The sequence below is a fragment of the Aegilops tauschii genome, chromosome 6, assembly GCF_002575655.3.
Source record: "Aegilops tauschii subsp. strangulata cultivar AL8/78 chromosome 6, Aet v6.0, whole genome shotgun sequence".
In the NCBI taxonomy this organism is placed as follows: Eukaryota; Viridiplantae; Streptophyta; class Magnoliopsida; order Poales; family Poaceae; genus Aegilops; species Aegilops tauschii.
Genome location: NC_053040.3, coordinates 27121245 through 27193333, shown reverse-complemented (window position 1 = coordinate 27193333; position 72089 = coordinate 27121245). Strand labels below are relative to the sequence as shown.

The 72089-nt window shown below is 45.1% G+C and overlaps 3 protein-coding genes across 3 annotated transcripts; all 3 read left to right on the top strand.

Annotated features, from left to right (window-relative positions):
• Positions 1-8998: 8998 nt before the first annotated feature.
• LOC109767357 (peroxidase 70) lies at positions 8999-10493 on the top strand. Its single transcript, XM_020326119.2, has 3 exons — positions 8999-9306; positions 9404-9595; positions 9689-10493. Exons 1-3 carry the CDS (start codon positions 9091-9093, stop codon positions 10247-10249), a joined length of 969 nt encoding a protein of 322 aa, XP_020181708.1. The 5' UTR covers positions 8999-9090; the 3' UTR covers positions 10250-10493.
• A 39678-nt stretch (positions 10494-50171) lies between these two features.
• LOC109767356 (peroxidase 70) lies at positions 50172-51833 on the top strand. The gene is made up of 3 exons (XM_020326117.4): positions 50172-50472; positions 50593-50784; positions 50870-51833. The coding sequence occupies exons 1-3, from the start codon at positions 50257-50259 to the stop codon at positions 51428-51430; spliced, it is 969 nt and encodes a 322-aa protein (XP_020181706.1). The 5' UTR covers positions 50172-50256; the 3' UTR covers positions 51431-51833.
• Positions 51834-69434: 17601 nt separating this feature from the next.
• LOC109767355 (peroxidase 70) lies at positions 69435-70919 on the top strand. Its single transcript, XM_020326116.4, has 3 exons — positions 69435-69722; positions 69830-70021; positions 70120-70919. Exons 1-3 carry the CDS (start codon positions 69507-69509, stop codon positions 70678-70680), a joined length of 969 nt encoding a protein of 322 aa, XP_020181705.1. The 5' UTR covers positions 69435-69506; the 3' UTR covers positions 70681-70919.
• Positions 70920-72089: the final 1170 nt, after the last annotated feature.

The window sequence follows — 72089 nt, the reverse complement described above, 5'->3', positions numbered from 1 at the left end:
CTTTCGTGATGTCACCTGCATGCACTACTGTTACATACTTATTGTGTTTTTGTACGTTCTTGTAGTCTGATGGATTGCACAACTTCATATATGTGATTTGTCATATACTCCCTCTATCCCAAAATAAGTGTCTCAACCTTAGTACTGTTTTGCACTAAAGTTAGTACAAAGTTGAGACACTTATTTTGGGACGGAGGGAGTATGATGCATGAGTGAGCGAGATTCACTTTTAACTATCTGTACTGGAGAGCTTTTAGTAGCTATTATATACTCCTTATGTGGATATTGATAAACTTCATCTTGAGAACATGGACACTCCAAACTGCAACTTGGAGGAAAACGTCAAGGCGTGGTGGCTAAGAGGACCGGCGCGAGCTCTCCCTATAGGAAGGCAATGGCATCCTTCACCATATTGTCACTTGGACCGTGTGGAACGAGAGAAACGCAAGAGTTATCTGCAACAAAAGCACCCACCCACTGATCTTGCTTAATAATATCATGTCCGACGCAAATTTGTGGATCACCGCAGGAGCCAAGCAACTAGGGACAAAAATTTTGTGAGAGTAATCATTCATGGCATGTAATAAGGGGCACATGTAAAACACTATTCTATCCTTAATTAATCGATGAGGCAAATCTTTCGCCTCCATTTTGAAAAAAATACTCATTATGTACATGGCTACTTTTTTGTGCATCCTATGTATATAACAAGAGGATGCATGGCTTGTCATGTTATTATATACCCAAGGCTATCAGTTAAAGGTTGCTTATTTGATTAAGTGTTTTTTCAATTGTCTTTGTTTTGTCCAGTGTTGTGTGAATGCCAATGCATATGGCCTTTTATTGGGCATTTCTTGACCGGTTTCTTATTTTATTTCACTTTTTCCTTTATGTTTTGTTCTCTTTTTCTTTTTCATTTTTCATTTCCTTTTATTTTTGTCGTTTTATCAATTCCAGAACATTTTACAGTTTTCACAAACATTTTCGAATTTGATTTTTTTGTGAATATGTTTTCCAAATTCGTGTCCATTTTCTCAAATCCATGATCTCTTTCAAATTTCATGAACTTTTTCAAATTACAAAAAATTTCAATTCTTTTTTGTTTTTCTAAATTCATGTAAAAAATCATTTTGTGAACTTTTTCCAAATTATGAACTTTCCATGTCTTGAACTTTGTTCATATCCATGATTTTTCCCCTAAAATTTATGATTTTGTTTTTCAATTTTCACGAATTTTTTTTCTGAAATTTGATGCAGTTTTTTCAAATGTTTTGAACCTTTTCCATTTTTTATTTTTTTTACTTTTTGAATTTGTGTCATTTTTTCGAATTCCCATACTTTTTTTGAACCATGAATTTTTTCAAATTCATGAACAGTTTTTTTTTAATCTTGTTTTTTCTTTAAGAATTTCCATTTTTCTTGAAAATTCAGTGGTTAAAGCTGGACTAATCAACCGCAACTGGTAAACCTTGACTTCTTAACTGTGAACCGAGCGGCCAGAGAACCGAAAGACCCTGCGCATCACGAGCGAGTGCTCGTGTGCTGGTTGGGCCAGCCCATGAGCGGAGGCATGTGACCGCTGCGCTTGCTAACCGGCGCATAAGCCGCCAAAGAGGAGGACTCTTTAGTAGTTGATGTCAACAAACACACGGTCCGTTTGGTGCCTTCAACATCACATCACTTTTATATTTAGATGGGGCCAAAATAGAAGCGAAGAAGAAAAATAAAACTGGAGCTCGTGTCTTGATTCGGGATCACATCACGCACATATGGGACAACAGAGATGAAGAAGCGAAATGAAACCAGCGATCTCCCAGATCGATCACACCATTCGTAAGCATCACAGAGTATGCAGTTAGTGAACAAAAATGTGTTTTAGTGCTTGAGCTCCATGGGGCTCGTTATAAAAAAATCAAAACAAATGTTTCAATGTTCAATTTAAAAAAAATAAACATTGTCATAAGGATGTATATTGCACGTGTGAAAATTTTCATGAGAAAATAAATTGACGCGTGAGCTACAGTAACATGTCAGGTCGGTGATTTTGTAAACAATGAACAGTATGTGCACTGTTTGCTATATAAAATCTACACTTTTGACTTTTTTCTATAGCTCGTGAATCAATTTATTTTCTCTTTAAAACTTGCACACTTGTGATACACATCCATATAACAATGTGGATTATTTTTCTGAATTTTTTGAAGTTTGAAATGCAAAATTTAAATGTTTCAAATAAAGGGCTCCATGGAGCCCAAGCACTAAAACACCGCACTTGTTACTTCTCTCTGTTGCAATATTCAACAAGGGCATGTGATACAAAATTAGCTACGTGTGTGACCTTCAAAATCTGAACCTCATGTATGCGCTCCATCAACCCAAATGCCTCCTTTTTCAAATCAATAAACGTAGGTCTATCAAGGAACTTTCAAATCTTGGATATTGTTTGTTATTTGATGTGTACATATGAACATATGTAACAAACTAATGGTTGTATACGGTTGTCTTCCGTACGTGTTGTGGCCTGCATGCACTACTGTCACATACGTATTCTGGTTTTGTATGTTCTTTGTGGTTGGATGGATTGCGGAACTTCTTGTCCGTGATTTTCATACTTGATGCATCCATAGGATTTAGGTTGGACTATTTTTACTTGAGAGCTTCTAGCAGTTCGTGTACTGTACTCTTTATGTGCATCAGTACTTATCTTCTGCATCTAACATATACTAGGGGAGGATGCACACCTTCATCACGTTATTGTATCCTCGAGGCTATCCGTAAAGTCTTTTTCAATTGTCCTTGGTTTGTCCAATGTTGTGTAAATGACAATGCATATGGGCTTTTAATGGGGATTTATTTTATTTGAGTGGGCTTGAGGTGTTTAGTGGTTCATTTCAACCAACACAGGGTGTGTTTAGTGGTTGGTTGATGTCAACCAACACATGGCCCGTTTGGTGCCTCAACATCACATCACTTTGACGGATGGGGCCGAAATGGAGCCGAAGAAGCAACATGAAACTGGAGCTCGTTATTCGTCTGGATCACATGGCTTTCAAAATTGTTAGAATCGTGATTTTGTTATACGATTCTACAAATTAATGATCCAAACTAACCCCTTTGATTATATAATTTTGGTTAGCAAAATCTACATTTTTATGATTCTCATAGTTAAGATTCTACGATTTGCAGTCATTTCCGATGCGATTCAAAATCACGATTCTAACTACCTTGCATGGCCCTGACATATGGGACAAAAACAGAGGCGAAGAAGCAAAATGAATACGGTTTTTGGTGAGTAGAAGCGGTTTTGACCACTTGACTACCGAATTAGCTAACACGTCACCAGTATTTTGTTGAATTTGTATTCTACTTGTAGTTTTTAACCTCTTTAGCAAAAATGTTTGAAACTTTTGCAAATTGCTCACCTTGGTACTATTGATTTTATAGAATGTATCAAGAACATCTGAACACTTCCATTTTTGGTGAAATTTTGACCAAACAAGGACTGAATATGTATTCTTGTTTGTGTTTTTAAATTTGTTTGACTAAAAGGATTAAAACTTCTCAGAACCATCTGCATGGAGTGTTCATTTTACGGAAAAATTTCAAAATATATGGAAAATCAACACTACATTGTAATTAATCTGGGAAATTTTCAAACCTCTTTTCCACACATATAAAAATATACAAGACAAATACACATTGATCCCCTCTTCTGGAAAATTTGACAAAAAAGGGCGTGAATATGTACTTTTCTTGTATTTATCAATCTGTTTTGCAAGAAAAGTTTTCAACCAAAATGATCAGTATGCAACGCTTTTTAAAGAGATGTGTTAATTTTTTCTGGGCACATTGATTTTTCGGCCAAATTTTGCCAAAATAGGGCTAAACATGTATTTGCTTTTATTTTTAATTTGTTTGGTAAAAGAGGTTGAAATTAAATAGAGTGATCACATGGTAGTGTTGATTTTACATAATGTTTTGAATATTTTCTAGACACTTCCCTTTTTTAATTTGTTCAAAATTTTGACCAGAAAACAGTTGAATATGTATTTTGCTTGTATTTTTAATCTGTTTGGCAAAGAAGTTTGAAACTTCCATAGAGTAATCACCATGGCAGTTGATTATACAAAAGTTTGAAATTTTCTGGACACATTTTTTTGTGATGTGGCAGCTGATTAGGCAGCTGATTGTGTGGTCAGCTAGTCAAAATCATTTCAACTCACAAAAACATGTTTCAGGCGAGGGCAGGGTTGAAACTTGAATAGTTCTGACAATTCAAGGTTGTGAAGTAGATAGTTTCAAAGTTTATGTGTATCCTTAGATAATTTGTGTAGACTTTAGGTTTTACATCTAAAATACAAAGTCCAAATTTTTCACAAGCAAATATCACATTATAAAGTGCCATGTCCTCAATGTCGAAATTCTTTTGAACCTCATTAAGGGTACAACTATCATAATGAATAACATTAAGTTGATTGCACTTGTGTTGTGCTAGGATAGAATTTATGGCATTATCATCGGTTTCACAAATGATCTAGAATGGTCGATTCCACTTTCGTGGCTTGAAGATAGGTGCTGAAATTAATGCCTACTTGTGTTGCTCATAAGCTGCTATGCAGACCTCATCAAAATGAAAAGGTACATTTTTTACAAAGCACTAGTCAGTGGTTTTGAAACACTAGAGAAGTTTTGAATGAATACAAAACCTACATGGCCTAGAAAGCTACGTGTTCCTTTACATCATGGGGATATAGTATTTTTTCTATAGCTTATATTTTAGCCTTGTCAACTTCAGTTCCTCTACCGGAGATCCTATGCCTAAGAACAATACATTCCTTCACCATTAAGTGTCATTTCTCGCAGAGTAAGGACAAGGTTTCTGTCCTCACGTCCATGTAAAACTTTGTCATGATTATACAAGCAATTATTGAATGAAGCCCCATAAATTGAAAAAAGCATCCATAAATACTACCATTATTGCCCCAACAAAAGCTGCAAAGATAGCAGTCATACATCACTAAAAAGTAGTGCATTACAAAGTACAGAAGGCATCCGACGATAAGCATACATACCGAAAGGACAAGTGAATGTTGTCTTGTCTGATTGTTTGGATGGACTACTATTTTGGGAGAACGCTGAGTATCCATCAAGGTAGATAAAATGAGAATGTGTGGTTAGCATCTCAAGCCTTTGGTAAATAAATGGTAACATGTAATAATATTTACATGACTCTTTATTTAATTTCCTGTAATCAATACACATTTGATATCCAACAAAAGTTCTGGTAGGGATTAGCACATTATTTTATTCAGCACAACAGTAAATCCTCCTAAGAGGACACGGTGAAATGGGCTTAACCACTTACTTTCAATAACGAAAAAATAATACCAGCGTCAAGCAATCGGATTACCTCTTTTCTTACCACTTTTTCATCTTTGGATTTAATTTTCTTTGATAATCCCTTACTGATTCAGTCCCTTCTCCCATGATTATTCTATGAGTGCATATGGATGGACTTATTACTCTTAGGTCACCCATGGCGTATCTGAATGCTTTATGATGGCTCTTCAAGGTTTTCATGAGCCTGTCTTTCTTGCTTTCTGAAAGGTTAGTGCTTATAATAACAAGAAATCTTTTAGTTTTTTCTAAATATTCTTACCTAAGTTCTTTGGGTAATGGTGTTGTTCTAGTGGCGGAAGTTCTTCATCTACCTTTTCTCGGGTACTTTATAAATTTCACGTAAAGGAGGTTCTAACTAAGGAACTTCATCAAGATATTGGTCAAGCAATTCTTTCTTTGAGTCTTCAAGGTCATGCTCATATTCAGTAAGGCTTCTCTCTAACTTGTCTTTCAGAGTAGCAAAATAAATGGCTACAGTTTGTGCTATATTTTTCCCTTTGTATTATTTTCTTCATTATAATAAGATGATTTCTAAACTTGGAAAGATAAACTTCCCACCCCTCTTCTCCGAATCGAAGAGATGTTACTTCCTTTTTGTAGTCTATCTTTGCATTTACAGTGTACAAAAAATGTCTCCCAAGTATAATAGGACAATTAATCTTCATATATTTCAAGAACAACAAGATCAATGCGATAGATAAAATGCAAAAGTGACATGAACATCTGGAAGAACACCATGTTGTGTTCTAAATGCCACATCTACTAACTTAATAGTCATCTTAGTCGATTGGAGTTTACTAGAACAAATATCATCATGTATTCTTGCATAAAGAGTATAAGGCATGACATTAATAGAAGACAAAATATCGCATGAACCGTAATAAGATGTACTTCAAAAGGAGCACGTTAATATTGTTATACTTGTATCTTTGGCTTTTATGCTCCCTTTTATTAGAGATGTTGTCTCTTTTCCCTCTCAATTACTAAGCTCTTCGTGATTGCTTTTTTTCTTACTCAATCACCGCCTCATAAGGTAGGCAATTATCACGTCAATCAACTTGACTACGCATAAATGATATTTTTTTTCGAAAAGGCTATGACTGCAAAGCAAAACAAAAAGTAAAAGGTGCACTTTATCCCTCTTTCTTGTTAAAATGGTTAACATGCTGCTTTATCCCTCTTTCTTGTTAAAATTTGTCTAACACATCACAACAATTTCAATAATCCATCGAGGCATATATATATATATATATATATATATATATATATATATATATATATGTGTGTGTGTGTGTGTGTGTGTGTGTGTGTGTGTGTGTGTGTGTGTGTGTGTGTTCTATATTTGGTATTGAAATAAAGTGCACTACTACAAAAGGCTACAATAGTATGGTCATGCCCGGCGGGCCTAGGCCAACCTATCAGTGGTGACCATCCATAGTGACTTATACACGAGTGGTTTGATTAATAACCACTGACGGGCCGTATACAACCTCATCAACGGTGATTCCAGCCACCACCCTTGGGTGGCACACAACACATGTTGACTCTCATTCACCTCTGATGGATGGCAATGAAACATTGGCCTGTCAATAGTGGACCGCCGCCTTTTATAAGTGTGTGTGATTGTTGCTTGGCATTCCCTTTCGTAGCCCCCTCCTCCACTTGGTCACCGATGCCTGCGCCCCACCTCCTCCCCTTTCTCCTCCACAGGGGCTCCCCGCCTCCTCCCACCACCTCCGATCGGCCTACATGAGCCTGTTGTTAGCAGATCAGCACATGTTGAATGTACTACCCTTGTGGATCGTAGACACATAGTGGCTGTTTGGTTTGGACCCTCGACACTATGCCTGGAAAGGAGAGGCGCCTGGACAACCTGAGATGGTGGAAAATTTTGGCATGGCGACGCCAGCATGGTGCACTTCTATTTGGTTCCTTTCCTGGCCTGGTAGTGTCATTACTGAATTGTTTATTGTTTTAAATAGTACCCATGGTGCCAGGCTGATGTTACACCACGCCAGGCGGAAATACTATAGTACGCCTGGGCTATGTTCCCATTTCTTCTATTTTTTATTACCATGCCAGGCTAACTGCATTGCTAGGAGCGCCTGGGCCAGGCACTCTCAGGATATGAACCAAACAACTGCCAGGCATATCTCAGGAAAGGTCCAGGCCAGGCATACAATGTTGTGGACATCAACCAAACATGTTGATAGTCTAATGTAGGCATGCATAGTAGTTGGTTGGCATCGCCGGAACCCATCATTGCCGATGAAGTAGATAAAATCCCAACAATTCATTCATCTGGAGTATACCTGAGAGCATCCCCGCTCGAGGAAGGTGACTATGCCAGGCAGGTCCGTCCGCCAACGATAGGTCCACCGCTCATTCACCAGTTAGTCATGATGCACCAAAGGTTTACCAACAAGTGGTTGCTAAGATCTATTCAATTTAAGTTTGCAACAACGATTCCTCACAAAAAAATCAATGCACCAAATGTTTACCTGTGATGCAGTCAGTTTCTCAACCCAATGATTTGAATTGAGTGATGTGGGAGCTGTGACTAGCTTTGCGGGTGTCTGGTGTTTCTCTCCCTCTTTTGGAAAGCTGCTTTGATATGGAAAATGCACAGGAGCTCCTGGGTGCTCCACCCCCCTATATGAATATTAAATTCAAAATTTACCAGAATTTTAAAAAAAATTAAATCTTGGGATATCAAACATGGTTGCCCGATCTACTTTTGTGTGAAATTTCGTGAAAAATCCTAATTTTTTTTAAAAAAATTCCCCATATTTTTTTAATTTAATGTTCATACAGGGGGTGGAGCACCCAGGGCCAAAAATCCATGTCCCTTTGATATGCTCAATACTCCTGCTTGCGACCAAAGCAATCCTTATGTTTCTGAATTGAAAAGAAAATGCATGACTGTTAATATTAGGAATTGGAGCTATAGTTTTTAAAATCAACATTCTTTTCAAAAAATACCAAGGCAGGCATGGTGACAAGCTTGGTTTGCAATTTCATTTATCCAAAGGGCGGTAAGTGTTTGTCCAAAGGCCTATTACCAACACGACATAGGAAACTGGGAAAGCAGATGCCAGTTGGAGCTCGAAAATGAGACCTTAACGCCATGGCCCATGGGTTTACTCACACAACGGCTTACATCCTTCTCGGCTGCCATGTCCCATCGCCAATTCAATGTGTATTTATTTATGATCATAACACTAATCTAATCAGATTAAGATGTCATTGAAAAGAAGTTCACGAAACAACCCCACGGAGCATGGGACATGGGAAGACATAATTTCAATTAGCTGGCTGAATATGATCGTACACTAACTTCTTCATATATAATTATTTATATATACTCGAAATGCTATTTGCTAATGACATTTGAACAAAGATGGATCAGTTTCTGACACCTACCTAACGATGCGTCGCTCTTGATGCGCAAAAAAAAAAAGATGGGTCGCTCTTAGTCAACCAGAGAAAGAAACCACGTGGAGCTTGTCATACTTTTCCACAACCCTTGCGGCCTTTGGCCATTCTGCATGCATCTCATGCAATGGAAAGAACAGCAGTATTATAAATAGATGGCTCGTGCCCGCCACAGTTAAGCAAAGCCGCTGAGCTAGCAATCCTGCTTACAGTGAAAAACACACTGAGCCTACGTACGTATCCACATTGTGAGCCATGGCTTTGAGCTCCAGCTGCCGGACATGGCACTGCTTGCTTGCCCTCTTCCTCCTCTCCTCGGCGGCCTATGGGCAGCTCTCGCCGTCATTCTACGCAAAGAGCTGCCCAACGCTTGAGCTCATCGTGCGCGCCACCATGATCAAGGCCCTCCTCGCCGAGCGCCGAATGGGGGCGTCCCTCCTCAGGCTCCACTTCCATGACTGCTTTGTTCAAGTAAGTAAACTATAAACCCGTAAAGCAAACATAGTTATGTCGATTGATTTACAATCATATGGTCGGGATTAACGGTGAAACTTTGCTCTATGTATAGGGCTGCGACGGGTCCATTCTCTTGGATGACGTGGGTAGCTTCGTGGGCGAGAAGACTGCCTTTCCGAACGTGAACTCGGTGCGGGGTTACGAGGTGATCGACGAGATCAAGAGGAACGTGGAGCAGGTCTGCCCTGGCGTCGTCTCCTGCGCCGACATCACTGCCCTCGCAGCACGGGACGGCGTCTTTCTGGTGCGTACAATACAATACGATCAATGACAGTGGGTACGTAGGCTGCACGTTCGTGCTGCTGACTACGTAGACTGCACGTTCGGGTTCCTGCAGCTAGGCGGGCCAAGCTGGGCGGTGCCGCTCGGCCACCGGGACTCGACGACGGCCAGCCTGACTCAGGCGAACAGCGACCTCCCAGGGCCCAGCTTAAACCTGGACCAGCTCATCGCCGCGTTCGCAAAGAAGCAGCTGAGCCCGCGGGACCTCACGGCGCTGTCCGGCACCCACACCATCGGCTTCTCGCAGTGCCTCAACTTCCGCGACCACATCTACAATGGCACCAACATCGACCCGGCGTTCGCCGCGCTGCGCAAGGGCGCCTGCCCCGCCCTGGCCCCTAACGGCGACACCAACCTGGCGCCGTTAGACGTGCAGACGCCGCTCTTCTTCGACAACGCCTACTATCGCAACTTGGTGGCCAAGCGCGGCCTGCTCAACTCCGACCAGGTGCTCTTCAACGGCGGCTCCCAGGACGCGCTAGTGCGGCAGTATGCCGCCAACCCGGCGCTCTTCGCCTCCGACTTGGTGACGGCCATGATCAAGATGGCGAGCCTCACCCCGCCCAGCGGAACACCCACCCAGATTAGGCGTAACTGCAGGGTCGTCAACAGCTGATCCAACATCCATCTGCCCATTGTATGTACGTGTTACAGTGTTAAGTACACATGCGCAACATGTAAGTACGCATGCATGCATGGCAAAATAAAGCCGTTTGGTTCAGATAGTAATTGGGTCTGGCTAGGAATCAGTCGACTGAGACTTGTCGGCTGACGTCAGGGTACATTTTTTATGGCGCAGCACTTGTTTTCAGCCAGGTTTTGTTACTTTTTCTAGAGGAACTAAGCCAGATTTTGCTCTACGCATCGCTGCTTGTTTCTCCACTCGCGATCGTTGCATGGGCCTGCAGATCGGCCCATTTTTCTTCTTTCGCATTGCACGTCACGTGCTCGTGCTATGTTCCTTCTCTTCTTCTTTTTTAGATCAGTGTTCCTTCTCTTTTTTTTTTAAGATCTATGTTCCCTCTCTTCTCTGTGTACTTCTCGCATATTTTTTCTCATCATTTTTTAAAATGGGTTTGAGTTGTATAAAAATATATTTTATGACAAAGAAGTAAAATATCAAAAATGGAAAAAAGAACACAAAATATAATTCCTACTCTCCATATCATCTTGCTCGCTCTTTGTTTTTCGTATCATTCTTCAAAAAACAATCTGTATTGTAAAAAAGATCTTTCATGTTAAAAAAATTAAAAACAAAATTAAAAATCTCAGTTGCATGTAGGGTCTGTCTAGGTCTCCATTGACTGAGACTTCGTGAAGACTCAGTCGACTGATGACATCAGCATACGTATATGACATCAGCACAGGTACAAACCAGACCTGCTTCGTTTATGTGACTGTTTGTGTGTTTTTGCTGTTATGGGCTGGCTTTGTACTTCTACTGGGCCTTTATCTCATCCTTTTCTTTTCCCTGCGATCTGTTGCTTTTTGCCGGATTTTTTCCTCTTCTTGTACTTGGGCTATACGACTGCAAATATAATATGTGTTTTGCTATCCAGCTACAACCTCAGCGTTTCTCAAAAAAGCTACAACCTCAACGAGTGAGGTAACTTTTTTTGTTCAAATCATAGCATTTTTTTCTGGAAAAATTCTCGTATATGCAATACAGTGCATGCTTGTAGTGTTTTTTTAGATGGGCATATAACTTATTGTCATTTGTCGTTCATAAAAAAATACAAAGGATTTGAACACAAAGAAACGATATTGAAGAAACAATAATAATTTTTTGCTTCCTATTGCTTGCTGACGAGCTATGAAGTTGCTGCCCGCGGTTGTTAAAGTGAGTAAGGACAAAGGACAACACACACAGGTATATATAGTGTATACATCATTTTTGTTACATGAACAATTTCAAAAAATTACATGAACATTTTTTAAGAACCGTGAACAGTTTTAAATTTTATGGACAGTTTACAATAAATATGAATTATGTTTTCAAACACATAAATACTTTTTAAAAATACATGAACATTTACTAAGAATTGCATGAATAATTCTAGAAAATGTTTCATCGCGTAATGAAAAATTGTTCACCGCATATTGGAAAAGTGCTCAATAATTATTTTTAGAAAAAACTTGAACATGTATTTTTTAAATATTCATATACACACAAGGAAATATATTTCTACTAATGGGAAATGAAAATCATATTAAAGGGGGAAAAGAGCAAATTAACAAGATAAACAAGCGGAAAAAATTAAAAAAAAAAGAGAAAGGAAAATTAAAAATGAAAAACAAAGGATAAAAACAGAAAAAGGGGAAAAGGAAAAGGGGAATGAGAAGAAAAACTGAAGTTAAAAAATTAGGAAACAAATTCACAGTTGCAGTCTTGTTGTATCGCTCGCATTTGCGGGATGATTGTGACACATGCAGTTGAAGGTTTAGCGGTATACATGCAAGTGGCTAATATCCCTTGGCGCAAGTTGCAGTCGAGCACAACACTTGCAGTTGCGTGCCTAGTGACAGACATGCAACTGCCGCCCTACCCCCGAAAAACACCACAGAGTTGCAGTCGGGGTGATACTTGCAGTTGCATGCCTAGTGGTAGACATGCATCTGCCACCAACCATTGACAAAAATACCACAAACCGCATAGTTGTAGTCGTGTTGCACACATGCACTTGTACTCAGGGACGACACTGGCAGTTGCGTGCCAAGTGGCAGACATACAACTGTCCCTCCACACTGGCAAACACCATAGAGTTGCAGTCGTGGGCGACACTTGTAGTTGCATGTCTAATGACAGACATGCAACGGTCCCTTCCCCGACAAAACACCACAAGTTTGTAGTAGCGTCGAAGACATGCAGTAGCACTCCGGGGAAAACTTCCGATTGCGTACATTTTAAGACGACATGCAACTGCCCCCTCCCCACCAACAAACGACACAGAGTTGTAGTCGGGAGACGAACTTGCGATTGCATGCCTAGTGACAAACATGAAACTGCCCTCTTCCAGCAAAACACCACAGAGTTACAGTCGCATTGAAGACATGCAGTTGCACTCAAGAATGACACTTACAGTTGCATGCCTAGTGATAAACATGCAATGCCCCTCCCCCGACAAAACACCATAAAGTTGCAGTTGCATTGAAGACGGGCATTTGCACTTGGGGGCGACACTTGGAGTTGCGTGTCTAATAGTAGACATGCAGTTGCCCCTCCCACCGACAAACACCACAGAGTCGAGGGCGACATTTGCAGTTGCATGCCTACTGTCAGACATGCAACTACCCACCCCCCCTCCTGTCATGCTCCGACAAAAAAAGGTCAATTGCAGTTGTTTGGGTAGAGTACATGCAGTTGCATTCTGGGGCAACACTTGCAGTTGCATGCCTAGTGTCCGACATGCAACTACCTTACTGCGCCCACACACACTCTCCCGCCGCCCTCTAGCAAAACAAGGGTCGATTGCAGTTGAGGGTGACACTTGCATTTGCATGCCTAGCGTCAGACATGCAATTGCGCCCCCCCCCCCCCCCCCCCCCGCCACCTCTCCCGCCGCCCACTGACAAAACAAAGGCCAGTTGCATTTGGATGTGTCGGCATGCAGTTTCACTCGAGGGTGACACTTGCAATTGCATGCCTAGTGTCAGACGTGCAACTTCCCCCTCTCCCGCCACACTCCGACGAAACAAAGGTCTGTTGTAGTCGGATGGGTAGACATGCAATTGCAGTCGGAGGCGACACTTGCAGTTGTGTGCCTACAGTCAGACATGCAACTACGCCCCCCTCCCGATGTCCTCCGACATAACAAAAAGACTAGTTGCAATCGGGTGGGTAGGCATGCAGTTGCAGTCAAGGATGACACTTGCAGTTGCATGCCTAGTCTGCAACTACCCCCTCTCCTGCCGCCCATCGACAGAACAAAAGTCAATTGCATTCGCTTGTAGACATGCAGTTGTAGTCAAGGGCGACATTTGCAATTGCATGCCTTGTGAAAAACATGCAACTACCCCTCCCCTCTTCCACTGTTCTCCGATAGAACAAAGGTCAGTTGTAGTCGAGGGCGACACTTGCAGTTGCATGCCTAGTGTTATGTATGCAACTTTACGGTGCGCTCGTGAAAAAAAACATAGCACATAAACACAATAAAAAATTATTTTTGGGTAATACACAAAGAAACAAAGTAAAAAAATATAGACAAGATACAAATAAGCAAATAAAACAAAAGTCCATGTAGAAAAGGCAACGACAACTCAGAATAAAAAAATTAACACAACAACATGTGAGAATAAAAATTGTTCATGTGTGTCAAAATGTAGTTCTTAAAAAATTGAATGTTCCATATTTCCTAAACAAGAAAGATAATAAATAAAAAATGGAAATACAAGTAAAGAAATAAAAGGAAAATCTACTAAAAATAAATGAAAAAAGAAAGTTAAAAAGCTAGACAAGTACACGTGTATACTGTATACATACACATAGAGTCAGCTGCCCCATTAACTTTCTTTTTCTGTACATACACGGTGCACACAACCCAGCAAAAAAGAAGAAGAAAACATACAAAGATTTACATGGACGGCTATGACAATATAAAAACAGATAAGCACAAGAGAACGAGCTGCAAGCCACAATCCACAACCCACGTAGCGGAAGGCATACTATGCTACTGCCAGCCTCTCAGATAGGAAAAGCCTAGTGTGTTTTGAAAAAGAAAACACATCAGCGACTGAATACAGTTCGATGAAACTTGGCGGCTAATCTCGTCGACTGAGACTTTGTAAAGTCTCAGTCGACTGATTTTTAGCGTTCCCCTTGCATGTAAGAGATGCAACCGGCCACCGCCGAGGAGAGTTGCGTGTCAAGGTTTAACATGAAACTGAATAAAAAGGGCATACAACACCCCCACGTCATTTACCCCCCCACCCCCACACACAAAGTTGCAGTTGTGCTGAAGACATGCAGTTGGAGTTCATGTCGACATATGCAGTTGTCTGTCTAGTGGAGGACATGCAACTCTCCCCCTTCACCGACGAACCACTACTAAGGTGAAAATCGTGTTGGAAAATGTGCGGTTGTAGTCAGTAGTTGTGTGCCTAGTGGAAAATATGCAACTACCCCCTCCCTCGGACAAAAACACCACATAGTTACAGTGGGAGGCAACACTTGTAGTTGCACGCCTAGTGGCAGACATGCAACTGCCCCTCCCGACAAAATACCACACAGAGTTGCAGTCAGGTGAGGCACTTGAAGTTGCGTGCCTAGTGGCAAAAAAACTGTCCACTCACCCCGAAAAAAAACATCACATATGGTTGCAGTCGGGGCAAGACTTGCAATTGCATGCCTACTGGCAGACATGCAACTACCGCTTCCCGAAAAAACACCACAGAGTTGCAGTCACGTTGAAGACATGAAGTTACAGACGGGGGGCAATACTTGCACTTGCATGCCTAGGGATGAACATGCAACTACCACTCCTAGAAAACAACTTAGAGTTGCAGTCAGGGGCGACACTTGCAGTTGCGCGCCTAGTGGCAGACATGCAACTGCCCTCTCCCCCCAACAAATAATATCACATAGTTGCAGACGTGGGCAACACTTGTAGTTGCATGCCTAGTAACAGACATGCAACTGCCCCTTCCCAACAAAACAACATAGAGTTGCAGTCACATTAAAGACATGCAATTGCAGTCAGGAGCAATACTTGCAATTGCATGCCTAGTGATTGACATGCAACTTCGTTTCCTAGAAAATACCTCAGAGTTGCAGTCAGGGGTGACACTTGCAGTTGCGTGCCTAGTGACACATATGCGACCACCTCACTTTCTCGACAAAAACACCACAGAGTTGCAGTCGATGGCAACACTTAAAATTGCATGCCTGGTGGTAGACATGCAACAATCCCTCCCGACAAAACACCACAGAATTGTAGTTGCATTATAGAGAAGCAATTGTAGTCGGGGGTGACACTTTAGTTGCATGCGTCCCTAGTGTCAGACATGGAACTTTCCTTCCTCCACAAAAAAACACGACATATTTTCTTTTGGGGGCAACACTTGCAGTTACATGCCTAGAGGCAGACATGAAACTATTCCTCCCCCCCGATAAAAACACCATAGAGTTGCATTTGTGTTGACTACATGTAGTCGCAGTCAGGACTGACACTTGCAGTTGTGTGGCTAGTGGCGCACACATGCTACTGCCCCATCCACAGACAAAACACCACTGAGTTGCAATCGCGTTGAAGACATGTTGTTGCAACTGGAGCGACACTTGTAGTTGCATGCCTAGTGGTAGATATGCGATTGCCCCCTTCCCCGACAAACACCACTGAATTTTTGTAGCGTTGAAGACATAAAGTTGCAGCCCGAGGTGACACTTTGCAGTTGCGCAGCTAGCAGCATATATGCAACTACCCCTACCTCTAGTAAAAAAACCAGTGAGTTGTAGTCACGTTGAAGACATGTGAAGTTGCATGCTTAGCAACAAACCTGCAACTTTCGCGTCCCTCAATAAAACACCATAGACTTGTGGGCATGCTTAAGACATGCATTTGCAGTCGCAGGGGTGGAGGACACTTGCAGTTGCATATATAGAGTTAGACATGCAACTACAGAAAAGAGACATTTTCTCCTCGGGACAGAAAAAAATGCATTTATTCCCTGTGGAATGAATCATATTTGTGTGTTTTTTTCAGGCGATGGGACAATAACAAAAAAAATATGCAACCATTAGTGTTGCCAGGTTTGTGGACACGAGCTATTACACGTACATTTATCAGAGCATCCACCCCTAAAAAAACCTAGAAAAGACGATATTATCGCACACATACATCCGAAACATGTAATTTGCATAGACGTCAAAAAGCCTATGGCAAAAAAAACAAAACAAAAAAAGGAATGATTCGGAAACCCCACAGACCGACACCGCATGCACGCGAAAACGAGAACAAAGCAAACGTGCCACACGGAAAACCATAATGCCCACTGGGAGAAAGCACAAGACTTATTACATTTCATTTGACGTGTGAAGGACTTAGATACGCGTTAGACAATAGTCATCCAGAAATAGCATAATGCACGATTTTAAGCCGTGCTCCAAAAAAGTATCAATAAAATAAGAAAAATAAAAATAAACTAAAAGAAGAAAATAGAAGTGACATAAGAAAAAAAATAGAAACAAAATTTTTAAACAAAAACAGCAGAACAAAAAATCTATATAACGGTTTGCGAGTTGACAAAGATTTAGCAAAGCCAAAACAAAATGAATGGGTTGATAAATAAAATAAAAAACAAAATGACTAAATTTAAACAAAAACAAATGGAAAATAAAAAATAACTAAAGCTAATAAATACTAGGTATGTGAAGTTTATACCACTACTCAAACCTACACGTTGCAAAAGTCGTTGATAATACAAAAAAGAAGGCCAAAAGGGGTCACACGACCCTCTCGATCAAAAAGGAGAAACAGAAAAAAGCAATGGCATCACTGCTCACGGGACAAAAAATAATCACATAGAAGCCTAAGTACATGAATGAAACGACGGCCCAGGAAAAAACGAAAAGCCCAGAAGGAAAGATACGAACAAACAATCGATGGTGTAGTTAGGACCGAGATAGCGAACAAATTCCACGTAACTCAGTTGACTGAGACTTCAGTAATTCTCAGTCGACTGAGAATTAGCACAACCGATAGTAATTTGTACTCCCTCCGTAAAGAAATATAAGAGCGTTTAGATCACTACAGAGGGATATGTACCTAAGGTTGGCTCGGGTCCAGATGTGAGTAACCGGACCCTCCACCTCCAAGATTGTAAAATACCTTCTTCATCATGTAATCTCCCAAGTTGCTGATACATGCAAACAGTACTATAATTGAAACAGGGTATATGGTCTTTTATGCAAGATCTAACAGTTGTGTACGGCCTAAACTATAGACAGCATGCGGATTGCAAACGTTCTTCTTGTAGTGAACGGTTGTATGGAGCCGGTTGATGTGCGGTACACATCTAATTAAGGGGAGGTCCACGCATGTGGCTTCACCTTCATGATTGGTGTCTGTCAGCTCCCTTCAGCTCCGGAATCGCATCCGTGTGGTTCAAGCGGAGCCCTCCACGTTTTGATAGACTTTCTTTCCTTGTTCTTGCTGGCGCCGACCAGACCCTGTTCATTGCCCTCTATGGTAACAAAGGCAGCTCTGGTCGGCATTAGAAGGCTCTCCATAATGTGTGCCTGCCCGTGTAGCAAGTGGGCACGTGTATTTCTCTAGGAAGGTCAGAGTGTGTCTTGTAGCCATGACATCCTCCCACGCGGCGTCCAGTATGGCAGGGTTTGACCAGTGAACCAGGATATGCACCTTCCAACTTGTAGGTGCATGACCCCATCGACATCAACAATTTCAATAGGGAGAAGTGGGTCATCAGTAACAATGGGAAGTTCTTTCGAAATAGGAATTCCTGGGATGAAATCCTGACGAAGTTGAGAAACATGGAACATTGGGTGAACATTGGAGGTTGGAGTGAGTTCAACTTCCAGGATGGCACACGGTGGTAGCTTGATCGACGCTGAGCCGTGCAGTGGAGGCCTGGTCGACTACATGGAGCATACATCACGGACGATGTGGCTCCAACGAATCCGGATGGCGGTGCCAGACGCTCTCGAAGGGAGCGGTTGCTCTATCCCCGACGTCTCAACGATTTGTATGTGTAGACGATGCGGAGGTAAATTTCCACGATGTGGATGGATGGACGATGCAAATCGTTTTTTTTTACTGAAAAAACCTTTCTCGTTTTAAATCTTAGTCATCAATCTTTCTTGTTAACACAAAGTTAACAGATGTAAAGGCGTGACGGAAAGAGAACCAAGAAATCTTACTCCCTTTGTTATCATTAGATATAGATATAGATATAGATATAGATGTGGGTACATTTCCATCCTTTTCGTTAACTCTATTAAATCTAGCTACATGGCATGTTGTCTGCTCTCTTTTATGTGTGGGTCCCACCTTTCAATTGGGAAGAGAAAAAAACAGATAACATAGAAATCACATGCCAAGAGGATTCGAAAGCAGGACGACCTTGCTTTGCAATCCTGTAGCGCTAACCAGTGCACAACAAGCTGCTTAATTTATTAGTTGGAGATATCACATGTGGCGTATCTGTTCCCGACTAAAATCAGAAAATAGTAAAATAATTCAAAAAATTCTGTTTTTTGTGATAACCTTTGACAAATGCGTTGTATGCTTGCAAAATTTCAACACGAAATGACATTTGTGGAAGTCGTGGTAAAAAAAATTTGTTACACCAAAAATGCTAGTTTTGAATCCACAGTCATTTCGTGCAGAAATTGTGCAGGCATACAAAACATTTGTCAAAGTTTACCATAAAAATTGGGAACTTTTAAAATTCTTTTACTATTTTTTATTTATTTTACTGTTTATCGGGGTGCATTTGAACTCGGGATCAGAATAAGACTTTTGGGAGATATCCACCTTTATATATGGTTAGCAGGAAAATTGATTTGAAACAAAAATACGCACTGCACGCTAGCGAGTGACGAAAATATTGTCGTCGAGACCGTGAAGAGACTTGTCTATAATGTACCAGAGCAGAAGCTAGCTTCTGATCGTCTACATTTCTTGAATATTAAACAGAAAAATCCTAGCCCGGAAATAAACCAATAGTTTCACTCTTAAATACTGTATAAAAGAGAACACTGCAAGCCCTGAAAACTGCATGGACAGTACTAAATTAAACGTACTAACTATTGGCATCAATGAACAAATCGATGTCACGCCTGAAACTCTGATACAGAGAGTGAATCGCTGGTGCTGCTGAACAGCTTCGGCGTCATTCCTTTTGTTTAATTCTTTATTTATCGACGAACTGCGGCCTAGAGAAAGAGAAGAGTAGAGTAGACGGAGAAAGTAGTGTAATCTTATTCTTCATCTGTACATGAAAACCGTTTCTGTCTGCACAGTTTTTTTTTTTGAAATGTTCACCGGGGGGGAAAGGCTCCCTACCTGAATATATATTTCAAAACCTGCCAGGTGTTACAGAGTTAAGAGTGTTGCGAGGATAGGAACTCACGCCACAGACCGGCGTGGCCCTTTAAAGTTACAGATTTTAGTCTATGAGACCAAACAATCAAATCATCCAGGATAGCTCTCAAGGAGTTTGAGGCCACAACATCTAGTCCTTGGAAAACTTTCTTGTTGCGTGCGTCCCAGATTTTCCAAAGAATCAAAAGGAGCATGAAGGGGCGGACCGTGGTAGGCAGCGGATCCGGAAGCGTCGTGCTGAAGAGACTTGTGATAGGAGTGTAAAGAGGGCAGATGCCGGCTGCTCTCCAGATCCTGCGAGCTGCTGGACAAGTAAAAAAAAGGTGTTGTCGATCCTCAACCGAGTGAGTACATCTAGGACAAGCTGAAGAGTCCAGAATGTTCTTCTTATGCAGATTCTTCCTTGTGTTTAGGCGATCAAGGTAGAATAGCCAACCGAAGATCATAACCTTCTTGGGAACCATTGAGTCCCAAATATCATTAAGCATGGGGTCCGAGAGGTGATCCGAGAGGGCCGCATATGCGCCCTTTGTGGAAAAGGCAGCGCCGTTAAGCAGGCGACGATCGTCCGGTACCTGAGAGAGTGCACAGTCCTGCAACAAGGAATTAAGAGAAGCAAGTTCTGCAATCGCAGTAGAGGTTAGTCGATTACGAAGAGCAAGTTCGATCCCATCCTGCAAAATAGTGACTACCAGGCCATGTTGGTTTGTGTGGTGAGAAAAAAGAGCTGGGTACACTAAAGCCAGGGGTTCCGGCTTTAGCCAACGATCTAACCAAAAAAAAGTAGAGCAACCATCTCCAACAGTGCACTGGGAAATCTCTCTCAAACTCTGAAGATGCTTGAAAATGGTTTTAGCTAGGAAGGAGCTGTTTTTGCCATGTCCAATGTGAAGAGGCGAATGGTGTAAGACCCAATCCTTCCAGGGAAGGTTTGAGGAGTGTAAAAATTTATAAGCAAATTTCAGCAGTAGACAAAAGTTTTGTGCGCGAAGGTTTTTTACACCTAGACCACCAGCTTCTCTAGGGGTACAAACTTTATCCCAAGCAACCAGGCATTTTGCCCCAGAGCAAGTGTCGTCGTTAGACCAGAAAAAGGTACGTCGTCTCTTGTCGATAGCTTCAATAACCTGGACAGGAAGAGCGAAACAGAGCATAAAATAGGTAGGGAGGCTGTCAAGAACGGCGGAGAGGAGAACAAGCTTGCCACCACGAGAGAGAAGTAGCGCGCACCACCCAGCTAGGTAGATATCACACCGATCGATGACTGGTTGGAAGGCTGAGGGGGGGAGTTTGTAGGGAGAGAGAGGAAGGCCGAGATAAGTTTGCGGGAAGGAGGAGATGTTAGTGGCAAGGTCAGCTGCCATAAGAGCTGCGTCAGTGGGATCAACATTAAGAGGGATAAAGGTGGTCTTGTCAAAATTAATCTGGAGACCAGTGGCCGCAGCGAAGCTATCTAGAATACTCTTAAGGTGTTTTGCGGCCCCGGGCGTAGCTTTAACTATGATAAGCGTGTCATCGGCGTATTGAAGGACGGGACAGGGAAGGCGAGGGCTTAGGGGGTGCAACAACTTACCTTCACTGTTGGCTTTGATGATCATTTGTTGGAGGATATCGGCGACAATAATGAAAAGGTAAGGGGAGAGAGGGTCGCCCTGCCAGAGGCCATTTTTGCATTGAATCCACCTCCCCGGGATGCCATTTAGCATAACGGCAGTGGATCCAGTGTTAAGGAGAGAGTTAATCCAGTCGCACCACCGAGGGGGGAAACCTCTAACCTGAAGGGTATGGGGGAGGGTCTTCCAGCAAACAGAGTCAAAAGCTTTCCGAAAGTCTAGTTTGATTATGAGGGAGGGGGCTTTCCTTTTTGCACAACAGTGAAGGATATCTGCAGCGTAGAGGAAGTTCTCAGAGATGTTACGACCACACAGGAAACCGGTCTGGTCAGCATGCACCAAGAGGGGGATAAGGGGTTTTAGCCTGTTGGTTAGAAGTTTTGCGACTCCTTTGATAGGACAGTTTTGAAGAGAGATGGGGCGGAAGTCAGCGGGGGAGCGAGCATCGGAATGCTTTGGAAGGCGGATTATGAGGGCCCGGTTAAGGCAAGAGATATCGCTGTTTTGGGCGTGAAAGTCTGAAAGGAAATTAGTTATCTTCTCTTTGAGGATGTGCCAAAATTTGCGGTAGAACCCTGGGCCAAAGCCGTCCGGTCCAGGACTAGCATTCTTGTTCATGGAGAGGAAGGCATTGGTGATTTCGGCGTCTGTGAAGGGGGCATCCAGAGAGCAGAGTTGTGGAACGGGTTCTGGGTATAAATCCATGAGAGCGAAGGACCAGGTTGGCTGAAAGGCCGTGCCGAGAAGGGAGGCGTAGAAGTCAGAAAGAATGTTGGATTTAGCATCGTGGGAGAAGAACTCCGAGCCATTTGAGACAAGAGTATTAATTTTATTTTTCCGGAGACGGGCAGAGGCGGACGCGTGAAAGAAGCGAGAGTTTTCATCTCCTTCTAAGGTGGTGCGAATTTTTCCACGCTGGATCCAATATAGGGCTTTCTCACGAAGCGTGCGTTGGAGAACTTTAATAATGACACGACGGAGAGCCAGTTCAGGAGACGAGAGGAAACGAGATTCTTCGATGAGGTCGAGAACGGAAATGACAGTCTTGCAGTTCTTCTCCCGAGTATTTAGAGGCAGAGCGGAGCGCCGCCAAATTTTTAAGTCAGCGCGAGTACGTTTGAGAGCAGCCACTAGGGAAAGCGAGTGGTTTCAGCAAGAGCGGGCCGCGGCCCAGGCGTTTTGGACTACCGTAAGACAGGCCGGCCTAGTGGTCCATCTAAGTTCGAAACGAAAAAGCGCGGGACGAGGGATGACGGTATCTATAGAGATCAGCAGGGGCACATGGTCAGAGACGAATCTGGTGAGCGAGGAAATGGTGGTGTTTGGGAAGAGGAGATCCCAGTCCACACTGATGAAAACTCTGTCAATTTTTTCGAGAGTGGGTTGATCTCTTTTGCTAGACCAAGTGTAGCATCTATCCAGAAGGGGAAGCTCAATCAGCGCCTTCTGGTTAATAAAGGAATTGAACATGTCTGCTTCGGACTGCCTGAAATTACTCGTGTTTTTGTCCGAGGGGAGTCTTAGGAGGTTGAAATCACCCAAGATTAGCCAAGGTGTGGGAGGAGAGGGGGCGAAGGTAGCGAGCTCCGACGGGAATTCCTGCTTGAGCGCATGGTCGGTAGGAGCATAAACATTGGTAATGGCAAGCGGGTGAGGGGAGGCTAGGCAGGAGACGAGGGTTGTTTGGGTGTAGAGTCCGGAGTCCATAGCAATAAGAGAAAAGTGAGCCGAGGAGAAGGCCGAAAGCATACCACCTGCAGACCCAAGGGCCGGTCGAGTGTGGGTTAGATTCAGGTGCTTAGGGAGGAAGGAACGCTGCTTTAGAGTAGAGATGGAGTCTAGCTTGGTTTCTTGCAAAAAGCAAGCATGTGGATTAATGGCCAGGAGTTCAGAGAGAATATCTGAACATTTTTGGGTTTGCCCAAGGCCACGAACATTCCAACAGCAGAAACTGAATTTGTGATTAACCATAGCGATGAAGAAGGCACCTAGAAGCAAAGGCAAGATCACTAGAGGGACAAAGCAGATAGTCCTGGGAGCACACACGCGTTACAAAACACGTTACAAAAGGGCCGAAGACCAACTCGCCGGAACAGCACGGCGACCACGGGCTTAAGCTAAGGAACGGGAAACTAGGAATTAAACCATTGCCAGATGGGCAGATACAGCCATAACAAGTAAGGACAGAGCGGCCATGGCGAGGTGCCGTCGTCCAAGGCAGGAGGTCGTGGATCACGGCGCCGGCGAGGACACCTCCTGAACCTCCACCGGTTCAGCGCCACAGAGCTTGGCAATGAGAGCAAGGGCATCGGAGTCTAGCACCGGGTCCTCAGGAGCGCTGGTGAGCCCAGAGGTATCCAGGGCTTCGACGAGGTCGTGGGAGGCGTGCTGCAGGTCGAAGCGATGAGCCTTGACACGCATGGCCTTCGTGGTCATGTCCACGAACTGACCATCCCCTTTGTCAGCAAGGCGACGGCTGCGGCGAAGCTTGGCGGCATCTGTGGCCCTCTTGTTAGCAGCCAGTTTACGACGCATCGTGGCCTCATGCGCTTCAGACCCAAGCGAGGTAGAATCCTTGACTGAACAGGAGGGAGCAGCAAAACTTAGGGGCAGGTTGAGAGAAACAGAGATGGAAAGCTGGGAGTCCGGATAATTACCCGAGAGAAGCGAGGTCTCACCACCATCTAAATCGAGCGCGGAGAAGGAGTTGGAGACATCGACCGATGGCGTGAGGGTGCCGGAGAGGTCAGAGTCCTGGGCGGCGCCCTCAATGCCTTCACTGTCGTCGGACAGCACGAGCGCATCAGCAGGGGCCGCAGCCGGTGGCAACAGAGGACCGCCGACGAGAGGTTGGAGAAAGTTGCGAGGGGCTTGCGTGGCTTGAGCTTGAGGAGGCGAGGACGGCCCAGCAGTTGTTGTTGGTGGCTGCATGGAAACTGCAGCGTGTGGGCCAGAGCATGGCCCAACATGGCTGCAGTTCCACCGCCAGGCACCGTGGACATGAGCTTCACTGCCGTTGCCGTCCACGTCGTGGTTGAGGGGGATGGTGAGGTCCTCAAAGACGGCCCAAGTCTTGACAATGCGATAACCCAGTTTTGACAATTGTTCGTACGAATGTCCCCATGATATGTTGTGGCTTGTACTAATACTTTGGTGCTGGGAACATCCAAGAATAAGTATCTAGGGAGAACATGAGCTCTCTCAGAGCTTAGCCACTGTCGGCCGTTGGATCGTTTACTTGATGCGTTTAGGACCGTCGAATCTCGCTCGTGGAAGACCTTGACTGGATATTTGTGAGAAGACATGAGACTGTAGTCCTCGTGTCGTTGGTCGCTAGCTCGAGCTTGTGTGTTAATCAGAAAATTAATAAATCCGCTGCCGATGAGAAATTTCTCTGGTGTGGTGCAAGTTAACATATTCTGTACACATAAATGGTTAACATAGTCTATACCCGCCTCTTGGGTTATTTTGTGAGTAGTGATAGATTGCTCCTGATGATGCCTCCTCTGCAGATTTCTAGGATTCAAGGTCCCCTGACCCTGGCCAAGGACTATGACATGGAGTGATCTGTTAATGTTGTTGACACATCTTCTCTACTTTATCTTGCATGCTCTTGTGTCTACGAGGGAGCTCTTCTCCACGATGCCGGTGACTAGTGCACGCGGTCTCCGTTTGATCGTATCCCCGGCAAGTAAGGTAGATCATGTACATCTTGCTGCTCTGAATTTGTCTTCGTACTGTGCTCAGGTAATATAAACAGAAATAGGATTTTTATTTTTTTCATGCTGAACAGAAAGTGTCAGCACTGTGATTTCTAGCTAGAGCTAGGGAATCTAGACACTTTACTTCTGGCTAGAGCACTCTTTTGTACAGAACTAGGGAAATTAGGTTTCTGTTTTTTTACATACATTCATCTTATTAATTGTTAAAGGAAAACATAGCTACAAATACCATATAACTTACCAAGTTCTGGTTTCAGGTCTTGTCAGATTGTTTCCAACTCTTTTTTCTTATGTTCTGCAAATAATTTAGGAGCAACCAACATTCTTGTTTTGCTCATGAGTATGTGTATATATGTAAAAAATGTCTATGATAGTTTCTGTTATGATACACACAAACAGTAAGATGTGTTGTTTGTTTTTAGTCTTAATTGTGTGTTTCCTATGCCTCTCTTATGCTCACCGAGCCACAGCTCACCGAGCCACAGTTACTACATGCTTGGTTCTGACAAGGCTTTATTTCTGGTCTGCAACCCTTTGTCCAGAATGGTGTTTGTTTGTTTACCGTCGATTGGTTCTATATATAGATTTATATTTGTGTAGTCTATTTATGTTTCTGATTAACTTATGTAGACCTTGGCTTGATCGCATTGTCTTGCCTACCATCCTCAAATAATATGATCTCAAACTGGGTAAATCCTTCAGCAAGTAGATAGTTCTGGAGAGTAAGATGATAGATAACACCTGGGCTCCATGTTTGCTCAACACAAAGAAATCGCTTATGTGTCTTCGGCTTCGACACTACGCATAGGAAGCCATTGCTGATAATCCAAACTTTGAAAAGGTTAGTTCAAGGTTCATAAGTCTGTTGTCAATGGAGAAAATGTTATCTGTTTCAAGTGACTGAACAAACTATTGATAGCAGGTTCATGTGTTGCGGCGTATGAAAGGTTGAATGTCAAGACGATCAGGTTATTTCCAAAAAATATGATTCTATGGAACTACATAGGTTCTTTGTCTTGCATTGCCGCTGTGGTGATTTTGCTGTATGAAAAGTACATTGTCTGTATCAAACTTGATGTGAATTGATCGTCCGGTCTCGCTTTTGGAAAAGTATATATTTACATTCCTCATGAACTTCCAGACGAATGGTTCTACTGAGAAAATACCTCATGGTTGCTTTGCATTTGGTAAATGTGACTGCATTGCCTTCGGCCAGACTTTGAAAAACGATCCTACACCAAGTAGCAACAGTATTGCAGTTTGTTTAAAAGCTGGGACAAAAAGTTCAGCCAGGCACCACGCGCCAAGGCGTGTTTCCGATCTAGTGCTATATTCAAGAACGATAGATGAGCCCGGGGGTGAACAATAAATTCGTCTAAAATACTAGAAATTTTAAAAATTCCTTTTTTTGGTGGTGAAAGATGCTGGAGTGCATGATGTTCATGCCAAATTTTAGATCATTTGGACATTTGAGTAGCTCTCAGCAAAAATGATAAATTTGAGGACCGTGAAAATGTTTACTGTTTTGTACTATTTGGACCTGATTCTTTTTTTGCTGAGAGTTCCTCACATGTTCGAATACTCTGAAATTTGACACGAACATCAGCACTCAAGCATCTTTCACCACACACAAAACGGGATTTTTTAGATTTTTCTTATATTTATTTTGAATTTACTGTTCATAGGGTGTAGATGAGCTCAGGCTCTGGATTGGATATTCGAGATAGAACAAGTTATATTCTTTAAAGATAGAGAGCAGCATACTCTAATTCGACCCCCACAAACAAATAGATATAGAACGGGAACATCTCAAACGAGGTTGCCCCCTTTTGTTTCAAATCAATTCTCCTACCAGATGATATAAATGCTATTCTGTGTGCAAACTGTACAGAAAAAAGCAAGTGTTGCACTGGCTAGAGTAGATATATATACTAAAAGAAAAATTATTTAAGCCAGATACTTTATTGCTTGCTGAGTATATTTTCATGGGCACTCGGTAAACAAAATACTTGAAATCGGTAACAATTTTTATTTTTCATTTTTCAAAATTGTGATCAATTTTCGAAAGAGTGAACATTTTCAAATTCTCTTACAAATCTTACAAATTCACAAATATTTTTAAAATAGTAAACATTTTAAAATTCACAGAAATTGTTTTATAAATTCCCGAACATTTATTTGAAATTCTCAGCAGTCTTTCAGAAAGCTGTGATAATTGTTTTAATCAACTAACATATTTTGGATATTGGTGAAAAACTTTGGAAATTCAGGGACAAAAGTGATTTCAGAAACATTTTTCAAATTTTGTGAATACCATCTAAAAATTCTTGATTTTTTGAATTTTCGAACATGTGGTCAATTTTACGAACATTTTTTGGATTCTGGACATTATTTTTCAAATCAGGAACATTTTTTAATATGTGAATATGTTTAAAAATTGCGAAGACCTTTTGAATCAACCAGTATTTTGTGATGCATTGAACCTTTCTAAAAAAATATCACATTTTGTTAAACAAGACATAACTTTTTTATAATCCTGAATTATATTGAAAAGAAGAAAAAATAAAACAGAAATTCAATAAAGAAATGAAAAACTCAGAACCCGGCACATGGTCTGCTTCTTCAGTACCCACAAACGCCCCCCCCCCCCCCCCCCCCCCCCACTCCCCCATCCTTCGCGTTGGTCTTTCAGCGCCCCATTTTTTATCTGTTTGTAGATAGCAAAAAATACGTGCGAGGTGTGTTTCAAACCCGCGACGCCGAGCTCAGTCTAAGCCGCAATAACCAACCAAACACCTCACCTGGTGTCATTACTTCTTTTTTTTTCTTTTTTTCTCTGTCCCTTTTTAATTTTAGTTTGAAAATTCGTGAAATTTTGATTTAAAATTGACGAACTCTTTTCTAAAATCTATGAGTTTTTTCGAAATTCTTGATTTTCTTTTCAAAATCGACGAACTATTTTTCAAATTCATGATCTTTTTTTCATATATGTAAACTGTTTTTCAAAGTGGATGAACTTTTTTCAAATTCGATGTACATTTTGTCAAAATTGTGAAAACAATTTAGAAAATAATCATTTGTTCTTCAAAGTTGTTATATTTTTAGAATTTATATGGTATTTTTTCAAAATTGATCAACTTCTTCTATTTTCTATCTTTTTCACTTTCCTGAACATTTCTCAAAGTTTAATTAATTTTTTCAAAATTGATGAATTTTTTTCAAAAATCTTTGAAGTTTCAAAGTTTTGAATGTTCTTTTCATACTCGTGAACTTTCTAAAAATCTTTGAAGTTTTTCAAATTAAAGTTTTATTCAATTTTTTTTAATTTCCGTCTTTTCACAAAAGTTAAACGGTTGACTTTCATCAAGAGCTCACTGGCAACTTTGACCGATTAACCTTGTTGTTTTGAAGGAAAAAACAAAAATCTGGCGAATGAATTAAAGCCACCCCGAGCGAGGAAGCGCGTACCCGCAGGCGACCGGCCCACTCAAGGGAGCACGTAAGTGCCGGAATGCTTATGTGGCGTGGCAAGCGCTGTAGGGCGTGCCTATGCCTCGCTTCAAGCGAGAAAGTACGACGTCTCACTGAAGGCAGCCGCCGGATTTCTCTGCCCAGCGTTGACACAACACTCGTGCACATTTTCTTTTGTTTTATTTTTACTTTTTGCACACTTTTTTATTTATCTTTTAATTTTGCTAATATTTCAAAATATTATAAGTATGTCTATTAAAAAATTCTATAAAAAATTTGAAAATTGTAAAAACGTAATTTGTATAGGAAAAAAATCCGACATATAGAATAAATATATTTACTAATGTATAACGTGTATGGAAAAAGTAGAAATAAAAAACTACTATAATTTTTCATATTTTATTGTAACATGGTTATCATGCATTAAAAATATGTTAAGTGTGTAAAGAAAAATGTTTCTGATGTACACAAAATATGTACAATGCATAAAATATTAGAAATAAGAAAATACTGGAAGTTTTCAATTTCTTTTTAAAAATGTTATTTATGCATTTTAAAATGTTAAGTATGTATAGAAAAAATGTTTCTAACGCAAACAAAAAATGTAACATGTGTATGGAAAAAGTACAAATCAAAAAATACAATAAGCTTTCAATGGTTTTGAAAAGTGTTAATCATGCAGTTAAAAATTGTTAAATGTGTATACAAAATATGTTTTCGATGTACACAAAAAATGTATAATGTGCATGGAAAAAATTAGACATCAAAATATATATGTTTTGAAAAATGTTAATCATGTATTTGGACAATAATAAACATGTATTGAAAAATATACATTTTATATGGCAAAACTACACATAAAAAAATATGTTTTCAAAATGTTGATCATAAATTTTGAAAATGTAATATGTGTATATAGAAAATGGTAGACACTTGACTTTCTTTTTGTACATTTCACGAACATGCCATAATATAACATTAATTATTACCTTGTGCAATGAGTGCTTCTCACTAGATTAAGTTTAGGGCTACCTCAAAGATTATATGCATGCACTCGTGGTTGTGACGGTCACCAACGAGTATTTTGAAAGTTATCAAAAGGTCCGGTTTATGATGGACAAGAGGGATGGGCGTGCGATCATGACGCAAAATTGGAGAGAAGTCGTCGAGGGCGCCAAGATAAAAGAAGGTGAAATGATTGTGTTCAGGTTCATTAAAAGGTAGCCTTACGTTCAACATGACGAGTGGTATGATCCTTCGTTGACCCATGTGATGAACCCTTACTAAATGGCAGATTATGATATGTAGTAGGTAGTAGTTTAAGGGTGGTTGTTATGCAGTGATTGGAACTTGGTAGTAACCACTTTTGGGTCCAACTGAATATGATGAAGATCATTCAGCTTGTATTTTGTGACCTACTTGATATGTAAGTGTACCTATATTTGGCATGTAGTGTAACCATTCTGCTATCCTCCTTCGAAATGTACTACCTTGGAAATCAGTACTGCGATTTCACTATTTTTTATTCACTACACTAAGGGCTACACTACACGCAACTCATTTACCAGAATATGAAATATGCTATGTCGAGACGCTAAATCAAATTATATCCAACATTCATATTTGGACCAACATTTGATATGTGGTTGTAGAAATATGATTGTAATGACAAAATGAGTGTTCCTTTTTTAGTAGAATTTAGAAATGATGCAACTTCCTGAAAAGAAAATTTAACCGTTTTTCATATGGACTAAATGCTAGTTTCATATTTTGAAAATGAGGTTTCTGTTTTGACCATAATTCCACACACAAAATGAATTTTGCATGTAAAATGATAAAGCATCATAGTTGTGCATAGAGTAAGAAAAATTCAGTCATGCATGGACTGTGAAAGATATGTTTAGTTAGAAAAGATTTGTTAACTTAATTCATGTATGATTCAAAATAGTGTTTCCAACATTGCGAGTTTATGCCAATGTGTCATTATGAATCTAGCATGGATCTTCAAAGGTCATAAATATAAATCAGGGTCATACTTCAAGTTCTATTGTCTTACTTCTTCATATACCATTGGAGAGAGGTTTTGCTCTGGATTCACTAAGACTGGGAAATGTACCGCTATATATTTGGAAAGGGAGGAGATAGCTCTGGCTATTTGTTGATGTATTTGTTTCTGGAAAAAATGCACCGACTCCGCAACATAATAAACCTATGTTTGTCAATCTACCTTGGCACACTATTTACCTTATTATAGCTATGTAATCACATGTACACATCTTTCACAGGGCCGGTCCTGAGATTTCGGGGGCCCTGGGTGAAACTATAACTGGGGGCCTCTCAATATAAATATCAAAATAGTAATTAATACATGTTTATATCAAATGTTCTCAATACATATATAAAGTCCACCAAACACAATTTTTATATCAAATAATTTGTACATACTATCTTCAATAAAAAATCTAACTCTATCTATTTCTATTATAGGCCGCCTTCTCCACTATTATTTCCCTTTCTTTATTCATTAATATGGTATCCCGATTATTTGGATCATAGATATCCATAACAAAAATTGGTTTTCTGTCTAAACTAGCAGATTCTATACAAGACGAATTAAATATGTGCTCATAATCACTTACAGTGTTTTCATCTGTTGGTTGCCCTTGTGCCCTTGTCTTCTGGATTAAGACTAGTAGTTCGGTCAGAACAAATGTCATGCCTTGATTTCTTCAACTCCTCATATTACTCTTACAAAAAGTTATCAATCGATCCTCTCTGTAACTATATAAACTCATCTGCTTGTTCCTTTTTTCTTCTTCTCCTCACCGGATGCATATGTATTAGACGGCATGCCGTGCTAAAATTTACAGAATCAGAAAATTAGTATATGGAAACTAACGCATAGTTGCAAAGGTATTAAATCAAGGAAATTGCTTAATTTCAACCGGATGAAAATTCTCTCACGTAAACCTCTCTCTCGGCTCACCACGTGTCCCGCCCACCTTATCTTCTCCCTCCAACCTTATCCTCTCCGCCCATCGCATCCTTCTTTTCCATCCTTTTCTCGTTCAACGGCAGAGGAGACACAGCACCGCAGGGGAGCAGCCTGATTCATCCTCACGTCGCCAGGGCTGGAGTAGAGCGTGAGCGAGGTTGTCGAAGCTCTGTCGTGGCTGTGTTGAAGCGCCACCAGAGCTGCATCGCGGCTTCTGCCGTCATCGCCGTGTGTGGCGTCGTAGCGCCCGCCATGGCCGCCGTAATGGAGGGAGGTTGTTGAAGCTCCGCCGTGGTTGCATTGAAGCGCCACCGAAGCTGCATCGCAGCTCCCGCCGCCGCCGGCCGCGTTGCAATGGAGCGGGCCCGACTGCAATGGAGCTCCGCCGCGGCTACAGTGGAGCGCGGCCGGGGCTGCAATGGAGCTTCGTGGGAACGCCGCACGCCGGTGGCTGCAATGGAGCACGACCGAGGCAGCAATGGAGCTTCGTCGGCCGGTGGCTGCAATGGAGCTCCGCCGCGGCTGCAATGGAGCACGGCGGGGGCGGCAATGGAGCTTCGCCGGGACGTCGACGGTGCTGCATCGGAGATTTATTTTGAGCGGCAGTGCTGCCATGGAGCTGCAGTGGAGCTTGCCCGTGGGTCGTCGGTGTTGCGTTGAAGTGCAGCTTTCGTCACCAGCCAACGGTGCTGCGATGTAGCCCACGTCGCCGGCCGCCGGTGCTGCATTGAAGCTCTCGTCGCCGGCCGCTGTTGCTGTAATGAAGCTTTCGACGCCGGCCACCGGTGTTGCGATGCAGCCCTCGTCGCCGGCCGCTGGTGCTCCATTGAAGCCCTCGTCGCCGCGCGGTGCTGTCATTGGAGCTTCAATGTAGCTTCGCCGGATGCCCATCAGTGTTGCATTGGACCTTTGACGTGCTGTGTGGTGCTGCCGTGGAGCTTCAATGGAACTTCGCCGGATTTCCTCGGCGTTGCCATGGAGCTTTGCCGCGCTCCGTACTGCCATGGAGCAGCAGCGGCGGCTCCTGATGATGCCACGCAGCTGTCACTGCCGACTCTCGGAGCTACGATGCAGCACTTGCTGTTGTATTGGAGCGCTCGCCGGTGATGCCGGCGCTGCGAGACCGTCGAAGCAGTTGCCATGGTGGGTTATGCATCAACGCTGCGCTGCGTGGATTGATGGGTGTGGACTGTGGAGGATGCAAGACAGAGGAGAAAGACGATGGGGGCTGCGATTGCTGAGGAAAGTGTGCAGGTGCTCCAACTGTCACAGATCGGATGGACGTATTGACTTGCATCGAACGGTCACCAAGGCGGTTTACAAATCCAGTCCATCATCCGACTTACACGTAGCAGTGGCCTTAAATCAATTGAATCAACTCTTACCTAGCACCAGTTTATCAAAGCGGACTCACAAGTACCAAATCTCAATACCATCTCTGTCTGAACTGAGTATGCCGGGGTTGGGCTATAGTCTAATCCTTAAGCACGTACGTGCTGCACAAACCTCTTCTGATTGGCGATTGGTTAGAGCTGCAAGAGAAGTCGGAGTGCTTGAGGAGTTCCCGGGAGGGGAGGGCGTGGGGTGGGGTACGAGAAAATTTTGAGAGGAGATGGTGGCGAAATCACAGGAGATCCTCGAGATCAATTCTGCCGTAGGAGGGGATCTCGGCATGTCAAACGCGGAACGAGATACGCGTTGCCTGCGCAATCTTTTTTATCGGGCGGCCCTATGTCAATCCGCCCGCTGGTCAAACCCCCAGTGCATAACACACATCTGATCGGGGGCCCCTGTGGCGTCGGGGGCCCGGGGCGGCCGCCCCGTTCGCCCCCACTAAGGACCGGGCCTGATCTTTCACTATAGATTATGGTGGACTCAAAAGTACTAACTCTATGTTGCAACTTCCGTTATGAACACACAACAAATTTCATTGCAATACAACGATAGGGCGAGGCGTGCCGCCGCGCGGACATCGCTAGTAAGAACTAGTCATAAAGCAATTGAGTGCAAAGATTCATAGGTGTACTTGAGTTCCGAAGTGTTGAGTTTTCCCTGCCATTCTGACTCTCTCCGTACCAAACAGCTGGACAGTGGACTCTGTAGCGTGTCGTCGTTACCAGAAGGACACTCCAATGGGAAATGTATGCATCCGGCTGGCCGGCCGAACTTTGAGCCGGCCACGTGCGACTCGTCCGATCTAGCAAGATCACATGCACGAGAGGCAACTAACTCTAGTGCACCACTCTGTCCCCTCCTAATCTCTTCCCTCGAGCAAGCACAACCACTCGTTACATTCGCCAAGTGTTGACCCGCCTCATCCATCTCTACACCCCCCGTACGCTCCGTCATGCCCAAGCTCGAGCTCATGCGCGCCTCCAGCCACCCCACATTCTCTCCAGCGCAATTTCTGGTTGCTCCCAACGCCTCCACCATGGACTCTGCCATGAGCTACCACAAAGGCCGGCTTGGCACACGAGGCGGAGGAAGGACCGCAGTCCCACGTGCTCCAGGGCGGTAGTGGGACAGTGCAGCCAAGGCGGCCGGGAGCTAGGCGTTCGGGGGGCTATGAAGGGTTTCCAGTGCTGGAACCAGCGCCATAGGCTGCTGCAACCAGCACTGATCAATGCTAGAACCGGCGCCACAGGCTGTTGCAACCATCACTGGTCAATGCTGGAACTGGTCACCGCGGGTGCTGGAACTGGCTGCCCTGGATGCTGGCACCGGCGACGCTCAGCGGAAAAAGCTGCAACCAGCACCCGCCAATGCTAGTGCCGGCCACCACGAGTGTTGGAACCGACTACTGCCGTGGATGCTGGCACTGGCGACGCTGGACGGGAAAAGCTGCAAGCAGCACCCACCGATGCGGTTGAACCAGCCATCACGGGTGCCGGAAATCTCATAAAATTTTGCTGCGGCCATCGAGTTCTTTTGCTAGTACTATCTTTTTTCTTCATTGTACGTGAGAAAATTGGTGAGGTCTTTCTTGCTACAATTGACATCAAATTTGCTACGATGGGCGAGTTTTTTTTTGCTACCACCATCTTTTCTTCATCATTCGTGAGAAAATTGGGGGAAAAGCTGCAACTGTCAATGAGACGGGTGCTTCAATGTCGACAGTGAGGAAATGAGCAGAGACTACCTGAGCATGCATGGCGGGGTGCTGCGATGGCCTTGGGCGGACAGGGGAGGCGTGTTGCGCGTCGCTGTGATTTGGGAAGAGAAGAAACGGACGGGGGGTCATGAGATTTGGGACGAAGAGGTGATTGGATCCAACGGTTGGATGAGCAGGGATCCGACGCGCGGGGTGTGGCGGACCCAAATTTGGGCCGGCCGACTGTCGCCTAGTGCTGGCCCGGTCCAATGAATATTTACATAAGAATTACTCACAAATCAATAGATTACTAGCTTGTTGTAAGAATCACCCCTCCATCTTCCTACCCTTTAGCACGGTGGTCTCAATCAAATACTCCCTCCGTTTGGATTTACTTGTCTAAAAGATGCATAAAAATGGATGTATCTAGAACTAAAATACGTCTAGATACATTCTTTTCTCCGATAAGTATTTCTGGACGGAGCGAGCATGAGATATTTCACATGAACAAAGATGCAAACAGTATGGTAAAGTGCTCGAAGTATGGTCGACCAAGTGAGGTTCAGAATAGAAATAAGTAAACAATTGGGCATATTTAAAAAATGAATGTACCACAAAAGAATGGGTTAATTATCCTTTTGCCCTCACTGGTGTCCATGTGCTCAGTTTTGCCCTCAGTTGCGAATCGTGCTATGTTTTTCCCCTAGTCCATGCGCAGCTACTATGACGAGGCCAAACGGCCAGATTTTAGTGCATTCCGTCCGCCGGCGTTAGTGGTTGTGGTTCCGGAGCTTACATGTGGGACCGCGTGGACATGGGTCTGGAGCTGACATGTGGGACCGTGCAACAAAATCCCCAAATCAATCCTAGGGTTCTAGCTGGGAAACTCGACGCCCACTCTGTCCCGTCCGCCGGCCGGCCGTCCTGCGCCGCCGCCGCCACCTGCGCCGCCACCAGCTGCGCTGCCGTGGCCGCGGCCGTGCTGCTCCACCGCTACCTGCTCCGCCCGCCACCTTCCTGCGACGCCACGGGTGGGGAGCCCGCCAACTGCTCGACCCGCGGCGCGGCCTCCTTCCGTTCGCCCGGCCGGAGCGCTGATAGGTGGGGGACTGGTGGAGCTATTTGAAGTAGGAGGGTGAACCCCATGGCGAAATGGCGAGCAGCGGCGACCCCGGAGTATTTGGCGAGGCAGGCATCGGGCCGGAGATCCGCCGCGTCCACGACTGGGTTCCCGAGGGGTAAGCCACGCCTCCTGTTTAGATTGAGCTTAGTTGTGCATTTGAACAACTGATTCGAGTTGGTTTGCCCGGTTAGTGTGCTGATTGCATCTCTGTTTTTCGTCGGTTAGGCTGGAGTTTCGGTTTGCTTTCTTGTGCACATTAGAAGGGACTGGTACATGTTGAATGCAAAGAATAAGAAGAAATTCCAAGGAGGTTTCGATTATCTGTTGCCAATGGCTTGTAATTGGAGTTTCAGACAATTTGGGGAGATAATTTGTAGCCAATATCCTTGGGGTTTGCTTGATGAAGTGGAATACAAATACTATGATGGGGAAAAGAAATGGGTGACAGTTAGTAATGATGAAGAGCTGGCTACCATGTTTGCTAGGCATAAGGAGAAAGAGAATTTTCATGTGAGGCTGCAAATTGATGTGCTTGAGCGGGCATTTGGACCTAGGATGGCGGGTGCAACATCTCGGGGAGAACCAAGTCGTTGTAATGGCAGCTCTAGCCAGAACAGTTCAGTTAGTGCACGGCGACGTGGTGGCTCGACAAGCGTGGGCATCGGCAGTAGGGTCTCCCTTGAGTGGAGCCTTATGACTACAATTCTGGGGTTGATAAAGAGAAGCTATATTCTGATGTTATTCAGAATTTACGACGGGCACCTCGGGCTGAAAACCAAGACGAGGCTCACAATGAAGTCCGTGTGGATGATGACGCGGTGGGTGAGGACGAAGACCTTGCATCTGTTGAATGGGACCCTTTGAACCCTCATATGGAAGAAGGTACCATTTTTGCATCCATGACTGAGTGTAGAAATGCACTTGTGACATACTGCATCAAGGCAGAACGTACTTTCAAAGTTGACAAGAGCGACCAAGTATGTTACAGAGTGCACTGTCGGACTAAGGGTTGTCCATGGAGGATGCTCGCATCTAAAATGCGAAATAGCACGAATGTTCAGGTCAAAGTGAACCATTTTAAGCACACGTGCCGGGAATCAACCCTTAGGAAGGATACACTTAGTAGAGCCAAGTCAAGATGGGTGGCAGAAGAAGTAAAGAAGTGGGTGAAAGAAAACTAGCAAGTGGGTCTAAAGGAATTGCAGAAGAACATCAAAGACAAGTTCAAGATAGATTTAACATACATGAGGTTGTTCAATGGTAAACAACATGCTATGGATTCTATTTATGGTAACTGGCAGGAAAGTTTTCAATTATTGTATTCATTCAAAGGTGAAGTGAAGAGGACCAGCCCAGGTAGTATTGAAGATATTGACCACCATACCGTGGAGTACACATTCAGGGGAGTGACAAAGACCAAGGAATGCTTTAGGAGGGTTTTTGTGTGCTTTGAGGCTTGTCGCCGGGGTTTTTTGGCAGGCTGCAGGCCTTATTTGGCTATTGATGCTACTTTTCTCATAGGGAGGTTTAAAGGACAATTAGTAGAAGCTTGTGCAGTAGATGCACACAGTTTTGTATTTCCAGTTGCTTACGGTGTGCTGGAGACAGATCCTCAGGAGAGCTGGACTTGGTTTTTGCATAATCTGCGCCGGGCTATTGCACATCCCAATGGGTTGGTCATTCATACAGATGCCCACAAAGGTTTAGAAGTGGCCGTGGACAATGTGTTCCCTAGCGTAGAGCATAGGGAATGCATGGGTCACCTTGCTGCAAATTTTGTGAAGAAATTTAAAGGAAAGGTGTATACCGACAATTTATGGCCAGCATCTGACTTGCAGTGTGAAGAAGCACAACTACCACTTGAGGCAGTTATACATGAATCCCAAAATGAAAGAATACTTGGAAACACACCACTCCAAGTTATGGGCCAGAAGCCAATTCAGTGAACTGAGCAAAGTTGACTATGTGCACATTAATCTAGCAGAGTCTTTCAATTCAACGATCCGGAAACTAAAGGGTCATTATGTGGTGGATTTGCTTGACAGGATAAGGATAGAATACATGTAGAAATTTCATTATCGTGCAGGAATAGCCGAGGCAAAATTCATGGGCCACATTATCATCCCTGCCATGATGAATGAACTGAAGCAGAAAACAACAGGCTTGGAAATGAACATGACTCTTTGCTTGGGTACCACAGCAGAGATATCATATTTTGATAAAGAGAAGAGGGAATGGAGATATCCAGTGGATTTAGAAGCTAGAACTTGCAGTTGTAGGCAATGGCAGATAACTGGGCTGCCAAGCATTCATGCCTTGTTTTTCATCACTTCTTTCCCAGGTCCATCAATGAACATACATCAGTATGTGCATGATTACTACTCTGTTGCAAGGTTCAAAGCCACATATACGTATGCCTTTCCTGCTATGGAGGGAAAACAACAATGGGACATGGTGGACCCTGGATTCAAGCTTTGCGCTCCAGTTCTGAAGAGAGTAGCAGGTAGACCAAGGAAGAGTCGAATCAGACCTCGCAGCGAAGGAGCTGGACTTGGAGCAAGGAAGCGTAAGTGCACAAGGTGTGGCGGGTCTGGTCATTTCGGTAAGTATTGTGATAACACACTAGATCCAGCATTCGGAGAGAGTTTCGATGAAGGCTTCGATGAAAATGTTGGTCAGCGGCCGGTTGCCTCAACAGATGATGAAAATGATGGTCAACAGTCGGTTGCATCAGATGAGAATTTTGATGAGGCTCCAAATGATGATGGTCAAGTGGTCAACAGCCGCATGATTTTGACGATGATCCAAAATATCCTCCAAATGATGATTCAAGTGAGGCTCCAAATGGTGATCCAAGTGAGGCTCCAAATGATGATCCAAATGAGGCTCCAAATGGTGATCCAAGTGCGGCTCCAAATGGTGACCAACCTTCTGTTGTTGTGAGTTCTGCTAGGTATGTAAATCTTGCAAATACTACTGTACATTAGTCACTTGACATGATCTCATTATCCTTTATGTTTTACACAGCTCTGTAGTAGGCTTGAAGAAGACGCACAAGGTACCGACAACTAAGAGGAGAAGAGAAGAAGCAATGAGCACAAGGTGCACGAGGAGCAAAGTGATGGCAAGAAGCTCAAGGAACAAACAGAAGCCCCAACGCTATTTATGAATAATTATGAAACATGATGAATAATGTTGTATTTCTGTTGAATGATGTTGGACCTATGTTAGAACTATGTTTGAATGATGTTGGACCTATGTTAGAACTTCAAAGTTGACCCCCCTACCTTTCTGTAGATTGATGCACTAATAAGACTCCAAATCCTTGGTTTGAGCATCCCTTTCTTTTGTAACCTCTCTTAGGAACTTCAAACGGAACAAGGCTAGGATCCTAATCTCTATTCCTTCCTCCTTGGCGTCAGATAACTCCAATAAAGCATGACTGAAGTAGATATAAAACGTGTCGAAGAGCAATAGACTCTTTTTTTTTTATAGAGCTTATCATTGTCATTGATTCTTTTGAAACTTTGGTAAACTCACATTCATGAAAAATGTGCTAAAAAGAGCTCCAAAGGTAGGGTAAACGGCCTCATTTCTAAGCAAGATTTTTTCGACCTTGTCCAAATAAGCCAAATAACTTTCCTACACATATATTCTATATGCACAGACTATGTGCGCTGGTTTTTCCTTTTTTGATTTTTTTTTAATTTTTGTTTTGCTCATTTAAATTCTAGTCAAACCTAACTTTGACCAAGAGTTAAACAAGTCTAAAATATCAAAATGAAAAACTAAGCCTGGATCCTTCTTAGTCACTTTAAAATGAAGCTGTGGTGAGGTTTTTGAAATTTCATGAAAAATATGCTAAAAAAGACGGGTCCAAAGGTAGGGTAAACGGCCTCATTTCTAAGCTAGGTTTTTTTGACCTTGTCTAAATCGGCCAAATAACTTTCCTACACATATATTCTATATATACAGACTATGTGCGCTGGTTTTTCCATTTTTTGATATTTTTTTGAATTTGTTTTGCTCATTTGAATTCTGGTCAAACTTAACTTTGACCAAGATTTAAACAAGCCTAAAATATCAAAATGGAAAACTAAGCCTGGATCCTTCTTAGTCACTCCAAAATGAAGCTGTGGTGAGATTTTTGAAATTTTCATGTTCATTTCCCCAAAACACTTCTCTTCACTTCATACAAGAGAGTTTGAGATACTTGAGATACCACATAAGACACATGAACTTTTCTTTTAAATGTATGTGAACCTTGTTTATCAACTTAAATCGTTATTATATGACATAAGAAGACTATGTGTGCAGGTTTTTCATTTTTCTGATTTTTATTTAATTTATTATGCTCATTTTAAATCTGGTCAAACCTATCTTTGACTACTCCAAACCCCTCCCAAACCCCGCTAACCCTAGCGTTGAACAAGGACCGTCCATCTAACCCTAACGGCGATCAAGGACCGTCGATCTAACCCTTCTAGAAGGAATCTACGGGGAGGAGGGGGCGATCCGCGAGATGCAATCTGATTGGCTGGGCGATTTTTTTTCTCAACAAGTACCGGGCGTGCTGGATGGACCGTTGGGCCATCTCGCTGTCCGGGCCTGAGAGCGCAAATAATTGCCCGTCTCAGCCTTTCCAGGCCTGCATGCATGGGAAGGGCCGCGATGTGGGAATGAATGCGCGGAAGGCGAACATGCATACATGCGAGCGAGGCGAGCGACGTGGCCATGCACGTATTGATTCAGAATTAGGCCATTGTTTCAGATTACGACAACGATTCAGATGCACACGCCCGGTCAAAGAGCTTCCCTATGCAGTGATTCAGATGCACACACGCGCCCCATGCATCGTTTCCGTGCAAAAATTTAAGGGTCCAAAACTTAACGGATACACACACGCGTCTGGATTCACACACACACCGTTCTCATCCCTTCTTTCTTCCTCTCCCACCCATAGGCCTATAAATGGGGTGCATCTCTTCCTCTCCCACTCACCACCCAAAAGCCAGATCCATTCTCTCCAACTTCAAACACCCAAGCGACCGAGCCCTCCAAGCGACCAAGTGAAGATGCAGCACAACAGGCCGACCTTCCTTCGTCCGCCTGTCGTGCCGGAGCTGCGCTACCCACCGGGCGTGCTCGTGGAGAGGGAGCTCTGTGTGTGGGCGACTTCCAGGTGGAGGGGGTCCGTCAAGCTCACCCGCGCCTTCCTCAGAGCCGGCTATGCCCACCTCCCACGGGGCTCGCCTAGGATGTACACCATCAACGAGGTTCGTGACCGCGCCGGCATCCTCCCACTGCTCACAGTCACCTTCGCCAACCTGTTTGACGCGCGCAAGCTCCTCCGCCAAGTGTTTTGGTGCGGCTACGAGTCCATCTTCTTCACGGTGTACAACATCTTCACCAACTACGAGTGCATCTTCCCCACTGAAAACCAGATGCACTCCCTTCCCTACGAGGAGGAGGAGGAGTGAAGTTGAAGACGGTGTTGAAGGGGCACGCGGCCAAGGTGGAAGAAAGGTCAAGATGAAAATGTTCAAGAAGGGATGCGATCCCGGAGTGAAGTTGTTCGTCAAGCTCGTCATGTTTTAGTTTTATCGTTTTTATTTTGTTGCTTTTCTATGTCGTGCATGTCGTGTCGTGTCCCTGAACTTGGTACCCATCTATGTAAGGGTATGGTGTGTTGCATCTTATATATCCATGTTATTATGTGTGTTCAAAATGTCCGTGCCCAAACATATCATTTCTTCCCTAAACCAAGTCATGAACTAGCATGCAAATTTATTCCCTTTAAATCCTAAACCAAGTGCCACTCTAACCAGAACCATGTGGCAATGCAAACATACATTTCCAACCCTCCAAAAGTTCAGTGCAAAACAAAGGAAAACCACTCTCACGCGTGTGAAAACATTTAGTACAAACATGCGTTTTTAAACCCTAAACCAAGTCACGGTCTCACTATGTATAGCTTCCTTCCCTAGCCATGTCAAAGTCTTTCCATCTGCCCTAGCGGTTACCAGCGCAGCCCTAAACACCACAAACCCACGCGGTCCTGGATTTGAGTCCTAGCCGCACCAATTTTTTGTGCATTTTCCACCCTTCATTTTTTAGACAAATTATCTTTTTCTCAATGTAATGCCCTTCAAAAATGTTCATTAATTTTGGCACCAGGTGTAAACCTCTACCAGAGCTGAGGCACATTTTCCATGACATTTTGGTCTTTGATTTAAATCATGGTGTATTTGAATTGGAGTACTTAAATTGCTATTAAATATTTAACAGCTCCAAAAAAAATTCTAAACTTAATTTTTTGGCTCTGGAATAATTCAATTAGCTTTCACAAAAATGTTTCAAAATGATTTACTGCCTAAATTAAATCAGAACAGAAAACAGAAAAATACGCAAGAGATCTCATTTGCCCACCCCCGAATGGGCCTATTGGATGCAGTTGGCCCATTAGTCTAGCCACACTTGGCTCTCCGCTCTGAATTTGGCCCACAGAGGAACCTTTTTTTGACAGAAAGGCAGAGCAGAGAGCTGCATTTCATTGATCAAAAGTTTCTGAATTTCTCATTTATTCTCCCTTTTTCAACATATTTAAATGTTGGTCATTTCTTCTTTTTTTTCAATATTTAAACAACTTTGACCAACATTTAAACAAGGTGAGTTTCTCATACAATTTCAAGCTTACAAATTCCTCCGTAATTCATGCCTTTCCATACAATTTCAACATTACACCCAGTGCGATTACCATACCTACAAATGCCCAAAAGTAATTGAAAATGGGTATTGGTATTTGTGCTTGATCTTGAAGCATCCTAACCTTCTTCTTCAACATCCTAAGCTCAACAGCTAGCTCTCTGTCAGTGCGTGCTTCGCCCTCCATCTCTTCTTCCGGAGCTCGTGCTGCGGCCATTGTCGTTCGTGGCAGCATGCGCAACCATTCTTCATGCTCTTCTTGCAGTTCATTCATCAGAGTCTTGGCCAGAGCATCGACCCAAAGAAAGAAACATTTCACCTGCATGAACGGCAAACATATCAACCCATTGCTCAAAGATCCCGACCACGAAATGGTGCAATTGCCCCGATTCTTACCCCATTCTTGCTGCACACGTAGAACGGACGATTCCGGTTCTTCAGTGTGTGAGAAACCCTCCGATCAACGCCCGCCTGGCATCGAGGACAGACGAAGATAGGCATCTCCACGCGCGCCGGGCTCTACATCCGCGAGGTGGCGCGGGAGCTTGAAGAAGACATGGAGCTCGGAGCCGAAGGGGATCTCAACGCCGCCGCGCCCTCCACAGCTATCTTCCTACCGCCGCTCTCTCTGTCGCCGTGGTCACCGCCGTGCTCTCTGTCGCCCGCTCTCTCTATCGCCGTGGTCACCGCCGCTCTCTGTCGCCTGCTTATATAGCACACCCGCAACAGCTCTCTGCTCAACGGCTCTTTGCTGGGTCCCATAAGCCACGCGTGCAACAGTCTGATCGTCTAGCGCATCTCTGCCGCCTGGTCCCACCTGTAAGGGCCGAGTCAAAAGGTTGACCTGACGGAGACGGCAATACTCACGGAACGAGTTGGTGCGCACGGACTAGGGGCAAAACTGAGCACGATTTGCATCAGATGGCAAAACTGAGCACATGGACACCACTAAGGGCAAAAGGATAATTAACCCCAAAAGAATTCTGTTGTTGAGATCGCACTTAGTTCCTATAAAAGATAAGTTAATATCCTCAATACCGGAAATTCGCAAGGGCACGCACCTGTCAAGCCCTTCCCAGCGATCAGATTGCCTCGCCATCCGCAAATTAGTTGGATCCTGCACTAGGGAACAGTAAGTTGTAAGATTTAATCTTTGAAACTTGCGATCTTGCATCTGAAACTTCTGATTTTCTGGTCGCTTGTATCAAGTTCAAGTTTCAAATGAAACTTAAGCGGGGTTTTTTTTGTAAAAAACTTGTGATTTTGTCGGTCACTCATACTAAATTCAAACGTTGAAACTTGACATTTTTTTTAACTCCTCAATATGTATTCAAATGGGATCTTATTGAAAGCTCTCTTCACGAGAAACACGAATAAGAAAACTTAATTCAGATGGAAAACACAAAATTCCGAAGGAAAACCATCAGGGGAACACACACAGACCATTACTTAATCTCTATGGTATGTAAATGTATAATTTAGAAATTAACAGATTGTCTTCTCTTTACAACTTACATCAACGCCGTCAGCGGTGAGCATGCTACTCCAACACTACAGGTGCATAAATCCAAATAATGGACAAACTGAGTTAGAGTCCATAAAATAAAACATAATTCATGTTTTTCTTTTTCCAATCTCAAATGCAATTCTCAATTTTGATCTCAGCAGAAAGATGTAGCCATCAATACTGAAGACCTCTTCTAATCGATTGTCTGTTTCAATTTATATGTTTATCCGTATTGCAGTAACTGTGTGTGGTACACTTGTACTATACTAACTAAACAAATATAATTTCAAGAGTACTTGACATTGAAGTAAATGAGATTGAAAGATGAGGCAGCACGTGGGCAGCGGTGATGTTCCCATCGACGGTTCGAGCACCAGACGTACACAAGGACATTAATTGAAGAAGAATATGTACTTTTTTTGTGAAATGAAGAATATGTACTTGGTACCTTGTCCTTGTTACTCTAGAATTATGGACTATGCACATGTATATAGCGTAGGGATGGAATGACGCCAAACACATGGATGTGCTCTCCAGGAAGAAGAGAAAAATAGAAACGATAAACATCTAATGTCAGATTTTTACCTTTTTTTTGCGGAATATGTCAGATTTTTACCTATGATAAATCTGATGCTTTTTGTGGCAAATTATATTGGTGCAATGATGACAAATTTAATTTGCAAGCACGGCAATTTTCTCGCCAAAAATAAACTGAGACGGATTTGCTATGCTTGCCAACTAAACTTGTCATCCACGGTGAACATAATTTGTCATGAAAAACATTCGTTTTGTGATGGTCAAAAATCTGATTGATGTCAAGATTTGTAGTGGAGTAAAAGAAAAAGCTGACATGTGTTCGTGCATGCACTTGAGTGATACATGATCTCGATGATGCTGGGGCGAATCTTCCACTGGTCATCCTGTTGAACGCTGGGAAGGCGAGGATTGAGCCCACATCCTATTTCTGTCTAGCTAGCCAGGCTGGCTGCCCCGAGGAACCCACCAGGAAATTAGCGTGCGCCATGGGGCAACTACGGCACCGGCATACTGGAGTGCGCTGGCCAGGACGGGACGACGCCAGGGATGCTGGCGGAGTTCATGCTCGAGGGTTGCGGCCACAACGACTTCTAGGACGTGAGCCTCGTGGATGGACACAACCTGCAGGTCCTAGATGGCACCAACGCACAACACACGTGCACATCTAAGGGCGGTAAGAGCATTCTCAAATGCCTCTTTTACATCTGAGCGAGCAGCCCGGTCAATGATCGGTCATAAAATTACGAAAAAACTACGGAAATACTAACGTCCACATGTGCGGGCATTTGCATCTTGCCCATAAGCGTGGATCCACGTCCGTTTGTTGTTGCACGAACCTTGATATGTTTGTGGTGACATGTAGGACTGGGCTGGTGTGTGGGCATTCATCCGGTCACCCACACATCCGTTTTCACCATACGGATGGACCGGTGTGTGGATGTTTAGCAGTTCACCCACACGTCAGTTTTCAGTCACACACAGGGGCTGGTGCGTGGGCATTTATCAGTTCGCCCACACGCCCGTCTCCTCTCCCACACCCAAAGCTGCCAGTTGCCATGTGTTTTGCAGGGTACATGGCAACTTCCCTAGTGTGCTTGTAAGCAGATGCAACTCTCTTTTTACCCGAACATGTCAGTTGCTATGTGTTTTGCAGGGTAAATGGCAACTGCCCTAGTGTGCTTGTAAGCAGATGGCAACTCTCTCTTTACCTGAACATGTTATTTTGCCATGTCTCTTTGTAGCGCTGCACGGCAACTGCCTAGTGTTAGTAGGTGGCAACTTTTAAAGTTTTCAAATCATGGCAACTGTAGTAAACCAGACCATACATGGCAACTGCCTAGTGTTAGTAAAGTTTTCAAATCATGACAACTATAGTAAACCAGACCATACATGGCAACAGCTGCAGTTGTCCAAAAATGGCATCTGGCACTTGACCTGAGATGGCAACTGTAGTTGAGCAACCATGGCAACTGTAGTTGTCCGACACGGCAACTGTAGTTCAGCGACATGGCTGTTGGGGATCGTAGCAGAATTTTAAAATTTCCTACGCATCACCAAGATCCATCTATGGAGTATACTAGCAACGAGGGGAAAGGAGTGCATCTACATACCCTTGTAGATCGCGAGCGGAAGCGTTCCAATGAACGGGGCTGATGGAGTCGTACTCGCTGTGATCCAAATCACCGATGACCGAGTGCCGAACGGACGGCACCTCCGCGTTCAACACACGTGCGGAGCAGCGACGTCTCCTCCTTCTTGATCCAGCAAGGGGAAAGAAGAGGTTGATGGAGATCCAGCAGCACGACGGCGTGGTGGTGGAAGTAGCGGGATCCCGGCAGGGCTTCGCCAAGCACAAACGGGACGGAGAGGTGTTGCAGGGGGAGAGGGAGGCGCCAGGGGCTGTGGTGTTGCTGCTCTCCCTCCCCCCCACTATATATAGGGACCCCTGGGGGCGCCGGCCCTGGGAGATCAGATCTCCAAGGGGGGCGGCGGCCAAGGGGGAAGGGGGGTGGCTTCCCCCCCCCCAAGCCAAGTGGGGCGCCCCCCACCCCTAGGGTTTCCAACCCTAGGCGCAGGGGGACGCCCAAGGGGGGTGCCCCAGCCCACTAAGGGCTGGTTCCCTTCCCACTTCATCCCATGGGGCCCTCTGGGATAGGTGGCCCCACCCGGTGGACCCCCGGAACCCTTCCGGTGGTCCCGGTACAGTACCGATAACCCCCGAAACTTTCCCGGTGGCCGAAACTAGACTTCCCATATATAATTCCTCACCTCCGGACCATTCCGGAACTCCTCGTGACGTCCGGGATCTCATCCGGGACTCCGAACAACTTTCGGGTTTCCGCATACTAATATCTCTACAACCCTAGCGTCACCGAACCTTAAGTGTGTAGACCCTACGGGTTCGGGAGACATGCAGACATGACCGAGACGCCTCTCCAGTCAATAACCAACAGCGGGATCTGGATACCCATGTTGGCTCCCACATGTTCCACGATGATCTCATCGGATGAACCACGATGTCGAGGATTCAATCAATCCCGTATACAATTCCCTTTGTCAATCAGTATGTTACTTGCCCGAGATTCGATCGTCGGTATCCCAATACCTTGTTCAATCTCGTTACCGGCAAGTCTCTTTACTCGTACCGTAATGCATGATCCCATGGCTAACTCCTTAGTCACATTTAGCTCATTATGATGATGCATTACCGAGTGGGCCCAGAGATACCTCTCTGTCATACGGAGTGACAAATCCCAGTCTCGATCCGTGTCAACCCAACAGACACTTTCAGAGATACCCGTAGTGTACCTTTATAGTCACCCAGTTACGTTGTGACGTTAGGTACACCCAAAGCACTTCTACGGTATCCGGGAGTTCCATGATCTCATGGTCTAAGGAAAAGATACTTGACATTGGAAAAGCTCTAGCAAACGAACTACACGATCTTTTATGCTATGCTTAGGATTGGGTCTTGTCCATCACATCATTCTCCTAATGATGTGATCCCGTTATCAATGACATCCAATGTCCATAGTCAGGAAACCATGACTATCTGTTGATCAACGAGCTAGTCAACTAGAGGCTTACTAGGGACACGTTGTGGTCTATGTATTCACACATGTATTACGATTTCCGGATAACACAATTATAGCATGAACAATAGACAATTATCATGAACAAAGAAATACAATAATAACCATTTATTATTGCCTCTAGGGCATATTTCCAACAATGGCAACTGCAGTTAAACGAACATGAAAGAGGGTCCAGACCATGGCAACTGCGAGGCATGTGGTGACTGTCACGCGGGGCGTGCGGGACCATGAGGTAGGAGGCCTGACGTACGAGCGTGTGGGCGTTATCTATTTTTTCCACACGTAGGCGTGTGAGAGGGACCACGAGGAAAAAAAGTGGCATGTGGGCATTACTTGTTTTGCCCACACGTAGGCGTGTGGGCTGATCCTCTTAGACACCACACAAAACGTGTGGGCAGACCCCTTAACACCCACACGTGTGGCATCTTGCACATCGCCCACACGTCTCCATTACCACTCATTTTGCCACATCAAAACAGATGACATCACCAGGAATCTTTTTGGTTTGTGACTTAAAAATATTTTATCTCCTAATTAAAAATCCGATTAAAAATCCGTTTTCACCATTAAATCCGTCTCGACGAGATTTTCAAAACTAGACCCCATGTTGATATGTTTTGACAGAATTTTTTTGCCCAAAAGTTGCCATGATGTTTACACTGTAGTTGCCATAGTGCTTAAACTAAAGTTGTCATATGGCAATTTTAGTTTGTAGAGCATGGCAATTAGTATTTTGATGATGGCAATTCCAGTACATTGACCATGCAAATTATTTTTTGTATGAACCATGGCAATTTTAAGTGCATGTATCATGGCAATTTTAGTTTATGGTTCATGGCAAGTCTAGTTTTTTAATTCTCTGTTTTATATTATGTCAAAATTTACTTTTAAATGTAGACGAAAATAGCTGAAACATTTCATGGTAACTTCAGTGTAAACACAATGGCAATTCATGTGCAATATACATGGCAACTTTTAACCAAAAAAATCATCAAAATATATTGATATGAGATCTAGTTTCGAAGATCTCGTCGCGAGGAATTTAATGGTGAAAACGGATCTTCAATCGAAATTTTCATTTAAGAGATAAAACATTTTAAAAACTGAAAATCCAAAAAAAATTCCACATGCATGCGGTGACGTGGCGCAGTCTGTGTGTTATAGGGCGTGTGGGCAAGTTTCGCTCCCATCACACATGTGGGCGTTAGCGTTGTCCTAAAATTATGACCCAGTCGGGCTTCTCAGACCGACTCTATTTGTTTAGGCTGACCGGCACCCCCCCGCCCACCATATCCAGCCTATAACTGAAGTAGATAAAGCATAACAATTCATTCACGTGGACTACGCCTGAGAGCATCCCACCAGAGGAAGATGACCATCCCAGCAGGTTGGTCCACGAGCGATAGGTCCACTGCCCATTCACCACATTAGTCATGCACCAAAGGTTTACCAAAAAGTGGATGCTAAGATCTAATCAATTCAACTTTGCACCAAAGATTTCTCCAAAAAAGTCAATGCACTAAATGTTTACCACTGATGAAAGTCATTTTCTCAACCCAATGATTTGAATTGAGTGATGAGGGAGTGGCTCGTTTTGTGGGTGTCTGGTCTTTCTCCCCAGCTTTTTGAAGCTCCTTTGATATTCTCTATACTACTGCTTGCATGCAAAGCAATCTTTAAGTTTGAATTAAATTAAACATACATGACTATTCATATTAGATATTGGAGCTAGCTTTTAAAATTAATATTTCTCCACAAAAATAACAAGGCAGGGAGGGAGGTAAGCTTGTGTTGCAATTCTCTTATCCAATGACTGTTAGTTCTACATGGGCTTACTCACATTGCAGCTTACATCCTCCTCCGTCCCCATGTCCCATCTCCAATTCCATGTGTATTTATTTATGATCATAACATTAATCTTATTAGATTAAGATATCATTAAAAAGAAGTTCACGAAACAACCCTACAGAGCATGATACATCGGAAGACATAATTTCAATTTTTTGTGGAGTAGTTTCGATTGTTTACCACGTATGTCACGTGACGACATAATTTCAATTAGCTAGCTGAATATGGTCATTATCCATAGAGATCAGCAACCAGCGCAATAACAGTTTTATATTATTTATTTATACTCGAAATGCTATTTGCAAGTGACATTTGAGCAAAGATGGAACAGTTTTTTGGCACCTAAGTAGAGATGCGTTGCTGTTAATTAGTCAACAAGAGAAAGAAACCACCTGGAACTTGTCATACTTTTCCACAACCCGTACGGACCTAACTTTTGACCATTCTACATGCATCTGATGCAACCGAAAGAACAATACTCGTACTCCCTCGTTTCTTTTTAGTCTGCATATAAGATATGATCAAAGTCAAACTTTACAAAGTTTGATTAACTTTATAGAAACAAATATCAACATCTATAATACCAAAGCTATATAGTATGAAAATCAATTTCATGATGCATCTAACAATATTGATTTTCTATTGTGAATCTTGATATTTTTTCCTATAAACTTAGTCAAAGTTAACAAAATTTTACTTTGACCAAATATTATATGCAGACTAAAAAGAAGCCGAGGGAGTATTATAAATAGGTGGCTCCTGCTCGCCACAGTTATGCACAGCCACTGAGCTAGCAATCCTGCCTACAGTGAAGAACACATTGAGCCTACGTACGTAGGTAGACAAATTTGAGCCATGGCTTCCAGCTCTAGCTGTAGGACATGGCATTGCTTGCTTGCTCTCTTCCTCCTCTCCTCGGCAGCCTACGGGCAGCTCTCGCCATCATTCTATGCGAAGTCCTGCCCGAAGCTGGAACTCATCGTGCGCTCCACAATGACCAAGGCACTCCTCGCCGAGCGCCGAATGGGGGCCTCCCTCCTCAGGCTCTACTTCCATGACTGCTTTGTTCAAGTAACTAAACTAAACCCTTATGCAAACATAGTTATGTCCATTGATTTACAATCACATAGTATCAATTTCCTTTTCGCCGAGAAGGTCAGGATTAATGGTGGAGTTTTGTTATATGCATAGGGCTGTGACGGGTCCATTCTCTTGGATGACGTGGGTAGCTTCGTGGGCGAGAAGACCGCCCTTCCGAACGGGAATACTGTGCGGGGCTATGAGGTGATCGACGAGATCAAGAAGAACGTGGAGCTGGTCTGCCCTGGCGTCGTCTCCTGCGCCGACATCACCGCCCTCGCAGCACGGGACGGCGTGTTTCTGGTACGTACACTGCACTTTTCTGGTAATTACTGGCGAGTGACTACGTTTGGATTGATCCGTCGGTACACGTACGCCGTTTCTGCAGCTAGGCGGGCCCAGCTGGGCGGTGCCGCTCGGCCAGCGGGACTCGGCGACGGCCAACCTGAATGAGGCGAACAGCGACCTCTCGGTGACCAGCTTAAGCCTCGACGTGCTCATCGCCTTGTTCGCCAAGAAGAACCTGAGCCCGCGGGACCTGACGGCGCTGTTGGGCGCGCACACCATTGGCTTCTCGCAGTGCGCCAACTTCCGCGACCACATCTACAACGGCACCGACATCGACCCGGCGTTCGCCACGCTGCGCAAGCGCTCCTGCCCCGCCCAGGCCCCTGACGGCGACGGCAACCTCGCGCCGTTAGACGTGCAGACGCAGCTCATATTCGACAACGCCTACTACCACAACCTGGTAGCCAAGCGCGGCCTGCTGAGCGCCGACCAGTTGCTCTTCAACGGCGGCTCCCAGGACGCGCTGGTGCGCCAGTACGCCGCCAACCCAGAGCTGTTCGAGTCCGACTTCGTGACGGCCATGATCAAGATGGGGAGCCTCAGCCCGCCCAGCGGAACCCCCACTGAGATCAGACGTAACTGCAGGGTCGTCAACAGCTAGCTGATCCATCGTCTCATCATATATATACGTGTTATTACTGTGTTACGCATCATACCGATGGAAATGTACTGTAAAGTTGGTCGGGTACAATGGTACTCCCTCCGTTCCAAATTACTCGTCATAGAAATGGATATATCTAGAACTAAAATACATTTAGATACATCCATACCTACGATAAGTAATTCAGAATGGAGGGAGTAATAACCAACCACCTAGCATGCCTGCATGCATGGCAGAATAAGAGCCGTTTGGTTCAGATAATACTATGTACCTGGGGCTGGGGTTCAGAGGTGATCCTCCACCTCCAGGATTGTAAGATACCTTCATCATGTAATATCTCAAGTTGCCGGTATATAAGCAAATAGTACTATAATGGAAGCATGCTATATTATGGTCTTTTATGCAACATCTAAGGCTAGCCATAGTGAGGGTAACTTAGGTAATAACTTAACACATTCCAAGACAATTTTGCTTATGTGGCAAGTATTTAATGAGGAAAAAGGTGTTTATGGTAACATAATATGTTACTATAACATAGCGCTTCCCGAGGCAAAATGAGTCTATGAGATAATAAATGAAGCAATCTATGATACTACTACTATGTTACTTTGCACTATGAAGATACTCCCTCCGTCCGGGTTTATTAGGCCTAAAGACAATTTCTCTTAGACCAAGGCACATAGTAATTTGCTCACATTAATTCTTTCATTCCACTCCCAATGCACTCTCTCACATGCATGCAGCCAATGAAAAAGCACGCATGAAGTGTATTAATTTTCCAGCCATGGCATCAACAACATTGACTTTCAATGCAACCAATGAAATGGTTGCATGCATGCACCTTTTCAAAGCGAGGCCTTATAAAAAGGGACAGACTTGTGATGCTAAGTGGCCTAATAAACCCGGACGGAGGGAGTAGTAACTTAGACTAGTGTCATATGCATGACACTAGTCTAAGTTACTCCCCACTATGACCAGCCTAAGGGTTGTGTGTGGCCCCTAAACTATTGACATCGTGCGGGTTGTAAAAAATGTTCCTCCGGTGAGCGCTTGTACGTGGCCCTTGAGAGTTTTCTGTGTGGAGCTGGTTGATGTGTGGTCCACATTTAAGAGCATTGTTAATAATATACTAGCCAGTTGCTGGCTATATGATGTTGCCATGTTATCTATAGCCAAATTTATAGCCGGCAAGTACAATAGCTAGATATAAACATGTACTACATTATTGATACATGAACCACCTCACTCTCCCACATAGTGTCTAGGAGCACATGCTGCAGCCGGCAGTTAATTTGTAGCCCGTTTTTCTTCTTTCTCCTTTTCTCTTTCCTCCAACTTAATATAAATATAATATTTTAAGTCTTACAGCATGCATCCATCACCTTATTGTACTTGCTCTAAGGAAGGTCAACGGGTGTGGGTTCTCTCATGATTGGTGTTCGTTGCCTCCATCGATCTTTGGAATGGCAACATGTGGTTCAAGCGCAGCCCCTCTCGTTTTGGTGGCCGTTCTTCCTCTTGTGGACAAGCAGACCATGTACTTCGCCACCTATGGCGACAAAGGGAGTACCGCTAGCATTGGCCGGCTCTCCGTGATGCGTGTCTGGCCGCGTTGTAAAACTACCCATAGTGAAAAGTGGTAACATCACATATATCTAGGCAAAATAATGATGTGACAAGTAATTAATAAGGAAAAAGAAGCTTGTACTACCTCCGTCCGGGTTTAAAGGGCCCCCAGACCAAAACGTGTGTACCAAGACGCCTCAGTGCATAGTAATCTGCAAGAGTCTGACCAAACATAGTGTGTAACACTGGTAGAAAAAAGCCCTTTAGTCCCGGTTCGCAACAGCCTTTAGTCCCGGCTGTGCAACCGGGACTAAATATGCGCGACTAAAGACCCCCCCCCCTTTAGTCGCGCCTCTTACGGACCGCGACTAAAGGCTTTAGTCCCGGTTCTTGTGGCTGACCGGGACTAAAGGCCCGTCCACGTGGGCACCAGTGGTCCGTCGGGGCGGAGGACCTTTAGTCCCGGTTCTCGTGGCCAACCGGGACTAAAGGCCTCCTCCGCAGGTTTAGGGTTTTAGGCCCCCTAAACCTGGTTTCTTTTTAGTTTGGAGTGTTTTATTTCTTTTACATTTTATTTTGTGTTTTATTTTAATTTTGATGAAGTTTCAGTACACATATTCTACGCTACTATATACATGCATATGAAATTTCAAACAAGAAGAATTCAAGAGGAATATATAATATATATTCAATCTCGGATGACCATATACAACTTTGAACAAGTTTCCATACACAATTAGGATGGATGACCATATACAACTTCGAACAAGTTTCAATCTCGGGTATGCATATAAATTTCTTCGTCCTCGGTATAGTGTTCTCCTTTAGGATTGATGACTTCCCTCATGAAAAATCCTGCTAATTCTTCTTGAATTGGTCGGAAGCGAGCTTCTGGACTAAGCCTCCTCCGCAAGTTATCCGTTGCGTTCCGCACGCTATCCGATGCCTTCCGCTCAGAGGTGTGTCTCCGGATGTTCTCACAAACATAGTATCCACATAGATTGGTCCCCGGTGGCTGCTTATCCACATTAACTAACCTTCTGAAATCTAGTTCATGTTCGAATTCACCGACAATTTCTTCTGAGAACCGTCTCCAAACCCTACAGGGCAAAGAAAATTAAATGAACAAGGGAGTTATTAGTTACTTGATATTAGGAAATGAACGAAAGAGACCGATCGATATAGAGCTCAAATGATTGAAAATAATTACTTTTGCAGCATTTTTCTCATGTCGGCCCAACGCTTTGGATCCGAATCCATAGAGTCCATGATTAGAACTCTGGAGGTGTGAAGTTCAATATTTAGCAGAATCCAGTGGAACCTGCGGACACGTTACATGCACAGTCATGCATAACTCATCGATTAGACATACCATGCATGGACTAAACAAAAGAGAATGGGCACAAGAGAGAAACACTCACCCAAAATGGTAAGGAAATAGAATATGACTTTTGAGTTGATGCTTTCTAAGAAACTTGTACAAGTCTTTCTCCACGTCTTCGGGGTGATGTTGTAACACATGTCCATTAACGATATGTGGGTCAATGAACCCAACATCATGGATGTTTCTTATTTTGCATTCCCAAATCTTCAATCTGCATAATAGCGTACGCAACAATATAGTTAGGACAATATATATATATATATATATAGTGCAGGCAATGAAGAACGAGATGAGGTAGAAATAAATCACTTACAGAACGTAGCAACTCAGCATAGATTTGTCGAGGTCACGCAGATTGAACAGCTGGAACAATTCACTCATATAAACTTGTACAGAGTACCGTTTGGTGTGATGCTCATCTGTAACATCCGCATAAACATATTCTTTGTCGGCCCATGTTATGAATTGCTTGTACCAACGTAGCAGATTTCACATTTGTGGTGGTAGACTCTTTTCCCGCGCAGGCTCGACGAGAGGCCCATTCCGCACATATTGTAATGCTATCTCACATACTGGCGCATCCTCAAGGCCTAAGAAGGCACGAAGAGTCAAACCCATCTCGGACGCTTGTTTCATGGCACTCGCTACAGTCAATCCAAGTGCTGCCGCAGCTGCTATGATCTCGGGGTCCTCTTCCGGACCGGCTTTCACTATGAGCGGGGGGGTCGATTGTTTCTTCTGCATCCCGAGCTGGTCAACTTGTTTCCCGCTTTTTTTACTTTTTTCTTTCTCCTCCTTCAATATTTTTGCTTGCCTACGAAGTTCATGTCCATAGTCGTCAGGCATATTCAGCTCGGCTTGGGACGGTGTCGTCAAAAAATCCTTAGCCCACTTCTTTTGCTTCTCAGTGAATACTTGCTTGGGCTCAGGCTCTTTTATCGCCTTCATATCCGCCTTCCATTTCTCATAATCAGCAGAAGCGGCCAATTTGGTTTCAGCTTCACTAAGTTCCCCAGGCCTTGGGAGGAGAGGCTTCAGTGATGGCTCCGGTACCCTTGTGGTCTTAGGTACATAAGGGTCCGGGTTAATAGTCCAGGAGCGGGTTTCCTTGTTGTCCGCCTGCTTCTGCTTCTTCGCCGGAGGTGGATTGGGGGGCGTCGTACCGCCGGAGGAGGATTGGGGGGCGTCGTACCCGCCGGAGGTTGTGGATCGGGGACGGCGTCGAATGGCGTGAAGGAGGTGTAGGTGAACCACCACGACCACCACCACCGCCACCACCGCCACCACCACCACCACCACCATCGGAGGGGGGTGGACTTGCTAGCCTTGGCGCCTCGCCTGGAAACACTATGTACTTCTTTTTCCATAGAATGATCTGGCGCTTGACATCTCCAAGTCTTCTCTCCCCTTCGGGTGTAGGTTTGTCAATCTCCAGGTCCTCAAACCCTTGGACTATGTCTTCCACTGTGACACGAGCATAGCCATATGCAATGGGGTTGTTGTGGTGGAGTGCTCCAGGTGTACAGGGTAAAGCACTGCCGCTAGCTACCTTCATGGAAACGTTCCCACGGGATAATGCAGATCACATTCTTTCATCTCCTTTACATCATCCACGGGGTAGTGAGGCTCCGGTGCACGAATCTCGATCATCGGTGCACTAGCACCAGGCGGGGCATCCGTGGAAGCCACGCTGCTTCTCCGCTGCTGGCTTCCGCGATCCGCTTCATGATCTTCATGCGGCCCTGCAGCCGATTTTTCTTTTACTAGTTCATGCACGGTCTGCTTCAACTCATGGAGTTCCGATGCAAACTTCGTCATAAGATCTGCAACCCGGTCCGTCTTTCTCTTACGGCTTCTGTAACAGTACGGGTCATTGTCCTGGGAAAACCCTACTTTCCACGGAACTTTGCCTTTGCCTCGTACACGTCCTCCGTGTTCATCATTCCCGAGGGCTGTTGTCAGTGCGTCTTTCTCTCTGTTGAACTTGATCAAGCCCTCTTGAGCTTGGGTCATTGCGTCAATAAGGGCTTGGGTGGGAGCAAACTGTCTCTGCCGGTGAACACACACCCCTGTCTCCGGGTCTAGCGATCCCCCATGCCCGTACCACCAGCTTTTGGCCCTTGGGTCCCATCCCTCTGTACCTAGAGGGATTTCTCGCACCCTCAGGTCCTCCTCCATCTTCTGCCACCTAGGCTCCGAAAGGCGGTATCCTCCTGGCCCCATAATATGATGGAACTTTTTCTTACTCGCATTATCCTTATTTTTTTCGATATTTCCTTGAAATGCTCCGATTGCTTTTGTCTCACAAATTCTGGCCAATCATCTTTCAGTTTCTCATGTTGTCCATTGAAATCCGGAGTCTTGCCCTTGTTGACATAGTCACGGGTTAAATTTTTCTTGAAGTTCCGGAATGCTTCGCCCATCTTCTGAAGAGCGAACTCTTTAACTAGCCTCCTCCTCTGACGTCCACCCGGAACCTCGTTACCGAATTCATCGACTTTGTTGTATTCCGGAGGTAGAATGAAATGTTCCATAAGCTTTCTCCAGCAATCCTTTTTTGTTCTCTTGTCGACAAAACTGAAACCAAGACGTGCCTTCTTTGGCTCCTTCCATTCCTGGACGGTGATCGGGACGTTGTCTCTAACAACGACTCCGCATTGGTTGATAAACTTTGAGGTGTGCTGTAGGGGCTTGCCGGTTTCACTGACAAACTCAATGGCATATGTTTCTCCTGTTTTCATCGCCTTGGATTTGCCACGCTTTGTCGTACTCGATCCGGAGGGCTAAAAAAAGAAAGAGAGTCGCCCGCGTTAATACATATGTATTCACATTTCAGTAAGTTTGTATCACGAGAGGCTCAATGTATATATATACCTCGCCGGAGGTGGTTGCTACTTGCAATTCGAGATCGTCGTTTGTTGACGGTTGACCTCCGTCGACAATGTCCGTTCCTTCACCTTCTTGATCATCGACAATCTCTGTTCCACCGTCAAGGTTCAGAAAAGAAGAGACTACATCCTCTTCTTGCTCATATTCTGAGCCCGGCACATAAGGAATCTCGTTGTTGATGATGCCCATTAAATAACGTTCAGCCTCCGGATCCCTAAGCGACTCGGCTCTATCGTCTGCCATATGTCACTCCTGCATGTAGTAAAAATTCTTTAAGTATAAAGGAATTAAAAAATAAGATTAAGGGGACATAGAGGAGGAGGAATTAAAAAATAAGATTATTGAGCACTGCCAAGTATTTTGTTTTGTTTTCTTTGTTTTTCTTTTTGGTTTTCATTTGGTTTCTTTCTTCTTCCTTTTTTCTTCTTTTTTTCTTCTTCTTCCTTTCTTCTTCCTCTTTCTTCTTTCTTTCTTCTTCTTCCTTTTTCTTTCTTCTTTCTTTCTTCTTCTTCCTTTCTTCTTCCTTTCTTCTTCTTTTTTTCTTCTTCCTTTTTTTCTTCTTCCTTTTTTTTCTTCTTCCTTTTTTTTTCTTCTTTCTTTTGGTTTTCATTTGGTTTTCTTTCTTCTTTCTTTTTGGTTTTCATTTGGTTTCTTTTGTTTTGTTTTCTTTTTTTTCTTCTTCCTTTTTCTTTCTTCTTCCTTCTTTCTTCTTCCTTTTTTCTTCTTCCTTTTTTCTTCTTCTTTCTTTCTTCTTTCTTTTCTTCTTTTTTCATTTGGTTTCTTTCTTCTTTCTTTCTTCTTCTTCCTTTTTCTTTCTTCTTTCTTTCTTCTTCTTCCTTTCTTCTTCCTTTCTTCTTCCTTTTTTCTTCTTCCTTTTTCTTTCTTCCTTTTTCTTTCTTCTTTCTTTCTTCTTTCTTTTCTTCTTTTTTCATTTGGTTTCTTTCTTCTTTCTTTCTTCTTCTTCCTTTTTCTTTCTTCTTTCTTTCTTCTTCTTCCTTTCTTCTTCCTTTCTTCTTCTTTTTTCCTTCTTCCTTTTTCTTTCTTCTTTCTTTTGGTTTTCATTTGGTTTTCATTTTTTTTCTTCTTCCTTTTTCTTTCTTCTTCCTTTTTCTTTCTTCTTTCTTTCTTCTTTCTTTTTTTCTTCTTCCTTTTTTTCTTCTTCCTTTTTTCTTCTTCTTCCTTTTTTTTCTTCTTTCTTTTGGTTTTGTTTTGTTTTCATTTTTTTCTTCTTCCTTTTTCTTTCTTCTTTTTTTCTTCTTCCTTTTTCTTTCTTCTTTCTTTCTTCTTTCTTTTTTTCTTCTTCCTTTTTTTCTTCTTCCTTTTTTTTCTTCTTCCTTTTTTTCTTCTTCCTTTTTTCTTCTTCCTTTTTTTTTCTTCTTCCTTTTTTCTTCTTCCTTTTTTTTCTTCTTTCTTTTGGTTTTGTTTTGTTTTCATTTTTTTCTTCTTCCTTTTTCTTTCTTCTTTCTTTCTTCTTTCTTTTTTTCTTCTTCCTTTTTTCTTCTTCCTTTTTTTTCTTCTTCCTTTTTTTTCTTCTTTCTTTTGGTTTTGTTTTGTTTTCTTTTTTTTCTTCTTCCTTTTTTCTTCTTCCTTTTTCTTTCTTCTTTCTTTCTTCTTTCTTTTTGGTTTCTTTTGGCAGGGCAGTGGGCGGCGGGCGGCGGGCAGGGGCAGCGGGCGAGCGGCGGCGGGCGGCAGGGCACGGGCGGCGGCGGCGCTCACTGGGGACGGGGGCGGCGGCGCGCAGGGCGTCGGCGTCGGCGTCGGGGCAGGGCTTCGGCGTCGGCGTCGGCGTCGGGGCAGGGCTTCGGCGTCGATCGGCGTCGGGGCAGGGCTTCGGCGTCGAGAGAGGAGAATGGGAAGTGGCGGAAACTGCTAAGTGCAGTATATATACACATACCTTTAGTCCCGGTTGGGGAGGCGGACCGCGACTAAAGGTACCCTTTAGTCGCGGTTGGCCACACCAACCGCGACTAAAGGGTACCTTTAGTCGCGGTCCGCCTCCCCAACAGGGACTAAACGGTTTTGGCGCCGCTTTCGTTCCCGCGCAGAAAGAGCCTTTAGTCGCGGTTGGGGACAACAACCGCGACTAAAGGGTACCCTTTAGTCCCGGTCCGCCTCCCCAACCGGGACTAAAGGAGCATACCACATCGCCTTGGCGGGAACCCTCTTCCTGGGTTTCTCGCCCTCAACATCGTCACCAGGGTCATCACCTCTGATCTTATAACGCAATGCAGTGCATACAGGGCATTCATTCAAATTCTCGTATTCACCGCGGTAGAGGATGCAGTCGTTAATGCATGCATGTATCTTCAGAACCTCTAAACCTAGAGGGCAGACAACCTTCTTTGCTTCGTACGTACTGGCGGGCAACTCGTTATTCTTCGGAAACATATTCTTCAACATTTTCAGCAAATTTTCAAATGATGAGTCACCTACACCTTCCTGTGCCTTCCATTTTAGCAAATCCAGTGTGCAGCCCAGCTTTTTTAGACTATTATCGCATCCTGGATACAACGACTTTTTGTGATCCTCTAACATGCGATCCAAATTCTCCCTATCCTTGTCAGTTTCGCAGCGTCTCCGTGCATCAGCAATGGTCCGACCAAGATCATCAGCGGGCTCATCATGTGCCTCTTCTTCACCTTCACCTAACCCTTCCCCACCTTCAGCATCATCCTCCATGAAAGTATCACCGAAATGATCATGATAGTTGTCATCGATATCATCCCCGTCTTCATTTTCTTCCATTCTAACCCCTCTTTCTCCATGCTTGGTCCAACAATTATAGCTTGGCATGAAACCGTGCCGAAGCAGGTGCATGTGAACGTCTCTTGAGGAGGAGTAACCCTTCTGATTCTTACAGACAACACATGGACAGATAATAAAATCTTGCTGCTTGTTCGCATTTGCCACTACGAGAAAATCTTTCAAACCCGTAGTGAACTTGCCGGAGAGTCGGGGACCGTACATCCATTGCCGATTCATCTGCATTATTATTATATAAAGTATATAATTAACCATCATGCATTTGTTAAACTAACTAGCTAGAAATAATACAAATTAAACAATGAACTACACACATGCGTATTTTATCAATGACACATGAAAGGTTCAAGTTGCTAACCGCGATCGCGGAGGAAAAATAAATGAGAAAGCTCAAGTGTGGCTCGGACACTTCATATCATGTTTGTTTCAGGCTCTCGGGCATTTCATCGAACACCTTGTGTGCATAGGAGGAACCAAAAGCAAACCCACCACCCCCTTCTGAAAATTGTGAAGTGAGCTGAGTGAAGTGAAGTGAGCTGAGTCCTATATATAGGGATGGGCCTTTAGTCCCGGTTGGCCTGGCCAACCGCGACTAAAGGCCTTCGGGGACCTTTAGTCCCGGTTGGCCAGGCCAACCGCGACTAAAGCCCCTCCCGTCCGCCAGCTGGATGGGCCTTTAGTCCCGGTTGGCCTGGCCAACCGCGACTAAAGGCCTTCGGGGAGGCCAACCGGGACTAAAGCCCCTCCCGTCCGCCAGCTGTCGACCGAGCGCGCTGGGCCCAGATAGTTGGTCGCGGGTCTCCTCCCGAACCGCGACTAAAGGCCCCTTTTGTCGCGGTTCGATTGTTTTGGGGACTAATGGGGGCTTATGGAAGCCTCTTTTTCTACTAGTGTAAAATCCTCTGTCTTGGTGTACCATTAATTCTTCGTTTGCCCCTCCTGTTAATTTCCTGCGGCCCCTCGCTAAACTAAAAGCATACATTGGCAGCATGCAAATGAGTATCTGCTCACCTAGCTGCGTGTCTTCGTAGGCAATAACTACCGCGAGGACCAGCCAATAGAAAAGGTCGAGCGTTTTGCATGCGGCCCTCTAATTCAGGACGCCCGTAACCTGCTCACGGGACTTAAAATCCCGGACAGAGATAGTAACATAATACATGTTACCGTAATATCACATATATCAAGACAAAATAAGTCTACAACTTTATAAATAAACTGTTGCGAGACATTAGACATATGTTACTACCAACTATAAAGTAGTAATATATGCATATTACTAGTCTAACTTACTCCCCACTATAACCAGCCAAAAGTGGGAGCACGTGTTTCTCTCTGAAGGTGAAAGTGTGTGCCACAAGGGCTATTTATATGTTCATAATGGTTATATGTACCTTGTCTGAATTTGCAATTTTAATTTGGGTAGGCCGGATTTCGTGGGAGAAAGAAAAAGGAGGCGAGGCAGAGCTCCGAAGCCGAGCTGGCGGTGCCACGATGAGGGTGAGCCAGACATGATGCAGCTCACCGCAGCGTCTCAAGCGGAGACGGGTCCGAGGGTTGATCGACGCGAGTGGTGGGTTTTAATATTGAGCCCCGATTGGATTCGACAACACCCTCACCGGAGGTGGGAACGTTGAGATAAGTGGTAGTGAGGCATGTTGTTGCAGCAAGATGAGAGGTCATGAGGTGAGGTGAGGCGGGCAGTGGAATAGTAACAGTCCGCGGAGGAAGATGGAAGAAGAAAAAAGATGGATGGTTATGGGTTGAACAAAAGTCAGATGACTTGCCTATAGTCGGTCCCATATATGTTTGTCTCTTTGAAGACAATTTTCAGCTTTTGACAGCCCTCCCCACCCCCCTACCTCCCCAGTTTGCCTACAGAAAGGCATTCCTTCGTTGCTAACAAAGCACAAAGTTGTAGTTAAAAGGTTAGTCTCTTTTCAAAAAAATTGTCAACATTGAAACAAGCGCCAACATCAACATGTGCCTACAATTCCTTGTTAATGAGGCACTGGGGTATTTTCGAGACCTTGAGGTTGGGCATCGGTGACAAGATACAGGTGTGCGCTGATTTGGTGCAGTGTAGAGATGGTTCGTTGTATTGGCTTCTATGCCCTTTCTCATGCTAGTACCTTCCTCGGTATGAGCTTTGATGTTGACACTTCATAGAGTGTTGTACCTTCCTATGCATCAGAACGTGTTTAAATGACAAGATGGCATAGTTCAAAATCTTTGTGGCATCAGAGTGTTGTACCCCTACCCAACTTCTCTCAGAATCTTTGAGCCACATTTGTTTTACAATTCTATCTAGTTAGGGTCTAATTAGAGAGGATTGTAAAATAAATAGAGCTCAAAGATTCTGGGAGAAGCTGGGTAGGGGTCGGATTCTGAGAGAATCCCCAGATTCTGGCAAAAGAACTGGGCCTAAATGAGATTGGAAGATTAGGTAGCATTGAAGATGATCCCCCCTCCCCCTGCGTCGCCTCCTCTGAGGCGACTCGGGGGCCAACCCTAGCGCCGCCGCCGCGTTTCCCCCTCTCCTCCCCTCCCTCCGCCGCCGCCTGAGGGCCTCCGAGGCGCGGGTGCTCGGCCCCAATGATGGTGGCGGCGGGGATCTGGCGCCTCCTCTCCGTTGGAGGGCCTTGGCTCCCCGGGGCGGCGGCCCCGGCCGGTGGGCGCCGTGCAGCCGGTGCGGCGGGCGGCGCCGGCGGGCTCTGGTGGGCAGCCTGCCACGGCCGCGCAGGCGGCGTGGGGGCTGCGGATGCTGGCGCAGTGGCGGCTCCTCGCAATCCGCCATGGCTCCATGTAGAAGCTTCGCCCTGCTCCGATCTGTCCCAATCCGTGCCGGCGCGGGTCCTTGGCGGCTGCTATCGGCGTCCCCTGTTGCCGGCCTGGCGGATCTGGCGTGCGGGTGAGGTTCCGGGGGAAACCCCTGGCTGGCGCGGCGGCCTCCCCAAAGTCGACGCCTTTGGCGCCGATCCGCTTCCTGGAGGCTTTGGGGTGGATCCTCTCCCTCCCGCCTCCTCCTCGAGCTATGGCGAAAGCTTTTGTTCTCCTGTTCTCGGCGTCGACGGCACCCTGGTGTCGTGCTCCTTCTTGAAGGCGGCGGCTGGGAACAGCTCTTGGTGGCGGGGCTGCTGGTGGCGTTGTGGCGGTGCGTGATGGCCTGACCCTCATGATGCATCCTGCTCGGCTCTACCGATGCAATCCAATGCCTTCTTCGGCCTTCTACTTGGTGATGCGCCTCTTCCGACAGCTCATGTCCGGCGCTCTGTTCTTCCACTGCCAGTGAAGGTACTCGCTTGGTGGGTTGTCCGTGTTCGTGGGTTGCTCCTCCTGTTCTCCTATGGCAGCTCGGTCCCCTTGTGTTGGACTCTTGTAGGAGTCACTTTGCTGGTCACCGGTACGGCACCCATCGAGCCTGGGTGAAAGGGTAGTGGCCCTTTGCGACGGCGGAGACAACTCAAGTTTTGCCCTTGCTTGCCGGTGGACGCAGCCGGAGCTCGATGCTTGCTCGGTGGTGCCCTCCTTCCGTGTCCTTAGGTGGCTAGTTGGTGTGGGCATAGTGTTGTTCGTCGGCATCGCCGTTTAGTGCTTTGGCTCTTTGGAGTTGCCGGTGTGTTGTTCCACTTTGTGCCATGTACCTTTCGTTCCGCTTTCTTTTTCTTTCGTTTCCATTATAATGTGGTGCTCCTGTAATCCTGGCCGGTTGATGGCTTTGTTAATTCAAAGTCGGGCTAGGTTCGAGCTCTTCTCGGGATCGGCCGGCGCCTTTTCTCTAAAAAAGAAGATGAGGCAGCATGTGGGCAACGGCGATGTTCCAAACGGCAGATCGAGCACCACACGTACAAAATGGACTTTAATTGAAGAAGGATATGTACTTGGTACCTTGTCCTTGTTACTCTAGAACTATGGACTATGCACATGTATATAGCGTACCGCGTACGGGATGGGATGACGGCAAACACATGGATGTGCTCTTTGAAGAGGGAGAAAAAAAGAGATGACATGCGGTGTTCGTGCATGCACTTCACTGATTCATGATCTCGATATGCTGGAGCGAATCTTACCTGGTCATCCTGTTGAACGCTGGGAAAGTGAGGATTGAGCACACATCCTTGGTGCTGCAGCAAGGCGCATCGCACTCGCGTTGCTGTTTCCGTCTGGCTAGTGAGGCTGGCTGCGCCGAGGACGCCACCCGGGAGTTGGAGTGCGCTGGCCGGGACGTGACGATGCCACAAACGCTGGCGGAGTTCATGCTCGAGGGTGTTGCCATTTTTTAGAAAAAGAGGATGACCTCAGGCCTCTGCATCTAGACGATGCATGCGGCCACTTTATTAAGAAACTTTTTACAGTACACCATACTACCGCTGGGACCGAGTAGTATTGAATTATCTCAGCCGTTGATAAGATGGGTAGTTTGGTATTTTATTTGTTTCGTAATATGTAAAATCCCTCGCCTAAGACCACCCTCGTCAGGCCTCATCGTTGCCGTCGTCGCTCATCTGCTGCGCCTAGCCAACAATCAATCACACTTCAGAGCTCATGGCATCCGTTCGCCCTATTGGCGTTGACGAAGTAGCTGCCATCGTTCTGGACACCTGGCGTCGTTGTGGCCGCCGGCAACGGCGACGGCGCCGCAGCGCCGACGTTCCGCTTGGTCCGCGACACCGCTGATGCTTCTCGTCATGGGCAATGTGTGAGCTTTGCCGGGGTACGCTGTACGTCGAGCTTTCCGCCTAGGCATGTAGTTCTTCGCTGCCTGTATGGGCAACTTAGCATCACTACTGGGACGCGCGTCGCTTGTGACAACGGGATCATCTGACGTGTTCCGGCGAAATTAGATCGGGGTGCCTTTGATCGTACTGGCCTCGTACATGGTGATTTCCTCGGGGCCTAAAATACTGTCCGGCAAGGGTCGATCCACTATGTGCAGTCGTGAACAGGAGAAGAAAACACACGGGCCGGCTTCAGCAAGTAGAGTATTGTATTTGTTTTGTGTGTCTTCCAATTTTGCCCCTTGAACAAAAAATACTTCTGATTGTGTCGGGTAGTATTGGTCGATCTAGACCATTGAATGGCCGGAAATGAACGGCTCACATTATTTAGAAGTACTGTAAAAGATCTCATTATTAATTATTCTCACAAGACCTTACAAAGTCATACAACAGCAAGCCTAACGCCACCGTCTAAGCAACAACTGTCGCTACACCTATCCAATTGATGAAGGGGCGCTGATAGCATGGGCCTAATACCAAACAGACATCACAGCCAAACCTAAACATCTAAGACCTGAGGTCCCAACCAGGACGCCTGCCTGGTATGGGGCACCTACCAGTCGGGCGCACTCCTCAATCAGGACGCCTGCCGGGTATGAGGCCGCCGCAGCTACCTGCCACGAGTCCATCTTTAGAGCTGTACTGTTGCATCTACCGTGCCAGGTCTCTCTGCCATCGACGCCACCACGACGCCAGACAGCGTTGTCCTCCTGCGCGAGTCCATCCTCCCACATCGAACTCCGAATCTGCACCACGCCACGCCGTCAAGATCCATCGCCATCAATGTATGGATGAAGCACCACTCCACCAAAGAAGCCGTCCGCTGGTCCCGCGAAGCCGAGTGCACCTCCAAGAATGCCGCCCCCAAGGGGGTTACGACATATGATTGCCGCCAACATCCGATCAGCTGATCTAGGGTTTCCCCCGGAGGTATTGAGTGGAGTTGGGAGCTTCACCTTGATGATGCCTTCATGAAGGAAACGATGATAAGGGCATCCTCATCATCGGCTCCGGCCATCGACCGAAGACCAGGTTTTCACTCGGATCCGTCCCAAGAAATCCACCCAACAACCTGTGCACCGTCTCGACCGCCTTCAAAGCCCCAGATCCAGCCGCCTATATCTGGCGACCAACCGCAGCAACAGTGCCACCGTGGGATCCATGGCGCACCGGCCACTGCCTGAGTGTGCCACCACTTGAGCCTAGGAGGCGGGCTCCCACCCCGCCTCGCCAAGCCGCGAGAGCCGCCGAGAGGGTTCCCGCGCGCTCGTCACCGTCTCTGATCCGAACCAATCCATAGTAGATCGCCGTCACAGATCCGCCTTGGACAGGGACTGCACCACGCCATGCCGTCACGGGAAGCCCTAACTTCACCGGCTGCCACCCGCCCCGGGATCCAGACAGAACATTGCCGCTGCCATCGGCCAAGTTCCGCCGCCGCCGACCGGCCAAGCCGCCGGTCACTGCGACCACCGCCGCCATGACCAAGCGAGCACAACTAGCCGGCCGACCAACTCCGACGAAGAAGAAGGCCACCACCAACAAGCCTAGGGCCAGCGCCCAAGACATCCTCGTGATGCAGATCAGTTTTAGGAGCAGTGCACCGCTGGTGGCGATTGAGATCGGTAGCACAACGAATTAGCCCGACTGAGTCAAGGCCAGATCCGCCGTTGCTGGAGCCGTCCTCCCCCACCGCCGCCGCACCACTTCCATGTCGCCGCCGATCTGCGCCACCGCCGCCAATCTGGCCGGAAAGGAGCGCCGCCTCCCAACCAGATCGAGATCCGAGGAGAAAACCGCCGCCGCCGCCACCGCCGCCACGCCGCAAGGGCTTTGCCCTGTGACGCCCCGGGCGACGGCGACGGAGGGGAGCGGAGGTGGGGCGAGGCTGTAGGAGGAGGGCGGGGGCTCCCCGGTGCAAGGCGGCGCCGCCGCACGGGGGAGGGACGGGGAAGTGACCGTCTAGAGGTTATGAGTTTCCGTGTCATAAGTGAGAAGGGGTGTTAAAGTATATATATATGAATTTATTAGCCTTTCCATCAGTTCAAACTTTTGGTTGCATTGACTAGTGCATGACACTTAACTGGGTGGCGGCCACAACGACTTGTACGACGTGAGCCTTGTCCCTTGTGGATGGATACAACCTGCCGGTCCTAAATGGCACCAACGCAATGCACAGCACACATGCACATCTAAGGGTAGTAAGAGCATTTACAGACGGGTTCCTTAAACACCTTCGGTACGTCCTGGCGGACGACCCCGGTCAGTGATAGGCAGAGTTTTTCTTCTCGGACAAGAAAAAACTTGTATACGGCCCAATTTATTGAATTTAAACCACATAAGCCATGTCAAATAGGCTTCGTACGAGCCAAATGCCACAACTCTTAGCGGTAGATCACGGGACCTACCAACTTCACATCGCACGTTCGATTCCTGATTTTTGAAATAATAGGATTTTGTGCTATTCAACGCTTATTTAAAAGATATTGCTCGCGGTGCGGTAACAAAGAGTCGAATTCGCGACCTTAGAAAGGTAAGAAGACGGTACCACCACTGAAACAAGAAGCACCTTGTTTACGTAAAATGTGTTAACTAGAATATATTTAAATGCCAAAATATTAATTTGAAAAATTCGAGCAAAAAAAAGTTGGAATTGCCGAGATTTTTCAAAAACAATAGTTTCCTCCCACCAACGAAAGAAATCGTAATAAAAAAAAGCTTGGTGACCAGTCACAAAATCGTGACCCGGCCGGGCTCCTCAAACCAGCCCTTTTATGTTTGGGTTGACCGACACCCCATAGCCAGCCTATATCTGGGGTAGATATGAGGAGGGCTCCGTGCATGTCCGTCTCGGATCCGACAGACATGACCCATCAGAAAATTTACCATCCCTTGACCTTCCGGACCAGTCATTTTTCTCTTCTCTCTTCTCCCTCTTTCGCGCCAGCCATCCCCTAGCTCCGACGGCATCCTTACCCCTCAGTGCCGACACCACCGCCATAAAACTCCTTCCTGCCAATCTCGCCGCCCCGAACACTGTTGCCGCCCGAACGCCGCCGCGGTACATCCAACTATTTTTGGACCGCACCTTGCCATCTATGTGTTCGAAAAATTGTCTGAGCAGCTTTTTTATTCTTTTGTAGGAAAAGCAATGGTTTCGGAGGGTTTTTTGATTCATTGGGTCTGACAAAGATGGACGATGATGATCATCATCATCAGCATCCAAGAGGAGATGGATAGGTAGGTGGAACATATTTTGAACTTCAAGGGTTTGATCAAAGGGAGAAGAGTTTTGAATCGAGATAGGGTCGCCGGAGCAAGGCTGCTCTATAAGGACTACTTTAAGTAGAGGCAACAGAATCTTCGAGATCAACAGGTGCACTTGCAACTACTCACTGATCTTGTTGAGCATATGTCGACCCACAGTGAAAACCAATAAGTTTAAAGTTTTAATTCTGCACTTAAAAATAAATTCTATGTTTGAACTATGTATTGTCTCTGCGAACAAATTTTATTTACATGTGATATTCATGTGTATGATTGACATGCATCGATTTGCATGGATTTGAGGATTTCGATATGAGGAGTGTGGTTGTCTGGCATGACATATGAGGGCCGTCTCGCGTTATCCAGGGTCGCGTCCCCTGATGTTTAGGGGAGCAGATTTGCCAAGTCTGGTTGTAGATGCTCTAATATGCAACAATCGATCGGCCCAAACTATCGACTGGTCCACCCCCGCACGTCCGATTTGACAAATCGCAACCGCGCGATTTTGATCCCCCCCCCCCCCCCCGCCACACACGCCCCTCACAACTGGATGTCCTTCGTCCATGTCCTAACAAAGCAAGAAGGGAAGCAACATTCAGTGCAAAAAATCAGGGCCCGCTATTGAGGTCGCCGCTCCCCTGATGCTTCTCACAGTACCCTGATGACGCACCTTCCTCGACATCGGCTCCAAGAACCGGGGAGGCTCCTTCAAAAAACACAAATCCCCCTAGCAAAGCACCATCGGTGCTCGCATGTACCTCGTCAACGCGATCACAACACCATCATCGTCATGGTTGTAGCATCCTCATTGTCACCGGCGACCTTGGCTTGCCCTTCACCACACTAATAGCTATGGCGGTCGGTTCCAGCTTTTCCCCTGGCCGGTTGCATCTCAGTCGGCAGAGTCACTAGTGCCAACGTCGACGTTGCCGGTCGCAGCATGTGCCATCGCCTACATTAATCTTATCAGATTAAGATGTCAATTAAAAAAATTTCACGAAACAACCCCACAGAGCATGGGACATGGGAAGACATAATTCCAATTAGCTCGCTGAATATGATCTGTATCCATAGAGACCGGCAACCAGCGCACTAACAGTTTTATATTATTTATATATACTCGAAATGCTATTTGCTAGTGACATTTGAACAAAGATGGAACAGTTTCTGGTACCTAAGTAGATATGCGTTGCTGTTAATTAGTCAACCAGAGAAAGCAACCACGTGGGACTTGTCACACTTTTCCACAACCCCGTCCGTACCGGCCTAACTTTCACAATTCTACATGCATCTCATGCAACCGAAAGAACCATACTATTATAAATAGGTGGCTCGTGCCCACCACAGTTATGCAAAGCCACTGAGCTAGCAATCCTGCTTACAGTGAAGAACAGACTGAGCCTACGTACGTAGCTAGATAAATTTGTAAGCCATGGCTTCCAGCTCTAGCTGTAGGGCATTGCATTGCTTGCTTGCCCTCTTCCTGCTCTGCTCTTTCGCGTATGGACAGCTTTCGCCGTCGTTCTACGCGAAGACCTGCCCGACGCTGGAACTCATCGTGCGCTCCACAGTGACCAAGGCAGTCCTCGTCGAGCGCCGAATGGGGGCGTCCCTCCTTAGGCTCCACTTCCATGACTGCTTTGTTCAAGTAATTACACTAAATCCTTAAGCAAACATAGTTATGCCGATTGATTTACAATCATACACGGAGAAGGTCAGGTCAGGATTAATGGTGAAATTTTGTTATATGTATAGGGCTGTGACGGCTCCATTCTCTTGGATGACAAGGGTAGCTTCGTGGGCGAGAAGACGGCCCTTCCCAACATGAATTCGGTGCGGGGCTTCGAGGTGATCGACGAGATCAAGAAGAATGTGGAACTGGTATGCCCTGGCGTCGTCTCCTGCGCCGACATCATCGCCCTCGCAGCACGGGACGGCACGGTTATGGTACGTACATACAATCAATGACAGTGGGCACGTGCACTGCAGTTTTCTGGTCACTGACAATGCTTGGATTGATCGGTATACGTACGTTGTTCCTCCAGCTAGGCGGGCCCAGCTGGCCCGTGCCGCTCGGCCAGCGGGACTCGACGACGGCCAGCCTGAATGCGGCGAACAGCGACATCCCGACGCCTGACTATAACCTGGACCAGCTCATCGCTGCGTTCAACAAGCACCAGCTGAGCCCACGGGACATGACGGCGCTGTCCGGCGCGCACACCATCGGCTACTCGCAGTGCCTCAACTTCCGCGACCACATCTACAACGGCACCAACATCGACCCGGTGTTCGCCACGCTGCGCAAGCGTACCTGCCCCGCCCAGGCCCCCAACGGCGATACCAACCTGGCGCCATTCGACGTGCAGACGGCACTCGTCTTTGACATCGCCTACTACAGCAACCTGGTCACCAAGCGCGGCCTGCTGAACTCCGACCAGGAGCTCTTCAACGGCGGCTCCCAGGACGCGCTGGTGAGCCAGTACGCTACCAACCCGGCGCTCTTCGCGACTGACTTCGTGGCAGCGATCATCAAGATGTCCAACCTCAGCCCGCCCCCTGGAATCCCCACCGAGATCAGGCGCAACTGCAGGGTCGTTAACAGCTGATCAACATCCATCTTCGCATCATATATATATTATCCGTCCGTCCTAAGTTAGATTCATGAATGATCTTATATTATGAGACGGAGGGAGTACGTGTTACAGTGTTAAGTGCATGCGCAGCCGTATGAGTATATAAGTACGCATGATATGTAACCAACCAGCTGCATGCATGCAGCCAGAATAAGAGCCGTTTGGTTCAGATAATAATATATGTGACAATACTATAACGGAAACAATATATATCATATATGGTCGTTTATGTAACATCTAAGGATTGTGTACGCTCCTAAACTACTCGTGCGGGTTATAAACCCTTTTCTTTCGGTGAGCGGTTGTACGTGGCCCTTAGAGATTTGTACGGAGCCAACTCATGTGTGGTGCACATCTAAAAGCAAATATAATAAGACAACATAATAAGGCTAGAAGAGTTAAAATATTATATTGTTCTTAATTGGAAGAAATAGAAGAGGAGAGGAGAGAAGCGAAGTGTCGGTTGATTAAGTGCTAGCTATAGCATGAGTTTCAAGACAATTTGTCGATTATATGATGGGCCACTTATTAACAAATAATATACATTTATAATTTATTATTGCACATGCCGACTACTAGGTTGGCTATAAGTGATTGGCAACTCTCTGTAGCCAATTGTTGGATATATTATTAACCATGTTCTTAAGGGAGGTCCAGGCATGTGGACCGCCTGCATGATTAGAGTTCGCCGGCCACATTGACCTCCGCAATTGCATCTCATGGTTCAGGCAGAGCCCCCATCCCCCTCGTTTTGGTGGCGCTTCTTCCTGCTGGCGGCAACTAGACCCTGCTCATCATTGTCTATGGCGATGAAGGCAACGCTAGCCGGTATTGGAATGCTGTCCATGATGTGTGTCTGCCACGTAGCGGGGGGGGGGGGGGGGGGGGGGGGTGTCTCTGGCATGGATTTGCTTATCTGGTGGAAAATTTGGTTTTTCCTCGTACGCAAGGAGAAATGGACTTTCAAGCAAAAAATGAATTTTAAAATTTGAATGAACTACGGTTAAATTGAAAATCATTAAAAAAATATTCGGTAACCATCTGATATGTTATAGTTACCACGGTAACTTGGTGCCCCATGAGATGTTTGTTTCACCCCCACGAATACACACACGTCGTCTCCCCTACGCCCGAGACGGCTAGGGTTTCTCTCCTCCTAGGCGATTCCGATCGCCTCTGAGTTCCAACCGCCTATATCCTTCCCCGATTGCTGCAAGCCACGTCCGTAGTCGTCAACCCCCTTGGCGATCGCGCAACGGGTCCAGGACTCTGGGATGGCGTCACTGTCCGATGCCAACTCCACCACGAACGGCGGCGGCGATGCCGCGGCTACAAGATCGGATCTGGGAGATTTCTGATCAGCTGGATCTCAACGATGAAGA

Coding starts and splice junctions, on each gene's coding strand:
- LOC109767357 (XM_020326119.2), top strand. CDS start 9,091: ATGGCTTTGAGCTCCAGCTGCCGGACATGGCACTGCTTGCTTGCCCTC. Junction 9,307..9,403: donor TCCATGACTGCTTTGTTCAA/GTAAGTAAACTA, acceptor CTCTATGTATAG/GGCTGCGACGGGTCCATTCT. Junction 9,596..9,688: donor CACGGGACGGCGTCTTTCTG/GTGCGTACAATA, acceptor GGGTTCCTGCAG/CTAGGCGGGCCAAGCTGGGC.
- LOC109767356 (XM_020326117.4), top strand. CDS start 50,257: ATGGCTTCCAGCTCTAGCTGTAGGACATGGCATTGCTTGCTTGCTCTC. Junction 50,473..50,592: donor TCCATGACTGCTTTGTTCAA/GTAACTAAACTA, acceptor TTATATGCATAG/GGCTGTGACGGGTCCATTCT. Junction 50,785..50,869: donor CACGGGACGGCGTGTTTCTG/GTACGTACACTG, acceptor CCGTTTCTGCAG/CTAGGCGGGCCCAGCTGGGC.
- LOC109767355 (XM_020326116.4), top strand. CDS start 69,507: ATGGCTTCCAGCTCTAGCTGTAGGGCATTGCATTGCTTGCTTGCCCTC. Junction 69,723..69,829: donor TCCATGACTGCTTTGTTCAA/GTAATTACACTA, acceptor TTATATGTATAG/GGCTGTGACGGCTCCATTCT. Junction 70,022..70,119: donor CACGGGACGGCACGGTTATG/GTACGTACATAC, acceptor TTGTTCCTCCAG/CTAGGCGGGCCCAGCTGGCC.